The sequence below is a fragment of the Schistocerca nitens genome, chromosome 4 (genome assembly GCF_023898315.1).
Source record: "Schistocerca nitens isolate TAMUIC-IGC-003100 chromosome 4, iqSchNite1.1, whole genome shotgun sequence".
In the NCBI taxonomy this organism is placed as follows: domain Eukaryota; kingdom Metazoa; phylum Arthropoda; class Insecta; order Orthoptera; family Acrididae; genus Schistocerca; species Schistocerca nitens.
This window is the reverse complement of record NC_064617.1, coordinates 768,091,665-768,163,753: the sequence shown is the minus strand read 5'-3', so window position 1 is coordinate 768,163,753 and position 72,089 is coordinate 768,091,665. Positions and strand designations below refer to the sequence as shown.

The 72,089-nt window shown below is 42.3% G+C and overlaps 1 protein-coding gene across 1 annotated transcript; it reads left to right on the top strand.

Moving 5' to 3' along the window:
• Positions 1-25,318: 25,318 nt before the first annotated feature.
• LOC126252556 (TATA-binding protein-associated factor 2N-like) lies at positions 25,319-69,908 on the top strand. Its single transcript, XM_049953457.1, has 3 exons — positions 25,319-25,334; positions 58,619-59,059; positions 69,706-69,908. Exons 1-3 carry the CDS (start codon positions 25,319-25,321, stop codon positions 69,906-69,908), a joined length of 660 nt encoding a protein of 219 aa, XP_049809414.1.
• Positions 69,909-72,089: the final 2,181 nt, after the last annotated feature.

Sequence of the window (72,089 nt, the reverse complement as noted above, 5' to 3'; positions counted from 1 at the left end):
ATTGTCACAGGATTAATTAGTACGGAGGTCAATTAACAACTACTGCATGGGGGCTTAATTAAACTGACTGCAAATAATTTTAATTTGTAGCTGACTGTCCGTTTACGCAATCTCGTAAACGGTTGGCCCTGACTAGTTTTAGTACGCAATCTGACTGCATAGAATAACAAGAAAGAATGAAAGAAAATTTCCGTTAACACAATTAATTAATTAAGTCCCCAGCAACTATAAAACCTACGAAACCAAAACACAAGTGTAATTGTTCTGTGTGTGGAAGTGTGATTCAACGTACACATCTGGCATGGTTCTTCTTCAATAAGACAAGAAATTTTAAATACCATTTACACTGAAGTAATAAAAAAAAATAGAAATACTATAATTGCGTAAGGAAACCAGAATTACACTCTAATACAAGAACACAAGCCAGATGCTTTGTTGACTGAACCTGTAATGACGCATTATTTAAGACATGGAAATAATAAAAGAAAAGGGAATTTTTTTTACCTTCATATATATTGACGAAAAGCACTCTGATCATTACAATATCTCCATTCGAACAACATCTGCTGTCTAGCCCATCAAACAACTGCATAAAACATGGAACAAGCACTCCCTACTACAACATCTCAACAACGACTTGACTCCTACTACTTCTCAAGAAGCACTGACTACTGCCACATCTCGACAAGCACTGCCAGTGGAGGCGGCTGAATAATACTCTTTGGCGCAATCTCTGGCGCTGTGGCTCAGTGCAGCCACCTTTCACTACATTTTGTTGCATTCCTGATATTTTCTGTCAAGCCTGTCTATTCAGTGCCTCCTGCTTACGTATCCCGCGATGCTCCATAATTCCGATGGTGTGGTCATTCCAAGAACGTCGTGGTCTCCCGCATTTATGTCTGACAGGTGGTTTCCATTCAGAAATTTCCTTTGGCTGTCGATGATCTGGCATTCTCAACAGATGTGCGTACCACTTTTTTTTCAATTCTGTCTATCAGTGTTTCATCTGTCTTCATTCGAGCTCTCACTTTGTCATTAGTTTTCTTTTCGATTCTTGATATTCTGGCATTCCTTCGTAAATAGTCCATTTCCACGGCTGTTATTCTTCTTTTCAGAACAGCATTTAAAATCCATAGTTCTGACCCATAGCTAACCTAAACATGAAAAATAGCTAAATTAATTCATTGAAAATATGAAGGGGAAGAATCAATACAGGGTGCTTCACAATTCATGTTACACACTTGTAGAACTCAGTGGATCAAGTTTTACATGGGAACCCATGTCCAGGAACGTCATCCGACGACGCTACAGAGCGTCGAAGTTATTGGCGCCGGCGCCTGTTAATGTGTGCACATACAGGGTGATACCATGATGATGTTACAGACTTTCACAGATGATGGAGAAGAATAATGCATCAATTTGAGGTAAGGATCGCTGTACCGGAAACAGAGGAGTCGAAAGTTATAGGCGAAAACCGTTCTGATACCTCTAACAGTGCAATACATGACCGGTACTGTTGTTGCTAAGAATGTAGAGTATGCAACTTTCAAAGGTGATGGTATGGAGCAAAACAAGAAAAATGTTAGGTAAACATGGGATCTAAAATGCATACCTTAAGAGCTATGAGAACTTGTTGAATAAAGATGAAAAATTGCTCATAGCTCCTCAAGTATGCCGTTTAGAGCCCTTGGTTATTGGACTTTTTTCCTTTTCTTGGTTTCTGTTAGCACTGAAAGTTGCATATCCTACATTCTTTGCAATAACAGTACCGGTACATGTATTCCACTCTCAGAGATATCAGAAGCTAAAACGGTGTGTATACATACATTTACAGACCCAGCGAGGTGGCGCAGTGGTTAGCACACTGGACTCTCATTCGGGAGGACGACGGTTCAATCCCGCGTCCGCCCATCCTGATTTAGGTTTTCCGTGATTTCCCTAAATCGCTCCAGGCAAATGCCGGGATGGTTCCTCTGAAAGGGCACGGCCGACTTCCTTCCCTAATCCGATGAGACCGATGACCTCGCTGTATGGTCTCTTCCCCCAAAAAATGGTTCAAATGGCTCTGAGCACTATGGGACTTAACAGCTATGATCATCAGTCCCCTAGAACTTAGAACTACTTAAACCTAACTAACCTAAGGACAGCACACAACACCCAGCCATCACGAGGCAGAGAAAATCCCTGACCCCGCCGGGAATCGAACCCGGGAACCCGGGCGTGGGCAGCGAGAACGCTACCGCACGACCACGAGATGCGGGCTCCCCCAAAAAACCAACCAACCAACCAACCATACATTTGCAGGCGCTGGCACCTATAACTTTGACGATGTGTAGTGTCGTTAGATGATGTTTGTGGACATGAGTTCCTATGTAAAACTTCATCTACTAAGTCGCCTCTACACCCTTGAGAAGTGAATTGTGAAACACCCTGTACAATCCACAATTATAGCTGCAGGCGTTTTGATACAGCTGCACGGTTTGCCTCACCGAGAAGCTGGGCGATACTACCGTAGATTCAACCTTGGGCTATCTGGTGGCGCAGTCACTAAATCATTCTCTCGAACTGTGCATTATGTCCTTTAAACCAATGGCGAATTATTGTGGCCCGCGCGCGTTCTCAGGCGGCTTGTCACGGTTCGCGCAGCTCACCCCGTCGGAGGTTCGAGGCCTCCCTTGGGAATGGGTGTGTGTGTTGTCCTTAGCGTAAGTTAGTTTAAGTTAGATTAAGTAGTGCGTAAGCCTAGGGACCGATTACCTCAGCAGTTTGTTCCCGTAGTTCTTACCACAAATTTCCAAAAGTTGTGTCCCAGTAACATCGCGCCTTGTCATCCATAAAAATTCCAAATAATCCATCGTTGTTTGGGAACATCGTGACGTCCATGAATGGCTGCAAACGATCTCCCAGTAGCCGAACATAACCATTTCCTGGGCGGCCAGAGTGGCCAAGCGGTTCTAGGCGCTACAGTCTGGAACCGCGCGACTGCTACGGTCGCAGGTTCGAATCCTGCCTCGGGCATGGATGTGTGTGATGTCCTTAGGTTAGTTAGGTTTAAGTAGTTCTAAGTTCTAGGGGACTGATGACCTCAGCAGTTAAGCCCCATAGTGCTCAGAGCCGTTTGAACCACCATTTCCTGTCAGTGATCGGTTCAGTTGAACCAGAGGACCCAGTCCACTCCACGTAAACACAGTACACACCATGATGGAGCCACCACCAGCTTGCACAGTACCTTGTTGAGAATTAGGGTGGATGGCTTCGTGGTGTATGCTGTTGCCGTAGTCCAGTAAGCCAAATTTCTCCGCACTGTCCTGCTGTTATTTCACGCAGTGCTGCTTGTCTGTTAGCACTGACAACTCTACGCAAACGCCGTTGTTCTCGGTCCTGAAGTGAAGGCTGTGGCCACTAAGTTGTCCGTGGTGAGAGATAATGACTGAAATTTGGTGTTCTCGGCACATTCTTGACACTTTGGATTCCGGAATATTGAATTTCCTAACGATTTCCGGAATGGAATTTCCCATGAATCTAGCTCCAAGTGTCATTCCGTTTTCAAAGTCTGTTAATTCCAATTGCGCGGGCATAATCACGTCGGAAACCTTTTCACATAATCACCTAAGTGCAAATGACAGCTCCGCCTTTCATACCTTGTGCGTGGGATACTACCGCCATCTGTGTATGTGCGTATCGCAATCCCGTGACGTCTGGCACTTCAGTGTACATGTTCAGATCGGAAGATGGCAGTTTATATTGCTGAAATTAGTAATCCACTAATCTGTTATCACGGCGATCTTGGCAGACAAATAAAAGCACTCTGTCTTCAGGTCACGAGTGGCCCATCGGGACCATCCGACCGCCTTGTCATCCTCAGATGAGGATGTGGATAGGAGGAGCCTGTGGTCAGCACACCGCTCTCCCGGTCGTTATGACGGTTTTCTTTGACCGGAGCCGCTACTATTCGGTCAAGTAGCTCCTCATTGGCATCACGAGGCTGAGTGCACCCCGGAAAATGGTAACAGTGCATGGCGGCCTGGATGGTCACCCATCCAAGTGCCGGCCACGCCCGACAGCGCTTAACTTCGGTGATCTGACGGGAACCGCTGTATCCACTGCGGCAAGGCCGTTGCCCTTGGCAGACAAATAACAGTTTTCATAAGCAGACCCCTCTTGCTAAGAATGAGACTGCAATTTCTCAGCACTTTCTTTAGAAGGAAGGAAGAAAGGAAGAGTTGTCCTGTCGACAACAAAGCCATTAGAGGCGGAACACAAATTCAGATTACGGAATAGTGGGGGAAGAAATGGGCTGTGCCATTTTTTTAAAAAAAAGCTCCTCGGGGTACTCCTTAAGCGATTTAGTGAACTCCCGGAGGACCCAAATCTTGATGGCCAGACGGGGATTTGAACCGCCGTCCTCCCGAATGCGAGTCCATTATGCATTTCCTTTACACTCCTCCTTAAAGGCTGTAATCGTTCATTCTGCCTTTCTGCATGTCTACAAGTCTCCATGTTTTATGTGAGTCAGGCCTAAAATAGGTCCCGCAAACTTAAACAGTGTATCAGTATGGGATGAATTTATTTTCTACGCATTTTTTAATAAATAAACTGCAGCTTGTTTGTACTCAAGCAATAAACTGAAGCTATTTCACCGTTCAACTTTGTATCCTGCTCGTATTGCTATCTTTTTTGGAGTGGTTCTCTTGCTACCAACTTGTTGCTTGGAGACACATTGTTGTTGCCGAGAAATTCTTCTTTAAAAATTAGGCTGTGGGGCCCCATGTGCACCCGTATAAGCTATGAATTGAAAGTTAGTTGAAAAAGTCATTGTCCGTAGGGTATCTGAACGCGTGGTTTGCTTTTTAAGATTTGAGGGTGCTAATCACTAGGGGGCTAAACAAAAGCATTTGTCACATTTAACCTGAAAATCTAGTTGTTAAGCTCAAAAATACGCAGCCAGTTATTTGCGGTGAAAATATAATGTTCACAACTCGCAGTATTTTACGTTTTAACAAAAACTCCGTTTATTCAGTTTATCACTGTATCAACACAGTAACTGTTTATTATGAGTTGAAGTACAACGGTTTGAGAGCTTAAAACTAAACCAGAGCAATATCTCATGTGAAACGTCGCACAAACCTCCGGAAAAAGATAGGGAAATAAATCAAAGTTTATTCGGCATATGTTTTAAATTAAAGTAGCTATTAAAAGAGTTAAAATTACAATTTCATATCACTAGCAAATATTATCAGTAAAGTTTCAGAGTTTAGATTATTTCGCCTGACGTGAATCATTATAGTTCTCAAACCGATATATTTTCAGAGTATTCGCTGTCATCACACGCGAATACCACAAATCTCCTTTTCAACATTAAAGTTTTGTAGACTATTGAGAGGAGATCAGTTCATCGCTCATACATAAGTTTTGCCTCTTCTAGTACTCAAAGCCGAATGTGTCCAACTGACCAACTCACCACGAGCATGATGGCTGCCAGTTATTTAAATCCTCGGGTTGTCGCGAATCAAGTTCATACACTCCAGTTTTCCGGGAAATACTTAGAAACCATTAATTTTATGCTAAACACACGTATAATACATCAGATTGTATGTAAATTCCATCAGCTTCAGATTGCTATTCTTGAATTTATACTAAATTTAGTATTGTTTTCAGTAACTTAATTTATGTTATGTTATGGTAAACGTTGTTTTATGCTGCTTCGTTGTTAATAAGTATAAATAAATAGAACTAAGTTTATGTTTATGTTAATATTGTAGTGCTTATAAGCCCAGCCACGCCCATTACACTGTCGCAACAAGATGGTCACTCATAACCGCGTCTGCTTTTTACAATTTATGGTCATTCTTATATGGATGTAATCTCACCACCACTATACACTACTAATCCCAGACGTTTGTAAGGGATAACTGTTTTCTGTTACGGTCTACTGAATTTTAACGTTCTGTGAAGTGTAATATTGTATATAAAAAGCTAGTTACTAGCCTTTGTACCATGTAGGTATGTTACCTAGATCCTACTGGAAATAACTGTAGTTTTTAGTGGGCATTTACATTATTTATTTATTTTGTGTCAGAAGCAAACTAAAACATTATTGCATACATTACTGCATTATATTACTACATACGTTATGGTTTATAAATTAAACCAGTCAAAGAATACAATATATATACACTACTGGCCATTACAATTGCTACACCAAGAAGAATTGCAGATGATAAACGGGTATTCATTGGACAAATATATTATACTAGAACTGACATGTGATTACATTTTCACGCAATTTGGGTGCATAGATCCTGAGAAATCAGTACCCAGAACAACCACCTCTGGCCGTAATAACTGCCTTGATACGCCAGGGCATTGAGTCAAACAGAGCTTGGATGGCGTGTACAGGTACAGCTGCCCATGAAGCTTCAACACGATATCACAGTTCATCAAGAGTAGTGACTGGCGTATTGTGACGACCAGTTGCTCGGCCACCATTGACCAGACGTTTTCAATTGGTGAGAGATCTGGAGAATGTACTGACCAGGGCAACAGTCGAACATTTTCTGTATCCAGAAAGGCCCGTACAGGACCTGCAACATGCGGTCGTGCATTATCCTGCTGAAATGTAGGGATTCGCAGGGATCGAATGAAGGGTAGAGCCACGGGTCGTAACACATCTGAAATGTAACGTCCACTGTTCAAAGTGCCGTCACTGCGAACAAGAGGTGACCGAGACGTGTAACCAATGGCACCCCATACCATCACGCCGGGTGATACGCCAGTATGGCGATGTCGAATACACGCTTCCAATGTGCGTTCACCGCGATGTCGCCAAACACGGATGCGACCATCATGATGCTGTAAACAGAAGCTGGATTCATCCTAAAAAATGACGTTTTGCCATTCGTGCACCCAGGTTTGTCGTTGAGTACACTATCGCAGGCGCTCTTGTCTGTGATGCAGCGTCAAGGGTAACCGCAGCCATGGTCTCCGAGATGATAGTCCATGCTGCTGCAAACGTCGTCGAACTGTTCGTGCAGATGGTTGTTGTCTTGCAAACGTCCCCATTTGTTGGCTCAGGGATCGAGACGTGGCTGCACGATCCGTTACAGCCATGCGGATAAGATGCCTGTCATCTCGACTGCTAGTGATACGAGGCCGTTGGGATCCAGCACGGCGTTCCGTATTACCCTCCTGAAGCCACCGATCCATATTCTGCTAACAGTTATTGGATCTCGACCAACGCGAGCAGCAATGTCGCGATACGATAAACCGCAATCGCTATAGGCTACAATCCTACCTTTATCAAAGTCGGAAACGTGATGGTACGCATTTCTCCTCCTTACACGAGGCATCACAACAACGTTTCACCAGGCAACGCCGATCAACTGCTGTTTGTGTATGAGAAATCGATTGGAAACTTTCCTCATGTCAGCACGATGTAGGTATCGCCACCGGCGGCAACCTTGTGTGAATGTTCTGAAAAGCTAATCATTTGCATATCACAGCATCTTCGTGGTGTAGCAATTTTAATGGCCAGTATATATATATATATATATATATATATATATATATATATATATATATATATATATATATATATAGGTTAATTTTACTATACAATGGATGCCCAAAAATTAGCAACGCCCAGTGCACTTTGTGTAGCATTTACAAGATCTTCCACAGTGCACACAGTTGGAGGTAATGTGCATTGTAGCAGATGTGATGATGTCTGCACGGCAGCTGCACAGTCACACTTGAGAAAGTCCACCTGGAAGCCCCACCTCTGCAGGTTGCTCTTCGATCTTGTGACACAGGAACGCAGGCGAGCAAGTGATATCCATGTGGACCTTTTCTCTGTGTGGCCTGGGCGAAGAGTTTCTTGTGGAATCAGCCACTCCTCCAGATGCTGGCATCTGGCGTGACATCTCTTCTCCCCGTGTTGGTGTGGAGTGTCAGCGAATGCTACTGTGCTGTGAAGAAAGCTCTTTTTAGACAGAAGTCTTTGCTGTGCCGGTTGATGGCCATGTAGTGGGTGGACTTTGGAAGTTAGTGCCATTTTAATTTCATTTTGTGCTGCTGTATTCCGTTGGATGTCCGGAGGGGCTAGGCCGGATAAGCAGCGCAGTCTTTCCACGGGTGTGGCTCTCAGACAACCCGTGATGATACGACATGTCTCGTTCACAGCAACATCTACTTTCTTGGTATGTGTGGATCTGCACCATACTGGGCAAGCCTATTCAGCTGCAGAGTAGCGCCGGCCGCGGTGGTCTCGCGGTTCTAGGCGCGCAGTCCGGAACCGTGCGACTGCTACGGTCGCAGGTTCGAATCCTGCCTCGGGCATGGATGTGTGTAATGTCCTTAGGTTAGTTAGGTTTAAGTAGTTCTAAGTTCTATGGGACTGATGACCACAGCAGTTGAGTCCCATAGTGCTGAGAGCCATTTGAACCATTTTTTGCAGAGTAGCATAGCGCTAGTGCTGATGTCCGCACTGTATTTGGCTGTGCTCCCCACGTTTTTCCTGTCAGCTTCCTAACAACATTGTTCCGGGCAGCCACTTTTTGCTTTGTTTTTAAGCAGTGCTCCTTGTATGTGAGAGCACGGCCCAAAGTGACCCCGAGGTATTTTGGTGTCTTGCAATGTTCTAGAAATGTTCCTTCCCACTCTATCTGTACAGTTCTGCTAACCTATTTGTTTCTAAGGTGGAAAGTGCAGATCTGGGTTTTAGATGGTTTCGTCCCAGCTGATTGTCCCTGTAATAGACACACAATTTTGTCAAAGCATCAGTGAGCTTCTGCTCCACACTCTCAAAGTAATATCCTTGCGCTGTGATTACAGGGCATCTGCATATATGAAGCTTTGTGTTCTGTTTGTTTGTCCTTGATATTCCACAAAATATCTTCGATTCTGCAGTAGAATTCTAATATACAGGTTAGTTGGTAGTCCTTGGTGAGGTTGTATAACTTCAGCAACAAGAGTCTATGGTTGACAGTGTAGTAGGCTGCTGAGAGATCTATAAACACAGCTCCTGTGATCTGCCGCCTTTCGAAGCCGTCCTCTATATGCTGTGTCAGCTTGAACACCTGTGCTGTGCAGCTCTTCCCTTGTCTGAATCCTGCTTGTTGGGGGATCAGTAATCGTTTATCATGTCTGTTACTCTTTGGAGGATTAGCCTTTCCAACACCTTATACACGTGGCATAGATGGGTGATAGGCCTATAGCTTTTGGGATCATCCCGGTCTTTTCCTGGCTTATGTATAGCTATGATTTTTGCTTTCCTCCAGGATTTCGGTATCTTGCAGCTCTTGATATAATTATTCATTAGTTCGAATAGCCAGCATTTTGCGCCTGGACCAAAGTTCTTGATCTGTTCAGTTCTTATATCATCTACCCCTGCTGCTTTTCCCACTTTGCACTTGTTTAGAGCAGAGTCGAGGTCGCTCAGAGAGAAAGGTCGAGACAGAAAGTTGCCCTCTTGCTCGGGCTCCCTTTCCAGAGTTCGTCTCCCGATTTTACTGGTACGGTCAGGTTTACCATTTTTCAAGAGCTGGTATGCAATCTGGCTGGCCTTCGCATTGGTATGTGTATTTGCTTGGGAGAAATCGTTGTTGAGAGGTCATAGCAATTTACTCATAGAAAGGCATCTCATTTGGACCATTCTTACAAATTACTTTACTGGCCAAATTGTTAAGACGAAAATGCGACAGTAATGGTGACGTCACACTCCCATGCGATTCACCCGCAAGGGCTGCCAGCCAGCTCCTTGATGTCATAGCTCTAAGCAGCTCCACGATGTTCGTTTGCATCCACGCCTTTCAGCCAGTCATCTTCAGGGACAGAATTAAGGAATTTCCATTGTCACTTTTCTAACTGGTTCCTGCCAGGCAGTTTCTCAACTTTTATTTCCAACATATGTTACAAACCATCAGCCATCATGGAAAAACTCACTGGCCCCGTTGCCCATATAGAAGGCTCTAATCGCAATCGATTTAGAATAATTGCGGAAGTCCTATCCCTAATCTCCTGGCTGGAAAAAACCCCTCCTTCCATTGGATACTAGAAAATTGACTCTGGTGTCCGCGTTAGCCAAAACAAAAGCCCTTATGCGCAGCCAGACCTGGTATTCTCTACCTCTTTGCGAATTTCGATGTTAGGTGGAGTCACAGTAGGTGAGACTTTGGCAATTAATAAATGCTGACATTCGTGATGAGCTTGGAAAGTTGTTACATCATGAGAGGAGGCAGCTTTGTTTGTGATATTTGCCACAGTAAACACTTTTCCCGAGTACATGTGAATCGTTAACTGCAGAAAGGATATATGTTCAAAATTTGCAAAATTCGTTTTTTTTTGCATTAAAGAAGTCGAACGTGGTAGGAGCGCCGTTTACTGCAGATACATAACTTTTCCACAGTCAATAAAGGGCCTCTAGTAACAAATATAATTCACCAGTTGCTACAGAAGGGAAGTATGTCTTGGACGTGTTTCCTTTCTGCTGTTAACAATAAAGGGATTTTGATATGATCGGGAGTAAACTGAGAAAACAAGAACGAAATCACACTTTTAGTGAGGTAATAAGCCTCACACTGGCTTCTTCGTAGAAGAAAGACAAATTTAGTGTTATTCTCATGAAAACAGAAGACATTAGAGATTACAATGCATTGTGCGAACAAGAAAACCACGTGGCAGGCACTACGTGTCGAGCGTTGGTTGAAGTTTGCATCTATAGCTATATAGCTACTCTACAACTCACAATTAAATGCCTGGCAGGGGGTTCATCGGACCACCTTTAATCTGCTACGCTACCGTTCCACTCTCGAACAGCACGCGGGAATCTTTCCAGGTGAGCTAAGATTTCTCTTATTTTATGATGATGATGTTGTATCCGGGACGTACGGAACAACAAAGATTGGAGTCGTGAGTGGAAAAACAAGTTTAATCTCTCAACTGAAGTTCACACAAGATCTGAACACCAACACTGACAGACGGAATTGTACACTGAGTCTCTATCACACTCATACAACACTGTCACTTCAAGTCTGCGTAAGTCCGTAGTTACAAGCGGTGACTACGAACACTTTGCAAGACTGCAGCCAGACTCAACACTGCCGTCCGTGGCGGGGCGTATGCTCTCAACTAGTCCGGGCGCGCATGAGTGCACAGGTCGCCGGTGAGCCCGCGGTGGCGTGACTGGCCCGTAGTCAGTAGGTTGCTACAGGGTGTTTCAAAAATGACCGGTATATTTGAAACGGCAATAAAAACTAAACGAGCAGCGATAGAAATACACCGTTTGTTGCAATATGCTTGGGACAACAGTACATTTTCAGGCGGACACACTTTCGAAATTACAGTAGTTACAATTTTCAACAACAGATGGCGCTGCAAGTGATGTGAAAGATATAGAAGACAACGCAGTCTGTGGGTGCGCCATTCTGTACGTCGTCTTTCTGCTGTAAGCGTGTGCTGTTCACAACGTGCAAGTGTGCTGTAGACAACATGGTTTATTCCTTAGAACAGAGGATTTTTCTGGTGTTGGAATTCCACCGCCTAGAACACAGTGTTGTTGCAACAAGACGAAGTTTTCAACGGAGTTTTAATGTAACCAAAGGACCGAAAAGCGATACAATAAAGGATCTGTTTGAAAAATTTCAACGGACTGGGAACGTGACGGATGAACGTGCTGGAAAGGTGGGGCGACCGCGTACGGCAACCACAGAGGGCAACGCGCAGCTAGTGCAGCAGGTGATCCAACAGCGGCCTCGGGTTTCCGTTCACCGTGTTGCAGCTGCGGTCCAAATGACGCCAACGTCCACGTATCGTCTCATGCGCCAGAGTTTACACCTCTATCCATACAAAATTCAAACGCGGCAACCCCTCAGCGCCGCTACCATTGCTGCACGAGAGACATTCGCTAACGATATAGTGCACAGGATTGATGACGGCGATATGCATGTGGGCAGCATTTGGTTTACTGACGAAGCTTATTTTTACCTGGACGGCTTCGTCAATAAACAGAACTGGCGCATATGGGGAACCGAAAAGCCCCATGTTGCAGTCCCATCGTCCCTGCATCCTCAAAAAGTACTGGTCTGGGCCGCCATTTCTTCCAAAGGAATCATTGGCCCATATTTCAGATCCGAAACGATTACTGCATCACGCTATCTGGACATTCTTCGTGAATTTGTGGCGGTACAGACTGCCTTAGACGACACTGCGAACACCACGTGGTTTATGCAAGATGGTGCCCGGCCACATCGCACGGCCGACGTCCTTAATTTCCTGAATGAATATTTCGATGATCGTGTGATTGCTTTGGGCTATCCGAAACATACAGGAGGCGGCGTGGATTGGCCTCCCTATTCGCCAGACATGAACCCCTGTGACTTCTTTCTGTGGGGACACTTGAAAGACCAGGTGTACCGCCAGAATCCAGAAACAATTGAACAGCTGAAGCAGTACATCTCATCTGCATGTGAAGCCATTCCGCCAGACACGTTGTCAAAGGTTTCGGGTAATTTCATTCAGAGACTACGCCATATTATTGCTATGCATGGTGGATATGTGGAAAATATCGTACTATAGAGTTTCCCAGACCGCAGCGCCATCTGTTGTTGAAAATTGTAACTACTGTAATTTCGAAAGTTTGTCTGCCTGAAAATGTACTGTTGTCCCAAGCATATTGCAACAAACGGTGTATTTCTATCGCTGCTCGTTTAGTTTTTATTGCCGTTTCAAATGTACCGGTCATTTTTGAAACACCCTGTATTTTCCGTATGTACGCCGGCTGGCGTTGCTAGGGTTACAGCGGAAGCAGCTTAGGCTGCGGTCACAGTGGCTCCGATATCGGTGGATTCGGCCGACGACCGATATCGGCCGAAGACGGCCCATCTTTTCAAATCAGTACGCCCCTATTTGCACGGTCACAGTATAGCCGACCCTTCCCGAACTTATAGACTTCGGATGACAAGCGGCGAAATTCAGATCAGTTTGTTTTCTGCGGTCAAATCGACCGACATTCTCGCACACGAAATATGAAGCGTGAGAATCTGGTAAGTTTAGTCCAGCAAAGAGTGACTTTGTGGCATCCTGAGGATGAAATTATCATAACCGGGATATAGTTCGGAATCTATGGATTGAAATCGCAGGTTTATTCGAAATGTCAAATAGGCAAAATCTTTATAAAAAATTTGAAACATAGATTATAACCTCAAAAATTAATTTGTTCAAGTGAAGAGGGTGGCGTCTCTTATATGCTTTTAGCTACTGTACTGGATCTTTTTTGTGGTAGGTTATCATTAGTTATCTACAACTGGGTTCGATTCACGGCAGGGTTGGAGATTTTCTCCGCTCGTAGACTGGGTGTTGTGTTGTCCTCATCATCATTTCATCCTCATCAACAGCACGCAAGTCGCCCAATGTGACGTCGACTGAAATAAGACTTGCACTTGGCGGCCGAACACGAATGGGGTCTCCCGGCAAACAATGCCGTACGAGCATTTCTTTTCATTTTTTTTTTCAAATTATTGTTACTGCTTATTGGCGTTTTATGCCAACTGGGCAGTGATTCTGTTAATATGAAGTGGTTTTCCAATGTGATGTACGGTATGTATGTCCATGTTCAAGTGCTTTAGGTTTCTAGAGTACCTTGTGCTACAGTTGCATGGGGGCTTAATAAAAAATATTAATGCAAATAATTTTTTTTTTTTTGCTTTAGTAGCTGTCTGTCCGATTACGAAGTCTCGTAATGGTTGGCCCTGACTGTTATTGTTACGCAATCTGACTGCTTAGAACAATAACAAAGAATGAAATGGAAATTTTCATTAACACAGTTAATTAATTAAGTCCCCAGCAACTATAAAAACCTACGAAACCAAAGCACAAGTGTAACTGTTCTGTGTGTGGAAGTATGACTCAACGTACGCATCTGGCACGGTTCTTCTTCAACAACACAAGAAATTTTAAATATCATTTATACTGAATTAATTAAAGGAAATAGAAATACCATAATTACTCAAGAAAACCAGAATTACACTCTAATCCAAGAACACAAGCCAGATGCTTTGTTGACTGAACCTGTAATGACGCATTATTTAAAACATGGAAATAATGAAAAATAAATCAAGTTTCGTTACCTTCATATATTGACCAAAATCACTCTCATAATTACAATATATCTCCACACCGCCTCGCTATTACCACATCTGAACAAGAACCTTTCAGTATCACATCTCAGCAAGCACTCCCTACTAGCACATCTGAACACCAACTGACTACTACGAGCTCTCCCCAAGCAGTGACCTCTAGCACATCTCAATAATGACAGCCCGTGGAGGCGGCGGAACAATGCTCTCTAGCGATCTCTGGCGCTGTGGCTCAGTGTAGCCACCTTTCATATGCCCTTCCTCCACGGCTAGAATTTGATGGTATTTTTGCCAGCATTGGTGGTGAAAATACCACCAAATTCGTCAAAAAAATACAGACAAAAATAAAAGATAATATTAATACGTAAATATCATATAACTAGATAAAATTTTGGCTTTGCACTGACCTTTCAATAACCTATTATATAGAATACAGTAAGCAATACAAATTCTTTCATACATGTGACTTTACATAACAGTTTATACAAGTATTATGTGGTTAAACAGTTCAATCAATAGCGTCAGCAATGACGAATATGTGCAGGTAAGAGTCTCATAACTTTCCACAAACAGTAATACACAATAAATCAGTTTATACAAATATTCACATAAACGCTTTCCATAGCCCAAGAATAAGCAGTTGACAGTTCCAGCAGTAGCACCCAGCAATGGTCAACAGGTGCAAATACCACAAGTAACATTTTTTCAATAGAAACAGTCCATCAGTGGCACCCAGTACTGTTGAATAGGTGCAGACACCAACAAGTAACACCATTTCAGTAGAAGCAGTCCATTAGTGGCACCAGCAATGTTGATCAGGTGCACACAGCGACAGGTGACTTCATTTCAGTAGAAGCAGTCCATCAGTGGCACCCAGCAATGTTGAGCAGGTGCACACAGCAACAGGTGACTTCATTTCAGTAGAAGCAATCCATCAGTGGCACCCAGCAATGTTGAGCAGGTGCAGACATCAACAGGTGACATCTTTTCAGTAGAAGCAATCCATCAGTGGCACCCAGCAATGTTGAGCAGGTGCAGACATCAACAGGTGACATCTTTTCGGTAGAAGCAGTCCATCAGTGGTACCAGCAATGTTGATCAGGTGCTGACCGCAGTCTTTATGGACTATCACTATCACGAATCACACTGTTCATCAGCAGAAATTAAACATGTCCTTGTGGCACCAATCATGTAGAGAAGGTACAAGTAACAGTCCATAATTTTTTACAATCACTGATCACACAGTTCATCAGCAGAAATTAAACATGTCCTTGTGGCACCAACCATGTAGAAAAAGTGCAAGTAACAGTCCATACTATTCACCATAACTACTGAGACAGTTCAGTCATGAACAATAGTTTGAATGCACATACAATTTCTTTAACAAAATATAATCAATGCTCTTACACTAAACATACAAATCATAATAAACACACAAATGATATCAGTTAATTGTCACATTAACTATTACAGTACACAATAACAGTTAACCTATAATATTTATGGGTGTCAGTGCAAGCCACTACCAACAAATAAAATAATATTTAGGAGATAGGTGGGTAGGATTAGGAAAGGAAAACACACAAAACACATCCACTCATCTTTCATCCTCATTAAGTGCTACTGTGTAATTGAATAGTGTTAACTGTGTAAATGTAACTCCGTCCAAGATTTGATGTTCATCATGTGTACCAAGTAGTAGTGGCAGCAATGTATAACAGTCAATAATAGTTAGTCAACGTCATAGTCATCATGTCAAGACCAATGTTTGCCAAGCCAGATCAAATTGTACTGTTGCTGAACAACTGTCAGTGAGCCAAGATATGCAAATACTTCCTCTCTTCAAAAAAAAAATGTATACTGCTTATTGATTTAACAAAGTGTGTGTGTAGGCAATCTTCTTTCTACTTGAGTGTTCTAGTCTGCCATCTTCATCCTCCTTGTTCCATATGGACCAACAAAAAAAAATATGCTCCTCACTTACTTTACCTCTTATCCACCAAACTCCAATAATCATCACTTAATCTTAATACTTCAATAATACGTCGATACATATAAACCTCAGCACCAATATCATTTCACTTCCATAACAACTCTTTCCTCTAGTCAGTCTCCTCGAACAAGTACAGATAAAATCCTAGTGCAACTTCAATTCAGCATCCCATACAATCCGAAGACACATTGTCCACACACAACCTCTGTGTATTCCATCTGACCCAAATTTTCTACTCATTATAAATTATAAGATACATTTTGGTTCCTTGTCCATCATTAAATAAAAGAAATGCATACATGACCTCTAACAGACTTAGTTCGAATAACTCTCAGTAATTAAGTACGATTACGGAGTGTGAATAATCATAATATTTCACAGTGTGTACACCACTTCAAGAATCATGGCAGAAGCAATCATGTGGAGTATTCCTTGTGTCAAGTGTCACTTCCTATTTCAATTGCTCACGAAAAATGCAGTGTAATACTGTCAATGGTCTAAACCTAGTTTTGGTCTGTCATGTCGTTAGCTTCCTTCCTATTAGCATAAATTTATACAGCTTCCATAAAACCTCAGCTCATGTGACTTCTATGACTTTCTTTTACTAATGTCGTTCGTCGAATTATAGCAGTTCATTTTCTTATCTTAAAAATATAAGGCACTGAGCGTAAGCAAAACATGCAATAGCGAGTAAATATACCAGTAGAGAACAGAATGTCAACAAGTGGATGCAGCACAATCCCTACAACGAGGCTCTGCCAAGTGAACAATCTATAATTAATACCACAGTGTAACCTAAACTCTATATTTGTACACAGTATATCAGCATTTCTATATACTAGATTGAAGAGTAGTTATGACAACAAAACAGAAATGTGTAAATATGCAATCCATACGCACAGCAGCAAACATGCCTTACACAATAAACAGGTCATTAGAATCACATCGCCATAAGCAAATAAATCTTCATATGTAATCTTAATAAGTAAACATGAAGGCGCAAGCAGATAAATCACAAAGTATAACTTACATATCTAACCACATCAGCACAATTAATCAGGTGACAATTATAATTTAAATAACTAAGCACAGCAGGCACATAATAAAAAAAATATGACGTCAGTGAAAAAGCATAGCAGCCAAGCGATGCATAATATACGCAAGTAATAACACTGTTCATTAATCAATAATTGTCAAAATCAGTAAATGTACACAAGCACGTCGCTTCACAAGTAATTTCATAGAACATAAAATTTAGCACAAAGTATGAGTCACGTAATCGCGAGCAGCAAATTACGTCTAAAGTACGTACCTAAGTGAAATTATGTTACCTGAAAAATAAACTCAATTAATAGTTACCCTTTTTAGTTTATTAGTTTCATCTTCGAAATGACCTTCTTCCTGAAAATTTTCTCCAAAGCAAGTCGTCTTAACGTCGGACACGCACAGAATTTACCTGAAGGTCTTAAATACTTTATACAACCGTATCCTGAAAAATACTGAACGTTAATAACATAATTTATGAAGTCCTTATAGCTTTATACAGAATTTAGTCGGAGAAATTAGACTGTGTATTTGTTTACGTCTGTCAGTGCATTCGCACTGAGCGCTCGATCAGCTGTAGGCGCGTGACGTAGGAAGGTAATTGTTTGCGGTCAACGACTGCCTTGTGCGGCGCGCAGACTGACTGTTGCTTTGAGTATGTGCCGCCGCCAAACACAGCGCGGTATCCTTGTACTCTCTCCATGTTTACGTAAACTGTTGGTTTCTCACAAGTATGTCATTCCACAAAAATTTTTACGTTAGATATGTGATGTATTCCCTTAGAGCGTCGAGATTTAAGAGTTTCTACTTCAACAGTGTTATCATGTATAATTTTGCGAACTCTATATGGACCGTTATAAAGCAGAAAAAATTTGCGACATAAGCCTTTTCCTTTATGAGATAAACGGTGGGACTTAATTAACACCTTCTGGCCAACTGACAAGATTTTTAAACGACCAGGACGTTTCGCTGATTTCTCTCTTCTTGCAGCCGCCGATGCAATATTTTGTAGAGCCAGGTTGACAACTTCAGAATGCCGCAGTTTCCGTGAAGGCGGAAAAGGAACGATTTCAGAAATGCGATTTGTCGGTGCTTTATTCTTTAATATCAGTGTAGGCGGTAAAGAAGTTGAATCATTAGGAAGTTCATTCAGAATGTTTTGAAAAAGATGAAGATACTGATCCCACGTTCTGTGATTCTGATGACAATAAAGACGACACAATTTATTGATTTCCTTCATCCATCTTTCTGAAGCGTTAGATTGAGGGTGAAAAAGTGAAATGAAGATTGGTTTAATTTTACGACGCCGTAGAGTACGAAGCCAAATTTTAGAGCGAAACTGTGATCCATTATCTGATATAACCTTATCAACATGACCAACTTCCTTAAGAAAATGTTTGATGAAAGCATTAGATACTGAACGAGCTGTTGCTTTGCGTAAAGGTGTAAAACACACATATTTTGATGTTAATTCCACTGCTACGAAAATATACGCAAAACCATTAGTAGAACGAACCACTGGACCGAACAAATCGACTGCAGCCATGTCCTTTAATTTCGCTGGAATGATAGGAAACAACGGTGCTCTGTGAGAAACAGTTGGCGGCTTAGCCTTTTGACATAATTTGCATTTGGCAAGAACAGATCGAATACGTTTTTCCATATTATTGTAGTAGCAATTTTCTCGTAATTTATGAAAGCATTTTCTGGGACCAAAGTGCGCATAACTAAAATGTGTGTACCAAATCAATTTATTGACCCACTCATCAGGAATACAAACTAACCAAACAGAGTTGTCGACCGATTTTCGTTTGAAAAGAATGTCATTGCGAACTAAATAATGTTGTCTAATCGCTACGCTTTTTCTCCTCCACTTTTCCTTAATGTCCTTCCAGATTGGATCCTTATTTTGCTCCTTAGCGATGTCCTGGAGCGAAGATGAAATAAAGTTCTCAAACGCAACACCTTGAATGTACATCAAACAATAATGGTTTTCTTTGCAGTCCTCTTCAGCACATTGTTTCAAACCCATAGGTGCACGTGATAAAGCATCAGCAACAATATTTGAAGATCCCTGTATGTAAACAATACGAAAATCAAATTCCTGTAGGTACAACGCCCATCGTGACAATCTGCCATGAGTTAATTTTGTCGACATAAGAAATTCCAGAGCTCGATGATCGGTGTAAACCTTAGTATGTCTGCCAAACAAAAATGTGCGAAATTTTGTGAAAGCCCAAACAACAGCCAAAGCTTCAAGTTCCGTAATCGAATAATTCTTTTCGGATTTAGAGAGAACACGACTTCCAAAGGCAATAGTTTTCTGTACTACAACGCCGTCTTCTTCTATCTCTTGAAATAAATGTGCACCTAGGCCTTTGTATGATGAGTCCGTCGCCAAACAAAAATCTTTAGACAAATCCGGATGTGAAAGAAGTGGAGCAGCAACTAAAGCGTCACGAAGTTGTTCAAATTCTGATTGAGCTTCCTCATCCCAACACCAATTAGAATTCTTTCCAGATAATTCACATAAACGAGGTGTGGCCAAATTGTCCAATCTAACAAAACGTCTAAGAAAAATTACAAACACCAAGGAAACTACGAACATCACGTTTTGTGGAAGGAACAGCATAATTACGAATAGCGTCTAGTTTTTCTGGATCAGGGAGAATACCTTCTGTAGAAATAATGTGACCGAGAAATTTCACCTGAGAACGACCAAATTCAGATTTTTCCAAGTTCACTGTCATGCCAACTCGTGCAAAAATACGTAATAATGAATCCAAAATTTTGTTATGCTCACTCCAAGAACGTTTAGCAATAAGAATGTCGTCAACATAAGAAGTAATATTGTCACGAAGATAAACAGGTAAAATTTCATTTAAACTACGAATGAATGCTGCAGAAAATATATGAAGTCCAAACGGTAATTTCCGAAGTCACTTTTGGGTAAAACAGTCAAATCTGGTTATTCTTTACCTACTGTCTAGATAGATTGATAGTAGAAGAGTTGTTTTTATAGATGCAAAGAATAGTGAAAGAGTAGGCAGCGGTGCAGAAAACTAAAAGGGAAATAGCACCACTACAGCTCGGGGCCCTGTGATCGCTACGGCACATATTCACTTAGTGTAGTGAATCCCCTGAGGGCTTTAATAGCTGCACATAAATTTCAGTTTGTGACTTAGTGGCAAATTCGGCGGAAGTGCGTACGTAAATTGATCTAACCACGCACATGGATGTATGTCATTCTTAGAATTGCGAAAGATCTTAAATTTCCGAACAGTCAAAAAGTGTTTATAGTCAAAGCTTTCGCCTCGTGGCGACAAAGACCTACCGCGTCTGTCCCAGTCCCAATGTCGATTATTGTCAAGTTCGCGCGCCTGGCGCTCTCTTGTTGCGTCCCGTAAATGAAACAAATTACTTTCTTCAAACCCCTCTGCTACCTGTGATTCTAAATTTCTTTTGCTGTCTTTTCCTACGATTTCGCTTTCAATATATTTGTCTTGCTTTTGTAATGCCTCAAATTCCCTTTTGACGCATTCGTTAACTTTTCCCTGATTTTCAACATGCTTATTTATGTTCTGGTACTCTTCGGTTTCTGCAAATGGTAATGGAGCTGTATCATCCGAATCTCTGTCCCCATGTAAACTAAGATTTGTCAATTTATCAGAAATCTCCTCAACTCTTTCCGATAAGTCACCTAATTGCTCTTTCTGTTTATTTACGTCTTCCGTAAGTGTCGCGACTCGGGTTTCAGTATTGTCACATTTAGTAGTTAACTGTTCACACTGTTGCGTTAAGTTATTTATTCTGTCATTTGGCACTGATTCCTCGATTCTTTCAAATATTTCTTCCTTATCGTATGCACGTTGTAAATTTAACTCTGAAAAATTTTGTACTATCACGCGATCTTTTTCTTCCCGTTCTCTGTCCTGTTCCTCTTGTCTAATTCCTGTTGAAATTAAACTATTATTGTGAGCATTCAAAACCGGTTGTACTTCTTCTCTAATTTCTTTGTTTGATTCATCATTCGTGTTTTTGAAACATGTCCCTGTTCGTGAGCCTAACTGTGTTTCCATTGTTTCCATCTTCGCGTTAATTCTTCCTATTGCTGTTTCAATTGTCCCTAATTGTGATCCCAAATTTAATATTGCACCCAACAACTGCTCCATAGTAGCCGGTTCGCAATTCTTTTCGCCCCTAACATTTCCCGCAAAACCAGTTTCCTTCGTCATTGCTGTAAAGCTATCTGTGTTCGATACTATTTCAGAATCTTCTATCGTTAATCTCATATTCTGTAAATTTTCTGATTGAGAAAAATTTTGAAATGGTTCCGGACTATTTTCCCGACTTATTACATTGTTTTCCACTTCATTATTCATCACACTGTTTTCCTCTGTTGGCGAGTTCGCCATGTTAACAATTTCGTCATTCTCACTATTCATCATTTTTGCCTTTTTCATTGATCGCGTAATCATTTACAAAATATACAAAACTCGTCACTATATGAAAATTGCACACAATGACACTTTATCTCCAACAATCATTCACTCGAAATGTTTCCCTCAAACACGATTAACGAACAATTGAAATAATTGCACTAAATCGTCAAACGCGTATACAAGGCAATAAAAATTAAATTTTGAAAAATACCATTAGAAGAATGCTAATTACCAAATCTACACATGCAATATAGACTACAATTACTAACTACAAATTACTACAACAATCCTACTGTCTACTATTTCTACAATCAGAAGAATTCCAAGGGACGATCCGAAGCAGTGGACGCCACGTGCATGGGGGCTTAATAAAAATATTAATGCAAATAATTTTAATTTTTTTTTTTTTTTTAGTAGCTGTCTGTCCGATTACGAAGTCTCGTAACGGTTGGCCCTGACTGTTATTGTTACGCAATCTGACTGCTTAGAACAATAACAAAGAATGAAATGGAAATTTTCATTAACACAGTTAATTAATTAAGTCCCCAGCAACTATAAAAACCTACGAAACCAAAGCACAAGTGTAACTGTTCTGTGTGTGGAAGTATGACTCAACGTACGCATCTGGCACGGTTCTTCTTCAACAACACAAGAAATTTTAAATATCATTTATACTGAATTAATTAAAGGAAATAGAAATACCATAATTACTCAAGAAAACCAGAATTACACTCTAATCCAAGAACACAAGCCAGATGCTTTGTTGACTGAACCTGTAATGACGCATTATTTAAAACATGGAAATAATGAAAAATAAATCAAGTTTCGTTACCTTCATATATTGACCAAAATCACTCTCATAATTACAATATATCTCCACACCGCCTCGCTATTACCACATCTGAACAAGAACCTTTCAGTATCACATCTCAGCAAGCACTCCCTACTAGCACATCTGAACACCAACTGACTACTACGAGCTCTCCCCAAGCAGTGACCTCTAGCACATCTCAATAATGACAGCCCGTGGAGGCGGCGGAACAATGCTCTCTAGCGATCTCTGGCGCTGTGGCTCAGTGTAGCCACCTTTCACAGTTTATGCTTGTCTTTCACTCGTGTGAAATGTAGCGAAACAGACTGTTTATAACTTGCTTTTCAAGCTCACCACGAATTATATTGAGTATGTAACAGAACGTTTCTCCCGTCATCTCATATGTTCATAAAACTTTTTTGGTTAGTCCGATAACCGAGGACAGAGTGCATAATACTCGCTACGTTCTTTAGGAGACAGGAAAGCTAATTCACATGCATTCGGCGCTTCTTTAATAGCAGAAACTGCTATGCAGCACTCGTATCAAAACACAGAGGCGTCGTGGTATCCAACCCACCCTGAGAGGTTAAAATCTAACCTGCTTCATACATACGACTGTCGTTCAATAAGCAGTGCCCCACATTTTTTTAAAAGGCCATTAATGTACACAGACCGACGTCCTTGATTGTGCTTCACATTTGTTGTTTGTTCTGTGGGCCGGTGAAGTTTCGAACCATTCTAGCCGATGACAGAGCCGTAGTACAGCGTTAAAAATGACGTCTATATACGACTCACGTTACAAGCAGTGTGCTATGTGCAGAAAAAGAAACGGTGGTGAACATCCATAAACGTTTGTCTGCCATATATGGCGATGCTGCAGTTCGTAGTACACTTGGGCGATGGGTAAAGAAAGTTACAGCCTCAAGAAATGCAGAAACAGAGCTCCATGATCAGCCACGCTCGGGACGTCCTGTCACAGTCACTGCTCTAGACATACCGAATCGTGCGGATGCCGATATTCGTGCCGACCGGCGCATCACAACTCGACAATTGGCTCTACAGCTGTCAGTCAGCACTGGAAGTGCGTCTGCAATGATCGAGACTCGGATATTCAAAGAGGTGCTCACGATGGGTTCCACGAAGGCTCACAGCGGGTTTCACGAAGGCTCACAGCGAACCACAAAATGCAAAGAAAGGCCATTTCATCTGAATTGTTGGAGCGTTTTGAGGCCGGCGGAGAGGCGTCTCTGTTACGGATCGTTACAGGGAACGAAACATGGGTGCACCACTTCGCGTCGGAAACAAAGAGGCAGTCCATGGAGCGGTGTCATCCTCATTCACCACAAAAGAAGAAGTTCAAGACAACCCCCTCTGTCGGAAAAGACATGGCGACAGTCTTCTGGAATTGTGATGGCGTCATTGTCGTGGATGTGATGCCAAGAGGGTCAACCACAAATTCAGAGGAATACGTTAAGACTCTGAAGAAATTCAAGAATCGTTTCCGACGTGTTCGATCGGGGGCAAACGCGGAGGGGCATTGAATTTTGCGCGGAGTGGAAGATAGCTTGTTCCAGAAGCAGACAGCTGCAACAGAAAAAGGAACTGACGAATTTATATAGACGCGCACAGCCAGGATACTAAATAAGAGCTATCCTATGTTTCGATTATGGCGAAGTGATTGGTACTTGATCACTGATCCGGGGCACAGGAGTCTGTGCACACAGACGAGCCGATTAAGTCGAGATAGCGAATAATGAAGTAGCCACAATGTCAAACAGGCGGATGTTGCAGACGCAACACCTATAAAGATTTGTGATCAGTTCTAATTGTCTAGAGCTCTCACCACTCCACCCGTGATGAAGTACATCTTAGTAGTGGAGTATCGGCATCACGATTGCTTTCCTCTGGAAACATGCTCGAAAACTCCAGAAGGGCGCAGACGCAAGCAGAAACTTTCCTGCACGTTGCAGTACTGTTTCTCACCAGTTGAGGTGCTCATCGAAAGTTACTCCCAAGTCCTTCATCGTTTTATGATACGATATTGGGCTACCTTTGTGAGAATGTGTTACATAACAGTAAAATATAGGCTAGTAGGAAAAATGTTTTAATACTGTTTTGTAGCTGACAATTCCGATGCTTGCAGTTTGATTATGACTCTGTCACAAGTGTCAACGTCGATATTATCCTTGCCAACACAATGAGTGTAAGAAACGAATTCACTTTGTGGTTCTGATTTCACGTTAAATTGTAGGCCCCGCCATAATTGGCTCCGGGAACTGGATGTGAGTTTAAACATAGGTAGTGGCGAAGAAGATGCGCAGTAGGGTTTGTACTGTTCAAAATATCTGTTGTGATCATGGTCGCAACTCTGCAAAATGTAGTGCTGGAGTCAGCCTCTAGCCATCTTTACACGGAAATTGCCGACATCTTAACAAAAGTGGAGCGCATACAGTCGAGATCGGTTAGCGATGTATGAGGCAATCAAATGCTTTCCTCCTCAGCTGGAAGCCCGCGAGTTTACCATCTTCACATATTGCAAACCGCTGCCTTGCGACAGTACCTCATCGTCTGTTCACCGACGTAGCACAACCAGCTGTAGTACATCGCGCAGTTCAGCACCAACATTCAACACAATGTGGTGTCAGACTGTCTCGTGTCAGCAGCATCTCCGCCACAGGCTATTCGTATCTCGCAGCACTCAAAGACCCCGAACTGCAAGAGCTGTTGCAGGAAACAAAGTCGCCGTTGGACCCGCAATTAGCGCTCCCGACACTTTAATCAAGTTGTACTGAGACGTGTCCAGAGCAAAATCACGACCTTTTTACAGGCAAGACTAAGGAAAAATGCGTTTGAATCTTTGCACAACCTGGTCTTAGATTGCTTTGTTTGGCCAGGGATGAAGGAAGACCACGGTAAGTGGACACGATGATGCATACGGTGCTAGCATAGCAAGGTCAGTCGGCACGTGCATGCGCCAATCGGAACTTACCGCCACTCGTTTCACATATGTACACGTCGTCGACGCCGGCGGAACATTACCGCCTTCGCACGGTCAAATTTATCTACTGGCGACGATCGACCGATTCAGACGTTGGCCAGAAGCGGCACCTGCGGACATCTCAGCAGAAACCCTGGCGTATCCAGAATGAGATTTTCACTCTGCAGCGGAGTGTGCGCTGATATGGAACTTCCTGGCAGATTAAAACTGTGTACCGGACCGAGACTCGAACTCGGGACCTTTGCTTTTCGCAGGCAAATGCTCTACCATCTGAGCTACCCAAGCACGGCTCACGCCACATCCTCACAGCTTTAATTCCGCCAGTACCTCGTCTCTTACCTTCCAAACTACTCCTACCTGTGGCTAAGCCATGTCTCCGCAATATCGTTTCTTCCAGGAGTGCCAGTTTTGCAAGGTTCGTAGAAGAGCTTCTGTGAAGTTCGGAAGGCAGGAGACGAGATACTGGCAGAACTGAAGCTGTGGGGACGGGTCGTGGGACGTGTTTGAGTAGCTCAGTGGTAGAGCACTTACCCCCGAAAGGCAAAGGTCTCGAGTTCGAGTCTCGGTGCGGCACACAGTTTTAATCTGCTAGGAAGTTTCGTCCCTGGCGTATGTTTTCGTGTTTGCACAGGTTGTGCAAAGGTTCAAACGCATTTTTCCTTAATCTTGCCGCTAAAAAGGTCGTGATTTTGCTGTGGACACGTCTCAGTATGAAAGGTGTAGGTTATTGTTAGTCAGGGACATTCTTTTGTGGGGATTATTGAAAGTAGGATTGCGTTGCGCTAAAAATATTGTGTCAGTTTAGTGATGATCAGAATAAGTAAAGAGAGAAATGTGTGAGTACGTTCAGTTTTGCACAGCTGTTTGAAAATCAAATAACGTAAGAGGTTTACCAGCACAGACATTTATAATTTTTCTAATGGGACGTTTCAATGTCAAGAAATTCCGACGTCCACAACCGTCTAGACACGGAACTGTTTCCACGTTCATCCACAAAGACCTCAGTGCGTGTACACACACACACACACACACACACACACACACACCATGTTACGTCCTGATGGCGTCAGACCGGTCCTCCAACCGCCATACACCGGGTCACATCAGCAGGGGAGACCACACTCTTGTACATTCTGGTTGACGGAAAACACTCAACCGTTGAAACTGACGGCGTCAAGCTGGCATACGTCTTCAATGAGCCGACCCCCACCGAGACTCGACGGACACAGCCTCGCCCAGCCCAGCACCTGGTCCAGCAAAAGCAACTCCGGCACCAGCGCCTGCCACGAAGTCAGCTCTAGGTGACTGGCTCACCACGAGATCTGGTCGACGCGTCCCCTTTCCGGCGCGTTTCATGGACGGCACTCCGCTTCCGCCAAGAGGGCTATTGCAGTGACCGCGGCCAGCAGTTCCGTGCAGCGTAGTACCCGAGTGTATTACGTGAGTGTCGTGGCAGGCAAGTGTTCGAATTCGCGCTATGAAATTAGTTCGGCGCTGGCCGCCAGGAGCGCTGTATTTTGTTTGTTGAGTGTGTGGGTTTACTCTTAGTTTATAACAATTTATATGTTCATGTGGCCCGCATCTCGTGGTCGTGCGGTAGCGTTCTCGCTTCCCACGCCCGGGTTCCCGGGTTCGATTCCCGGCGGGGTCAGGGATTTTCTCTGCCTCGTGATGGCTGGGTGTTGTGTGCTGTCCTTAGGTTAGTTAGGTTTAAGTAGTTCTAAGTTCTAGGGGACTGATGACCATAGATGTTAAGTCCCATAGTGCTCAGAGCCATTTTATGTTCATGTGTACTCTAAGTTCTGTCATGACTGTAACCAGTCAACAAGAGTTTTTTTTCCGTTTTCTCACGAGTGTTGTCTTGGAATACACTGCGTCTACGAAGAAATAAAGTCCTTGTCATTCCAGCAAAGGAGATATCGTTTGTGCATTATTTATCGTAAATTAAGCACACTAACCGGTCGGACGGGCCTGTGCTCAGCCCTACAGCCAGAGATCTTACAGGCTGTTAAGAGGTTTAATTATCTTTACAACAACCAAGAGGGAATAATAAGAGTGGACGATCAAGAACGAAGTGCTCGTATTAAGAAGGGTGTAAGACAAGGCTGTAGCCTTTCGCCCCTATTCTTCAATCTGTACATCGAGGAAGCAATGATGGAAATAAAAGAAAGGTTCAGGAGTGGAATTAAAATACAAGGTGAAAGGATATCAATGATACGATTCGCTGATGACATTGCTATCCTGAGTGAAAGTGAAGAAGAATTAAATGATCTGCTGAACGGTATGAACAGTCTAATGAGTACACAGTATGGTTTGAGAGTAAATCGGAGAAAGACGAAGGTAATGAGAAGTAGTAGAAACGAGAACAGCGAGAAACTAAACATCGGGATTGATGGTCACGAAGTCAATGAAGTTAAGGAATTATGCTACCTAGGCAGTAAAATAACCAATGACGGACGGAGCAAGGAGGACATCAAAAGCAGACTCGCTATGGCAAAAAAGGCATTTCTGGCCAAGAGAAGTCTACTAATATCAAATGCCGGCCTTAATTTGAGGAGGAAATTTATGAGGATGTACGTCTGGAGTACAGCATTGTATGGTAGTGAAACATGGACTGTGGGAAAACCGGAACAGAAGAGAATCGAAGCATTTGAGATGTGGTGCTATAGACGAATGTTGAAAATTAGGTGGACTGATCGGAGAGGAAAGGAATATGTGGAAAACATTGTTAAGGAGATGGGACAGGATGATAGGACATCTGCTAAGACATGAGGGAATGACTTCCATGGTACTAGAGGGAGCTGTAGAGGGCAAAAACTGTAGAGGAAGACAGAGATTGGACTACGTCAAGCAAATAATTGAGGACGTAGGTTGCAAGTGCTACTCTGAGATGAAGAGGTTAGCACAGGAACGGAATTCGTGGCGGGCCGCATCAAACCAGTCAGTAGACTGATGACAAAAAAAAAAAAAAAAAAAAAAAAAAAAAAAAAAAAAAAAAAAAAACCGCACTGTATTGTCGAATCAATTCGGTTATGTTGACAACGTAACGCTGTTTTCCTTGAGATGATGTTGACCGTAACCAGATTTTTGTTGTGAAATACTCAATGGCTTTAACGTCTAACTATAGTGTTTGCTTCAGTGATAACAAAGGCCAATTAATTTAATAGTAAAGGAACGTCTCACCACTGCCAAACACGCTTCGCTTCAGCTGCTGAGTACGTCCTTTGGTTCAAGATCATCACCGGACAAGATATTAATCGTCCGCTTAAAAGAGCTCACTGATCGCTTTGGAGCGCTGTGGATGGTGGGAACCTGTACCACGCGATCATGTGAGCCTTCACTACTGAGGTAAGTCAAGGCAGTGAAATGATGTGTATGATTCCGTCGAATGTATGGAATCAGCGCGGTAAAATGGGTCGATGCGGAGACATGACAACGGTCGAGAGCAGCAGTCGTAATTGGACGTTCCATGACCACGACATGAATGAAGCTGGCCAACATGCTATAACTTAGCAACCTGTATCATACCCTTCTGTCTAACAGGTCTCACAGAATTGCTGCTTTAATCTCCTTCCTGTGATTATTTGTGATCGTGAACTATTAGATTATGTACACAACAATGTATAATGTGGTTTTCATTTGTCCTCACATCTATTAACACTGTGTTCAGTCTGATAATCAGATTTGTAAACTATACGACATCTACAACTTTTCACAACTCAATAAACTACACAGACTAGAGTAATGCTCAGTCATTTCACAAGTGGCAATAATCAACAAAATATTCACCGAGAACTTTACCATACTGATATTTTAATTATATACATGTATACACATTATATACATTTTATATGAATTTATATTTATATTCATTTTAATTACCGGACACTGACTGAAAAAGCGAATAACCTGACTAGTCGAAACTGGTTGAATGCTAGCACGCCACGCACTTAAACTATCCAGTCACATTGATGTGACCACCCGTTTAAAGCCTGAATAACCACCATTTGCAGTGCGGACCTTTGCGGGAAGTGTAGGAAGAGGGTCAGTGAGGGTCTGAAAGGTATCTATTTAGCGCCATGGCCAGCAGTGAGGTTTGTCGGTTGAAGATCCGTGACACGAACAGCCCGATCGAAGTAGTCTCACAGATTCACCATTGGGTTTAAATCTGGGGGGGGGGGGGGGTTGGCGGACAGAGGGATGTGATTAGCTCATCCTGGTCCTCTTCGAACCACGCATGTACATTACGAACTGTGTGGCGCCTTGGATTGTGAAACGTCCCCTTAGAAAAATTGTTGAATTACTGTGCTGATAAACCCCTTACGTTATTTGATTTTCAAACAGCTGAGCAGAACTGGACATACTCAGACATTTCGCTCTTTACTTATTCTGATCAACACTAAACTGACACACAATATTTTTAGCGCAACGCAATCTGACAAAATCCCTACAAAAGAATGGCCCTGACTAACATTAACCTATACCTTTCACAAATCACTTACCTCACAAAAATCTTCGTTACTCGAACTACTGCAATACAGCGAGCGCCACTACTGAAGGCACTAACTACTGATAGGCATAGTTAGCAAATGAAAGATTTTGACAGAGAACAAACAATGTAATTACCTTAATAGTGTTCAAAGGTCATAACATATAGCAGTTCATGACATCCAGTCTTACAAATTTACTGTCTCTGATGGACACACGTCCAGATCATCCGCTCTCAAAACTCCGCCATCTCTCTTCCCACATCCACCACTGCTGGCGGCTCACCTCCAACTGCGCAACGCTACGCGCTGTTAACAGCCAACTGCCCAACACTACAATAGCGACTATTACAACAATGCCAACCAGTCACAGACTGCACACAGCACAGCCAGTGATTTTCATACAGAGCGCTATGTGACGTTACCAACATAAAAACCTAAACAGCCTACTTACAATTGTCCTGCTGGTATATGCCATCATGCCGGGGAAAAACAAAGCGGTGGACTTGGTCCTCAACGACAGATATGTACTTTTGTCGATTGGATCTTCCAAAATGAAGAGATCACCCAGGGAATGTTACGAACACATTCCCCAGATCATAACGCTCCCTTCTCCTGTCTGGACCCTTCAGATGATTGTTACAAGATGTTTGCTTTAAGATGTTTCACGTCGTACACCTTAGCTGCCATCTATGCGATGAAAAGGTCATCTGTCGACACTCAGTAGACATCCAGTTGCCGTACTGGCATGCACGCCGGCCGGAGTGGCCGAGCGGTTCTAGGCGCTACAGTCTGGAACCGCGCGACTGCTACGGTCGCAGGGTCGAATCCTGCCTCGGGCATGGATGTGTATGATGTCCTTAGGTTAGTTAGGTTTAAGTAGTTCTCAGTCTAGGGGACTGATGACCTCAGAAGTTAAGTCCCATAGTGCTCAGAGCCATTTTTTTACCGGCATGCAGATCACAGCCTTCATCGCCGATGAACAGCTGCCAGCATGGGTGCATGAACGAGACGCGTTCTGATGAGGCCCGTACACAGAAACGTTCACTGAACGGTCGTTGAGGAGACACCGTTGGCAGCCTATTGATTCATCTGGGCAGTCACTTGCTCAACAATTGCACGTCTACACAGCCGTTATTCTCCCCTGTTGCCTCTGCGCCGGTTTTGGCAGTTTTGGATAGCGCCATTTTGCCATGCACGGTGTACTTTAACCACGACAGCACGCACAATTTACAAATGTAGCCTTCTTGGGAATGTTTCCACCCTTTACACAAATGCCAGTCACATAAATAGCTCTGTTTCCGCAATACGACGACGACTGCACTGTTTTACGCGTCCCTTCGAAACACTTTGGGAGTACTGTCACCTGCCGTTTGTGATTGGTTATCATACGCGGTGGTAACATCAATGCGAATGGCCTCTTTGACTACACGGCGCTGGCTGACTAACTGACATAGTGACTGAGACTAGGGATAAGCGCGTGGCGCCTATTTATAGATGTGGCGTAGTATAGAAATTGCAAATTGGTAAAATGAAGCACTATTTTTAAACAGACAGAAAAAATGAAAGACACAAAGATAAAATAGACAGATAACAAAGTTTATTGAATTACTAGCTGAGAAACCGAGCATGGCCTGGTTATTTATTTATAGCTGTGCTTGAGACTTCGTATGCATAGAATTTACTTTTGCTTTATAAAGCTTCTTTGTATACAACGTTTGAAGTAGTATAAGTGGGGGCATGAACGAGGAGCTTGTTGGCTTCACTAACACAGAAGAGAGCTGGACACGCGAAAAGCAGCTGACACAAAGATCCATGCTAGCTACGTGCAGCATGTGCCCCGTGGTTTGTTTATCACCGTGGCGTAACATAAGCTCAACGGGAATTGTACAGGTTTTGCGCAAAATCGTAAATTGTTAGGAACACGCAGGATCTGGGGTAAAAAAACTTGTTCGTCTGCTTCACTTCCTGTCAAAATTTCCTCTTATATAATGTTACGTTGAAGAGAAGTAACTTTAAGCCTCTGAGTGAAGATATCTGAGATAAAGATCTGGATCAGAGCTAAGGCGGCACTGACTTCCGGAAAGAGTTTCCAAAGAGCGGGCTGAAGCCTGATGTTCTCGAGCCACAGTAAGTGTCACACCCCGATCCTCGTTGGATTTTTAAGACTGCATAGTTCAAAAAAATGGTTCAAATGGTTCAAATGGCTCTGAGCACTATGCGACTTATCATTTGAGGTCATCAGTCCCCTAGAACTTAGAACTAATTAAACCTAACTAACCTAAGGACATCACACACATCCATGCCCGAGGCAGGATTCGAACCTGCGACCGTAGCGCTCGCGCAGTTCCAGACTGTAGCGCCTAGAATCGCTCGGCCACTCCGGCCGGCGACTGCATAGTCCCCAGTCTTTTAACGTTCTGAGTTATTCAGAAAGACTCGACCGTTTTCTAGGCGTTTTTATTCATTAAAAAACAAATCAAAATGTGATGAGCAGGCACCCAAATCGTAAAACAAACTTAATAAATTCGTTTTTCCTAGCAAAAAATGTAAAGATAAACAATCGAAAGAAGCAAAGTAATGTCGATAAGTTTTTAATACACAAAGCGAAATCAGTACGTCCATATATGTAAATTCTTTGTTCGTTTGTAGCCATTAAAATAAGATTGCGGTCCTTACTGTGTCACTGAGATAAAATTCTGAAAATACTTCCGTTACTGAGGTAGAAAGCTAACAGTGCTATCTATTCGTTCTTTGGAGTGCTAAGAAACTAACAGCGCCATCTATTGGTTCTTTGGTGTACTGTGCTGTTATGATTAAACATGTGAATTACTAAGTAAGCAGATGATTTTTAGATAAAACTTCAGATCATGATTTTTTTCCCTTTATCCATTTTTGATGAAATAAAGCCTGTATGTTGTTCCAAGCTACGCTAAAGTTACCTATTAAATCCCATGAAAATTCGTGTAGTAGTTTTGGAGATTAGTTTGTTCAAACAGACAGATGTGATGCTGTTACAGTTTTATCATTTGTGTAGAAGAACTGTATAACCAGCTAATGAGTGAATATTTTTCCCAAACGGGATTAATTAACAAACTAACAGGTTATTTAAATAAAAGTGTACATTTTGGAGGGAGAAAAAATGGGAGTACAGAACTGTAGCACTGGATTTTGGAAATAATTACAATTTAAGATTGGATAATTCTGGAACAAGAAAATTTTAAATACAAATAACTTTTGAAGTATTACATTTTCAGGAAAAGTTAGATGTCTGCTTGAAAGTGGAGAACGATGTGTTTCAGATAAACTATTCGAATACAGAAACAATTTTGTGATCACTGAATTTTGACGCTCACGTAGTTTGCAGGGATAATAAATCATGAATATTTCTTTAAATAAAATGTCTCCATAAGAACTAAATATACTGTTGCCATCACAATCTGCAAATTACAACTGAGTAAAGAACTTTAATTAAATACTGCTTGAACAAGATGCCAGTTATTTCATGTAACTATCGACAGTGGACTATTATTACAAATAAATCAGGAAAGGAAAATAATTTTTTTATTCAACTGTTTTTATCGCAAAGTTTTTCCAACAAGGCTACCTACATGGGCTATGCAATAGCTGTCTTCAGAATTACTATAAACCTCTCATTCTGCTGCACAGCATCAAGTCATAAACATGTAAAAATAACGCGAGACAAAGTTGCCACGGGTGCTTCAACCAGTATATATTGGATGCAAATGCAATCCTAGAGGTCACTGATGCATGCATGACGTACAGATAACCGCTCAAAGTAATTGGAAGAAGATTCCTTTAGATGTAATTAATAGTGCTGGGGTATTTTTGCAAAATTTCAAATTATTATAAACGTTTATAAAACAGTTTTTACGAACGCTGATTACATTTCAACTTCTGTATGAAACACATTTGTTTATGTTTCATGGTTTCGAAGATATTCCCTCTAAACCAATAATGCCAAATTACCTTTATGGCGGTGTCTTGCCCCTTAAAAGTGAAACCGGGCAAAATATGCGTATTGCATTACTTTGCTCATTCTACATACCCGTCAAGTTTCATCACGATCATTTATTTACACCTGGGAAGCTTCCCTTGTCAGTCTTTTGCCAGAGGTGTCTGCCCACGGGCAATGTTGATGTGGATGGCCGGACAGGGTTTTAAAACCGACTACACCTGAACGCAAAACTAGTGTTGTGGTTGCTGCCCCGAGTCCGTCAGTGGTCAGAAATTAAGACGGTTATCATATTTTAGAGATTACTGTAGTTACCAATCACGCAGCGTAATAAAAGAAAAGGGAATTCGGGCCGTTGGAGGGAAGTTTCCATACCACTGTGTAAGGAATAAGCAAACTGTTACTTGGCCCGAAGACGCGCCGCGAAACCTGTTAGGAGAACGCAACCGCAAAATGCCGTCGCGCAAGACATTTTCCGGTTTTAACGACAACGATTTTCAGCTGTGCGGAGGCTGTTGGTCCCGCTAGATCCACTCGAAAGCTATAGTGCGCAGTAAATCCTGATGACAGCTTAACGATAACCCTCTCATAAATACACTTTTTTCCAATATTCATTCGGTCCTGCGTTGAGAACAAAAAAATGGCTCTGAGCATTATGGGACTTAACTTCTAAGGTCATCAGTCCCCTAGAACTTAGAACTACTTAAACCTAACTAACCTAAGGACATCACACACATCCATGCCCGAGGCAGGATTCGAACCTGCGACCGTAGCGGTCACGCGGTTCCAGACTGTAGCGCCTAGAACCGCTCGGCCACTTCAACCGGCCTGTTTTTAGACACTTCATATTTGTTCAATCTGTTGTAATATTGTGAATTCTTTTACTTTTCGTCTCGCTACGAAAGGGCGAACAATCAGTATGTGAATTGTATTGTTACACATATTGCTGCAAGCGTGTTGCAGTTATCAGGAACGTCAATTGCAGTGGTGTTTTTTTTTTATGTCGTCGGTCTTCCGACTGGTTTTATGCCGCCCGCAACGAATTCCTCTCCTTTGCTAGGTTCTTAATCTCAGAGGGCACTTGCAGCCTACGTCCTCAATTATTTCCTGGATGTATTCCAGTCTCTGTGTTCTACAGTTTTTACCCTCTACAGCTCCCTCTAGCACCATGGAAGTAATTCCGTGATGTCTTAACAGATGTCCTATCATTCTGTCCCTTATTTTTGTTAGTGTTTTTCCACATATTCCTTTCCTCGCTGATTCTGCACAGAACCTCCTCATTTCTTACCTTATCAGTACACCTAATTTTCAACATTCGTCTACCGTGGCATGCGTGTCCCATTTTCATCTGGACTGCAACTTCAAATGGTTCAAATGGCTCTGAGCACTATGGGACTCAACTGCTGTGGTTATCAGTCCCCTAGAACTTAGAACTACTTAAACCTAACCAACCTAAGGACATCACACACATCCATGCCCGAGGCAGGATTCGAACCTGCGACCGTAGCAGTCCCACGGTTCCGGACTGCGCGCCTAGAACCGCGAGACCACCGCGGCCGGCGGACTGCAACTCTTGCCACTTTCATAAACTATGTATTGTTACAAGATTCTAGTTTACAAGCCACGGCTGGTTTGATTGTAATTTCGCGCGGAATAAGCATGTGTTAATCGAACTGATCTTCTAAGATAAGTCGTAAGGTCAGTATTGCCTCACGTGTTCCAACATTTCTGCGGAATCCAAACTGATCTTCGCCGAGGGCGGCTTCTACCAGTTTTTCCATTCGTCTGTAAAGAATTCGCGTTAGTATTTTGCAGCTGTGACTTATTAAACTGATAGTTCGGTAATTTTCACATCTGTTAACACCTGCTTTCTTTGGGATTGGAATTATTATATTCTTCTTGAAGTCTGAGGTTATTTCGCCTGTCTCATACATCTTGCTCACCAGATGGTAGAGTTTTGTCAGGACTGGCTCTCCCAAGGCCGTCAGTAGTTCCAATGGATTGTTGTCTACTCCTGGGGCCTTGTTTCGACTCGGGTCTTTCAGTGCTCTGTCAAACTCTTCACGCAGTATCGTATCTCCCTTTTCATCTTCATCTACATCCTCTTCCATTTCCATAATATTGTCTTCAAGTACATCGCCCTTGTATAAACCCTCTATATACTCCTTCCACCTTTCTGCTTTTCCATCTTTGCTTAGAACTGGGTTTCCATCTGAGCTCTTGATATTCATACAAGTGGCTCTCCTTTCTCCAAAGGTCTCTTTAATTTTCCTGTAGGCAGTATCTATCTTACCCCTAGTGAGATAAGCCTCTACATCCTTACATTTGTCCTCTAGCCATCCCTGCTTAGCCATTTTGCACTTCCTGTCGATCTCATTTTTGAGACGTTTGTATTCCCTTTTGCCTGCTTCATTTACTGCGTTTTTAAATTTTCTCCTTTCATCAATTTAATTCAATATTTCTTCTGTTACCCAAGGATTTCTACTAGCCCTCGTCTTAACTACGCATTTAAACACATGCAAACTCTCTATAACGCGGGACAAAATTAAGACTTAATGGATGCCTTTTCATTGGCTACTGATTTCCCGTGGGCTCGACATAGAGCCGAGCGTTCACAATGTATGGCGGGCTGGGCGACTAGTGTGACGTACAGAGTTCGTTGCGGGTCCCATATTTTTTAGTTAAACTAAGTATTCGATGGATTTTCTTTATCATGGAGTACGCGGTATGAATACAAGTTGTTTCAGCAGCATGGGGATCTCTAAGAAACTTGCTATTCTAACTACTATTTGTTATAATAAAATGACAAGAAACTAGGTATCGGTAGATAAAGGCTTCCTGTATTAAATGTTTTTCGTGTTATACCCTGTGTGCCATTTCAGTGATGCCGCACAATGATGATATATTCAAAGCGCGTCGTTTAGATACAATTTGTCGCAGTTAAATATCAAATAATGACACTTGTAGATAAAGTCTTTAGAAACTGTATACCACGAACGGAGGCCTGGTTGCCATGTTTAAGTTATAGCTAAGTATGAAACTTCCTAGCGGATTAAAACTGTGTGCCGGACCGAGACTCGAACTCGGGACCTTTGCCTTTCGCGGGCAAGTGCTCTACCACTGAGCTACCCAAGCACGACTCACGCCCCCTCCTCACAGCTTTAATTCCGCCAGTACCTCGTCTCCTACCTTCCAAACTTCACGGAACCTCTTCCGCGAATCTGCCAGGAAGTTTCATATCAGCACACACTCCGCTGTAGAGTGAAAATTTCATTCTATAGCTAAGTAAAAAGCATGGTGAGCTGTGAAATAAAAGGTAGCAGGTTTGCCTCCGCCACCTTCCAAAATTTTTTTCTGATCTTTTGCTTTCTAAAAGAGTCTGGGTCCTTTTTATTAAATTAATATAAGTATTACCTTCAGTAGTCGACGATATTTATTATAAACAATGCACTTGATGCAATTCTTGTTGCAAAGACCTACAGCTGGAATGTTTTCCTAGTAAATTGAAATCTTAACATTGCTGCCAGTCTATGTTAGAAAATAAAGACAAGTTACCGACTGGAATTTTTTGCTCTTAGGAAATTTTGTGTAAAATACATGTACCTTTCTCTTGGTTTTATGGACTGCCTCATGTTTTTATCTTGGCAGTATATATCTTTTTTCAGTTATAGTGAGCAGCTACGAAAAAGTCCCCCCCCCCCCCCTTCCATTCAAATGAAATTACTAAACGAATCCATGTAAAGAAGTGCGCTTCTCCAGCACGATGGTAATCAATGCAACATCGGGAATGAGGGTACTACGCTTGAGTAAACTGATATTAAACGCTACAATTATATTCAATTTAAAACCGAAAATGTGATGCAGATTCAACTAAATTAATGAATAACTTTCACTAGTATGTATGTCAGGTCGTTGTACAGCATAACTCGCAGTTCTAACCTTCGACAAGTTCAGAGTTTGCTTCGCGATTTCCTCCTTTTTTTTTTTCAACAAGTGCCAACAGCTGACGCAGCTGTTTTACGCACGTCCATTTTGGTAAAGAAACTGTGCTTTACGCAACAGATACTGCAGACTGCCACTGGAGAGCGCTGAGGTCTCACATCATAAGGAGCACGTTCCGTGAGATGAAGCAACTCGTTTCAGAGCATGCAGCGGCAGCATCGACGGATAGCTCGTCTGGCGTGCTACGCGGTGAGAAACACGTCCCGTTGCAGTACGCCTTAACGCCGTGTGCATGGTATTGCCTGGCCTGGCGGTGAAACATCCGTCACTGTGCGTACGGACGTCAACGTGTTAAACGTCAACATATTTAAAGTAATGCAGAAGCGGAGAAACTTAAGTGTTTTGAAACTCTTTCCATCCACAATAATTGCATTAGCCTACCGCTGTATAGCGTGTCATCTTATCTAGGTCCATGCTGTTCCATTGTGTCACAGGGTTGTGATGTTTAAACGTAAGAGCTAACCCCCATTATTTCGAAATATTGTTCCTTAGATGTCTATCTTAGCTTCTTTGTGTTCAAAAGATAAGAACAGGACAAAAACTTGTGAAGAGCAACGAATAAACAACAACTTTCAACGACAGAACACATCGTTGTAAGTAGTTTAATAAACAATCATTAATATCAGTAACATAATCAATAGCAACGCATTTTGGGAGTCAGACTCCCATCATCTGGCTGCCTAAGTCAATCCTTCATTCGTAAGCACTCACAGTCAAAATACAAAAACAAAATTTTTCAGAAATGAAGCCCTCGTCTTACTTTAAAAATGTCAGCACCAGATGCCCTGTACCGTTTATTCGTCTTATCGCACATCCCGCAAAGCGTTGCTTCCGTAAGGCGGTAAACACCGAGCACATCCGCTGCCTCAAGTACATTACCAAATTTAAGCCGCTTGGTTCCTGTTTCGAGTTCCTCAGGTAGGTCATGTTTCTGTGCTTTCCTTTCCACCTGTGTCACGTGAACGTCCTCTTCTGTGTCTTTCAGCGGCTGTGCCCAAGGCGTTGGGAGACACTATACTATTAGCCACCTGTGCCAAATTGTTCACATTTATTGCTCGAATACCAGCCTTAAAAAAATAAAAAAAACCGCTGAAGGCGTTACCACTCTCGTTAGCCTCGGCTTCTTTGCTCGAAGTAAAGAGTGGTCGAACGATGTGCAGATACTAGTTCTAACACGGCACTTTTCATTCTAGCTTCTGCATACAATAACATTGTTGTTATAAGGAATTCTACCGTAGTATAATGAAAAACGCCAACATATAGTGAGAAACTCTCATGTTATTGTAGGCTAGTTTCCCCTAAATGTTTTCGAAAAATGTTGGTTTTAATATTCAGTTTCTCAGAACAGTCGCTGTAGACAAGTAAACTCTTAAACATGACGAACAGAATATTTCTGTCTGTCTGTCTCTTAAACAAATTCTCCTTGGTGAAAAGATAAACAATATTTCACTCATTTCGGAGCAAATATTTATATGCAAAATAATCATAACGAAAATTAGAGAGAGAGAGAGAGAGAGAGGGAGAGAGAGAGAGAGAGAGAGAATGTAAAGTCAACATAATTCGTAAATGTTGCTGAGGTATCTCTTGTGCAGAAGGAGCGAATGTTCTTTACGCAGACGAAAATGACAGTTACTGGCAATAAAGATAGAACGTTTGTAACACTTTTTACAAAGATTTAATGCACACAGATTTACTCCTCTTTTCAATATTCTGCTTCTGAGACATCTTCCGTTTCTATTTACTTTCTTAGTCAAGAGACATCCACGAAAATGCCTTAGCATAAAGTCTAATTAGTGATATAACGCAGAGCTATCTTTTTCACTTACACATGCTTCAAGGAGACACAGTAAATATTCTGGGCCCTCTGTTCTGAGAACATCCTGTGGTTCCTCTTTTAAGGGAAATAAAAGCTAGCGAGACACAAAATTAATCCTCTCCGGGAGACATCAGTCTAATAGTGTGTGAGATCACCTCTGTCCTCGATAATGGGATCAGTTCGGCTACGAAGACTGCCCACTACTTCCGTCAGCTATGCTATATCCAGCAGATGTCCGTAATTGGTGATAAGATCACGTAGAGCTAACAAACTGGAGCATAGTGATTTCAGCAGCAGGCTAACAGCCTTCTCTATACGCAGTACTGTATAATTAAATATGCCACGCGAGCGATTTAGTCGATTATTTCACACAAAACGTTATCAAGCAAACATCAGTAAAGTTTATGTTTAAAGGCAGAAACGATTTTTGTCGACCAGATGTCTTTACTATTATGGAGTTACTAATTTGCATGGTCCCGTCAGTTTCCGTTACCGTGTAATTTATCGACTTTGCGTAAATTTTGCTATATGGAACTTTCATACAAACTTTATGAAACAGGTGAACTTTTCGTGAAACGAAATACAGCTTCATTTTTGTGAACTCCAGCAGTGTTTGTTCTGTTATAACCGTCACGCAAAACATACAGTTTCAGCTACGAACTGAATACAAAGATGAAAATCCAGAGTGTGTCTAACAACTTAATGACATAGTTACTTCCTTATCAGAGTATCAGCGCAGTCTAATACATATGATCACAACAGTCTTTGGTGCGAAAGTTGTTATTCACACGCGTCGTAGAGATAATTTCTTTTTAATTATTTTATACGTAAATAAAGAATAAGCTATTATGTTTTTGGGTTCCATGCGTTAGTAAATTACCGAGAGATATGAATTACCGTGAAAAACATGTAACAATAGCCCAATTACAATGACTCCGTGACAAGCTACTACTTATTCACGAAGAAGTGAAATATGAAATATGTGTATATGAAATATTTGCTGCTCATTCCGCTAAATGCAAGAGAATATAAAAACATATTTCCTGCCGTTATTATCATAGGTTCTCTGACGCATAAAATTTTTTTATGGACTGTAATATTCGCCCATTCTTATACTTCACTTGACTTTCTAATACACTAATATTTTTCTGAACGTAATTACTTTTGCTTCAAAAGAAAGTGCGTTGAAGAATCTCGCCGCTTGTGGCTCAGATATAGTAACAATTGTGAAACTCGTTTCTTCTGTCTTGCCAAACAGTCTAATTGCCTTTGACGATTTATTATCACGTCTGTGTGGTTTTTACCTAAGCTGCAGCTGTGGTTGGTTATTTGGTATGCTAAATAATGTAGGTATTACATTCCATGTAGGTTTCCTGCGCTACACATTCACTGATATGGCTGAAAGTGTAGCGAAGAAAACTCCACTTAGATTTTTATGGCACTACATAGACTCTCTATTATAAAAGCTATGTTGTAAATTAAAGTAAATGTCTGTATTCGCACTTATCCGATATTATATTCATAAGTGTCGCTTGTCCGGACGCTTGGTGCGCTGCTGTCGTAACAAAAACGAGACGGAGTGTCGCGAGTGGTTAGACTGTAGTATCGGACTACCTTAATACCTACCAACACATAAACCTACCAACATATAAACATAAACCTACCAACACATAAACGTACCAACACATAAACGTACTAACACATAAACGTACCGAAAGTTCCATCCCATTTCTGAATCAGAGGCGATGAGCGTAAGTGCAGTGCTCCTTGCAAAACAAATCTTTGATCATACAAGACGAGCGGGTACAATTCTCGTTCTTCTCTGAATTTTAAGACAGCTGATCGTTGAGTTTGGTCACTGTGCACAACGTAACGCCGTCACAATGAGACCAACAATCGTACAAGGGAATTGTCCAATCCGACATGTCGAAACTTACCCTGTAATTTTTAACACAGGAAGAAAAAACAGAAAGAAATGCACTGTGAAAATTTCAGCTGCCAAGGCGTATTCCAGAGCTTTTTTCAGAAATGTAAAGCTTATTCAATTTTGCCGCACGAATAACTGCACATAACAGTGGGTTGTACAGATCTTGCCTTGTACGCGTTCGGCGAATAAGCTGTGACGAGTGAAAGTAACACCGCGCAACGCAAAGTCCAAAATGCACACAAGCGTATTTTAAGCAATTAAACCACTCCAGAAACGTCTCAGATCATTTTTTGAAAAAATTGCAGTTAATTTCAAGAGCGAAACTGTTATAGATCTAATTGTTGGTCAAGTGACTAGCAGAGAAAAGAAAATCAAAACAGTGTAGGACTTCACATTATAGGCCAACTTCCGTCACTAGGAAGTTTCGTTTGTTGACTTAAACATAACAATTCCTGTAGCATAGTTCTTATGATAATTTCTGAATAATGTGTATTTTACTATCACTGAAACAGTTCCTTGTTTATTCCATGTTGTTGTTGTTGTTGTGGTCTTCAGTCCTGAGACTGGTTTGATGCAGCTCTCCATGCTACTCTATCCTGTGCAAGCTTCTTCATCTCCCAGTACCTACTGCAACCTACATCCTTCTGAATCTGCTTAGTGTATTGATCTCTTGGTCTCCCTCTACGATTTTTACCCTCCACGCTGCCCTCCAATGCTAAATTTGTGATCCCTTGATGCCTCAGAACATGTCCTATCAACCGATCCCTTCTTCTAGTCAAGTTGTGCCACAAACTTCTCTTCTCCCCAATCCTATTCAATACCTCCTCATTAGTTACGTGATCTACCCACCTTATCTTCAGCATTCTTCTGTAGCACCACATTTCGAAAGCTTCTATTCTCTTCTTGTCCAAACTATTTATCGTCCATGTTTCACTTCCATACATGGCTACACTCCATACAAATACTTTCAGAAACGACTTCCTGACACTTAAATCCATACTCGATGTTAACAAATTTCTCTTCTTCAGAAACGATTTCCTTGCCATTGCCAGTCTACATTTTATATCCTCTCTACTTCGACCATCATCAGTTATTTTACTCCCTAAATAGCAAAACTCCTTTACTACTTTAAGTGTCTCACTTCCTAATCTAATCCCCTCAGCGTCACCCGATTTAATTAGACTACATTCCATTATCCTCGTTTTGCTTTTGTTGATGTTCATCTTATATCCTCCTTTCAAGACACTATCCATTCCGTTCAACTGCTCTTCCAAGTCCTTTGCTGTCTCTGACAGAATTACAATGTCATCGGCGAACCTCAAAGTTTTTACTTCTTCTCCATGAATTTTAATACCTACTCCGAATTTTTCTTTTGTTTCCTTTACTGCTTGCTCAATATACAGATTGAATAACATCGGGGAGAGGCTACAACCCTGTCTCACTCCTTTCCCAACCACTGCTTCCCTTTCATGTCCCTCGACTCTTATAACTGCCATCTGCTTTCTGTACAAATTGTAAATAGCCTTTCGCTCCCTGTATTTTACCCCTGCCACCTTCAGAATTTGAAAGAGAGTATTCCAGTTAACGTTGTCAAAAGCTTTCTCTAAGTCTACAAATGCTAGAAACGTAGGTTTGCCTTTTCTTAATCTTTCTTCTAAGATAAGTCGTAAGGTTAGTATTGCCTCACGTGTTCCAACATTTCTACGGAATCCAAACTGATCTTCCCCGAGGTCCGCTTCTACCAGTTTTTCCATTCGCCTGTAAAGAATTCGCGTTAGTATTTTGCAGATGTGACTTATTAAACTGATAGTTCGGTAATTTTCACATCTGTCAACACCTGCTTTCTTTGGTATTGGAATTATTATATTCTTCTTGAAGTCTGTGGGTATTTCGCCTGTCTCATACATCTTGCTCACCAGATGGTGGAGTTTTGTCATGACTGGCTCTCCCAAGGCCATCAGTAGTTCTAATGGAATGTTGTCTACTCCCGGGGCCTTGTTTCGGCTCAGGTCTTTCAGTGCTCTGTCAAACTCTTCCCGCAGTATCGTATCTCCCATTTCATCTTCATCTACATCCTCTTCCATTTCCATAATATTGTCCTCAAGTACATCGCCCTTGTATAAACCCTCTATATACTCCTTCCACCTTTCTGCCTTCCCTTCTTTGCTTAGAACTGGGTTGCCATCTGAGCTCTTGATATTCATACAAGTGGTTCTCTTCTCTCCAAAGGTCTCTTTAATTTTCCTGTAGGCAGTATCTATCTTACCCCTAGTGAGACAAGCCTCTACATCCTTACATTTGTCCTCTAGCCATCCCTGCTTAGCCATTTTGCACTTTCTGTCAATCTCATTTTTGAGACGTTTGTATTCCCTTTTGCCTGCTTCATTTACTGCATTTTTATATTTTCTCCTTTCATCAATTAAATTCAATATTTCTTCTGTTACCCAAGGATTTCTATTAGCCCTCGTCTTTTTACCTACTTGATCCTCTGCTGCCTTCACTACTTCATCCCTCAGAGCTACCCATTCTTCTTCTACTGTATTTCTTTCCCCCATTCCTGTCAATTGTTCCCTTATGCTCTCCCTGAAACTCTCTACAACCTCTGGTTCTTTCAGTTTATCCAGGTCCCATCTCCTTAAAATCCCACCTTTTTGCAGTTTCTTCAGTTTCAATCTGCAGTTCATAACCAATAGATTGTGGTCAGAATCCACATCTGCCCCTGGAAATGTCTTACAATTTAAAACCTGGTTCCTAAATCTCTGTCTTACCATTATATAATCTATCTGATACCTATTAGTATCTCCAGGATTCTTCCAGGTATACAACCTTCTTTTATGATTCTTGAACCAAGTGTTAGCTATGATTAAGTTATGCTCTGTGCAAAATTCTACAAGGCGGCTTCCTCTTTCATTTCTTCCCCCCAATCCATATTCACCTACTATGTTTCCTTCTCTCCCTTTTCCTACTGACGAATTCCAGTCACCCATGACTATTAAATTTTCGTCTCCCTTCACTACCTGAATAATTTCTTTTATCTCGTCATACATTTCATCAATTTCTTCATCATCTGCAGAGCTAGTTGGCATATAAACTTGTACTACTGTAGTAGGCATGGGCTTTGTCTCTATCTTGGCCACAATAATGCGTTCACTATGCTGTTTGTAGTAGCTAACCCGCACTCCTATTTTTTTATTCATTATTAAACCTACTCCTGCATTACCCCTATTTGATTTTGTATTTATAACCCTGTAATCGCCTGACCAAAAGTCTTGTTCCTCCTGCCACCGAACTTCACTAATTCCCACTATATCTAACTTTAACCTATCCATTTCCCTTTTTAAATTTTCTAACCTACCTGCCCGATTAAGGGATCTGACATTCCACGCTCCGATCCGTAGAATGCCAGTTTTCTTTCTCCTGATAACGACGTCCTCTTGAGTAGTCCCCGCCCGGAGATCCGAATGGGGGACTATTTTACCTCCGGAATATTTTACCCAAGAGGACGCCATCATCATATAATCATACAGTAAAGCTGCATGTCCTCGGGAAAAATTACGGCTGTAGTTTCCCCTTGCTTTCAGCCGTTCGCAGTACCAGCACAGCAAGGCCGTTTTGGTTAATGTTACAAGGCCAGATCAGTCAATCATCCAGACTGTTGCCCCTGCAACTACTGAAAAGGCTGCTGCCCCTCTTCAGGAACCACATGTTTGTCTGGCCTCTCAACAGATATCCCTCCGTTGTGGTAGCACCTACGGTACGGCCATCTGTATCGCTGAGGCACGCAAGCCTCCCCACCAACGGCAAGGTCCATGGTTCATGGGGGAAGTTATTCCATGTAGTCGCCAAAAAACACGAAGCGTCCATTTGATGATGAAAACAAACATTTTCCTTACACCAGGCACATCAAAGAAAAGAAAAAATTAATGCATTCAAATACTTCACAGTACTTACTAGTTTTATTTAGGGAGTGATGGAATGGAGTAGGAAATGGTCGTAGTCATTCTGAGTACTGTGCTGCATACCAAGCATACTTGATCAAATCCGTGAAATGTGGTTATGGGTACTGACGATGCAGAAATGAGTGAAGTTTAAGAATACTGTTCCAATGAAAAACTACAAATGGCAGATAACTATCGGAAATTATTTGTCCATCAATTTTCTGAAAAATACTTTACACTGTCGAAAATTTTTTTTATCGGGAGGCTGAATCGCACTAATAGTTCCGGGTGGAATCTGAATTATATTACCAGTGTTCTCGTCGTCGTCGTCCTCCTAAAGGCAGAAGCATCGCTGCGTCCAGTCCAGTAGTCCAATAAAAGCAATGAATTTTAATTCAGTTATTTTCTGCTAAGGGTACGAAGAAGTTTCTGATGTAACGATGAAAATTATTCTCTTCCGTTTTTCCAGATTTTGCTACTTCGATTACAAGATTTTTGCAGTAAAGTCTTTTTCTTAAATTTGCGGTTCTAATTTGCCTTGAAGTTTCTGAAGACAGTTGTAAATATGTGAAAACAGCACTGATACTTACCACTGGGGTTGTTGCATCTAAATATGTCACACCACACACCGACTAAGCAAGTGACACACTTTCTTCCTGCTAGAAATGATGTGCAGTTGGCGCGCAGTTCTTGCACGAAATCAGTGACTGGCTTTATATGCAGCATTTTAGGGGATAACAAGCAACTTCGTCTTAACGTCAGCCACGAATTTCTCTGTAGTACTACCTATTAATGACATCCCGTCTACACGTTTACTTCAGCTAAGCTTCGTAACTTTGAAACTTCATTTTCTGTATGATTTCCTGAATCTGTTTAAGCAGGTCGAAGAAGCCTTGAATTCAGTAATGTTCATTTTACTTGTACTTCAGAGTGCCCGGTCTGGTAGGTCTCCCTCGGTAATGGTAATGACTCTCGCGAGCTGTTCTAAATCTTTCGAATAGTTTACTTTCACCCTTCTGCGAATTTCATTTTAGCGCGTATTTCGTACTTCGTGTAAGTTTCTTCCATTTATACAACTTAACTTCAAATTTAACGAAACACAACCGGCTTTGCACACTGATGAAGTTTACGTGTTTTCTCATTCCTTCGATTAACCAATAGTTTTACAGTCTTCCCTTTGTCACTGAACGCTATTACTGAACATGTTTTTTTTGGGCTTGGAAGGTCCTCTGTTTTTGTTCTGGATTTTAGTAACACAACAATCATCGTTCGAGCCGCGATACACGGAAAAGGGCGACATCATTCGAACGAATGATGGAGAAATTAAGTAATAAAAACACGTGTGTGTCTTCAGCGGAAGTAGGTGATTTCGATTGCATTCTACATACTTCATATTTCAGCTTCACAAGGTTGAAAACAAACTTGTGAGCTTTGGAACCTGCACAAGAGAGATGCTATTAGCAAGCATATATACGGAAACCACGAAGAAAATTAATTCAGTTTTATATCCATTGTTAATGCCTAGTGATACCACAAAGGCAACTGCTGATTGTTATGTATATTAAAAGAGTTACAAATTCGAGCGAATAGTAACTATTAACAACTTCGTCAGAGATACTATCAACGGACACTGAAATTCGCTTTACAAATTATAATTGCGTTGTGCCGCGTTACCTGGTTACCAGCGTGCCGTCAACAAAGGATATGCTCGAGCCGCGTTGCGCATGCGCTGTGTGCTATAGCTATGGCAGGGGTGTACGTTTCTGTTGCTGCTTGGCGAACTACCAATTTGACAATCTTCAACATTTGGAAAAAAAAATTGTAGTGTGTCTTAGCAACTTCGATGTATTCTTCCTGCATAAAAAATATCAGTGCAGGTTTTGACATGTCGGATTGGACCGTTTCGTTTTCAGTTGTGCCCCAAGTTGTTATTACTGGGACGTCTAACAACGGTTCATATGGCTCTGAGCACTATGGGACTTAACGGCTGAAGTCATCAGTCCCCTAGAACTTAGAACTACTTAAAACTAACCAACCTAAGGACATCACACACATCCATGCACGAGGCAGGATTCGAACCTGCGACCGTAGCGGTCGCGCGGGTCTAACAATGGTTAAGCTGTAGGACACTGTAAAGAATCTTGGAATCCAAGTGAGGACTTATTTAACATTATTTGCTCCAATGACTGACAGAAATCAGATGAAAAGTTAACAGAGAACGAAGTTCTCTAAAACTCAAATCAAGTTACAAAATGACACTAATACTGTAGCGAGGTACCTAAATGTGCGAAAACTATGTAGAGAAAGCACAACGAGATGTACTCATCCGGGCAGTTCGTTAAATCAAAGTCAGCAATAGAACAAGACGCCTCCAATTACTACCAAATTAAGCAACAAAAGTTGCATGGCAGAGTAAGCAATTACCCAGCTGCTCAGAATATGCAACACGCTCTGTGACTGCAACACTTATATTTCCTGGAAGTCGGCAAACTGTGTGCCCATTAGCACCAAACGGCGGCTGGGAGATGGGTGACACTCACGGCGGGCGGCAATCGAGTGATCAAGAGACAGATCTCCCAAGGCGACACACTACTCTCGAAAAAAAAAAAAAATACTCTGTATGGAAGGGATGCCACAATGCTGTTGCCAATGTGATGGTCGAGAATATCGCTTATTGCACGAAAAAAAAAACAGGGAATACTGAAAAGAAGAAAACTTCCCACTCTTGGCATACAAATCACGCATTGACAAATAAGACGTTGGTTCTGTAACGGATGAGCGTCCCGGCAATTGGTTGGCTGCTTCATACTGAGCCCAGTGATGGCGAAACTCAATTCGATCGGGATTACAAAATTCTGGAGCAAAAGCAGTAGACCTTCCCCCGCTGATAGGACGGTGTCTCGGTGTCTTATCCTGTCATGACTGAACAGAACAGGAAAAAATGGTGCTGCATTATTCTCTGAGAGGCACCAGCTCTGCCAACGAAAGAACAAAGCAGGCCGCAGCCTTATTTCCGTGAAAACTGCCTCTCCCAGTGACTTTCCTAATGAGTGTCACTGACCACCTCCTGCAGACAAAGAGGACCCAGAAGACGACAGCAGGAGAATACCTTCCCAGTGAGAAAATTGTCAAAGCTTTCCTCCTAGCAAATATACCCAATACACTTTAATTATAATTAACCACGAAATGGTGGCAACAATGAATGAGTAATTCATAGTGATATGCGGCATTAATGTCACAAGACAAAACAAAGAATAAACAAACTTAAATTAACCTGTATAAATTTAAATATTATATCGTGTGCTCTAGAGAGAGATGTATCATAGCCATCATCTAAACTGCTATGTTACACTATGTTTCATCTGCTGTTCCGTAAGGTACCAAACGTTTTCTATGACATTAAGACTGGCTGTTCTAGGCGACCAGTCGAGGTGCGATAGAGTGCCTGAATCTTCGTCAAATCAGGGACGTATGCATACAGACTGTCAACATGGCTGTTGTCATCTTGGAAGATGGAGTGTCTCCAACATGCTCATCATGAAGCTGTACGACAAAGGGCAATATCTGGTACATGTCAACAGTAACCTGAATGAGTGAGGCCTGATAACCAGATAATGGTACGAAAACCCCCCCAAAAAACATCATAGAACCACATCCGGCCTGAATTACCTACACCGACAAGCCACGACACTTGTCTCGGATCATGTCTGTTAAGTTCTTTTTACGATCATTGTTCTTAGATGACTTGAATGGTGCGCCATTCCCTGTAGACACATTGGACACGTCGATACACCAAGAAATCGGGCAACTTCTTTCAGGGATTGGTCATGGGTATCTCCAGACACATAATTCATCTCTGCCATTCGGTTACGGCTCCCCTTCAACCCATCATACTCCATTGATTCCATACAGTTGCTTAACTGCCATGCGTTACATTACACGTTTGCGTGGTACACAGACATACATTACCAGACTGGCAAAGGTGCATCTTTTACTGAAGCCTGACGTTTAGTAGTTGGGTAGTTGGGTAGTTCGGAGCTCCAACGTTAGGCGTGTATTGGCGCCCCTTAGGAACATGGCTGCCAAGGAGGGGAAGGAAGCCAGTGTACGCTCCGTGTGTATACCTGGAGGAATCATTCCGGATGTGGAAAGGGTACTTCTGGATGCCATAAAGAGTACAGGGGGCAGCCAACTGCAGGTGATGGCTCATGTCGGTACCGATGGCCTGTGTCGCTTTGGATCGGAGGAGATTCTCTCTGGTTTCGGGCGGCTAGCGGAAATGGTAAAGACTGCCAATCTTGCTTGCAAGATTAAGGCGGACCTCACCATTTGCAGCATCGTCGATATAACCAACTGTGGTCCTTTGTTGCAGTGCCGAGTGGAGGGTCTGAATCAGAGCCTCAGGCGGTTCTGTGACCGTGTACAATGCAGATTCCTTGACTTGCGCCATCGGGTGGTGGTGGGTTTCCGGGCTACGCTTAATAGATCAGGAGACCACTACACACAGAAAACGGCTACACGGGTAGCGGGGGTTCTGTGGAAGGGAATGGGCGTTTTTTTTTAGGTTAGAGGGTCTCAGAGAACCACAGAAAGTGGAATATCGCCTCAGTTGTGCGACTGCAATCGTGATTTCCTGTCATAAAGGTCACAGTTCGTAGTAACAGACGGAAAGTCATCGAGTAAAACGGAAGTAACATCCGGTGTTCCCCAAGAAAGTGTTACAGTCCTCTATTGTTCCTGATCTATATTAACGACATAGGAGACAATCTGAGTAGCCGTCTTTGATTGTTTGGAGATGATGCTGTCATTTACCGTCTTGTAAAGTCATCAGATGACAAAAACGAATTGCAAAATGATTTAGATATATGTATGGTGCGAAAGGTAGCAATTGACCCAAAATAAAGAAAAGTGTGAAGTTATTCACATGAGCACTAAAAGAAATCCGCTAAATTTCGATTACGCGATAAGTCACACAAATCTGAAGGCGGTAAATTCAACTAAATACTTAGGGATTACAACTACAAATAACCTAAATTGGAACGATCACATAGATAATGTTGTGGGTAGAGCAAATCAAAGACTGCGATTCATTGGCAGAACACTTAGAAGGTGCAACAGGTCTACTAAAGAGACTGCTTACACCACCATTGTCCGCCCTATTTTGGAGTATTGCTGTGCGGTGTGGGATCCGCATCAGGTGGGACTGACGGATGACATCGAAAAAGTACAAATAAGGGCAGCTCGTTTTGTATTATCGCGAAATAGGGGAGATAGTGTCACAGTCATGATACGTGAATTGGAGTGGTAATCATTAAAACAAAGGCGTTTTTCGTTGCGACGGGATCTTCTCATGAAATTTCAATGACCAGTTTTCTCCTCTGATTACGAAAACATTCTGTTGGCACCCACCTACATAGGGAGAAATGATCATCACGATAAAATAAGAGAAATCAGGGCTCGCACAGAAAAATTTAAGTGCTCGTTTTTCCCACGCGGCGTTCGAGAGCGGAACGGTTGAGAGACAGCTTGAAGGTGGATCATTGAACCGTCTGCCAGGCACTTTATTGTGAATAGCAGAGTAATCACGTAGACGTAGATGAGTAAAAAACCATGGGTCAACCTAGTATGGCCGATACGAAGACGGCAGAGGATGGGAAAGCGGAGGGAAGAACGCAACATGATGGGAGTGTCTTTGATTGCGTGAAGTTTATTAGACAGGGGAGTAGTCTGCCAAAAGAAGCCCCCAGTATTAAAATTCTAATCTTAGACATAAAAAATAAAGTGAGGACTGTGGTAGTGAAGGCGAATGGTCGACTTCGGTTTATTGGGATAATTTTCGAATGTGTGGTTCATCTGTAAAGGAGACCACGTATAGGACGCTGGTGCGACCTATTCCTGAATGTTGCTCAAGTGTTTGCGATCAGTACCAGGTCGGATTGAAGAAGGACGTCGAAGAAATTCAGAGACGGTCTGCTACATTTTTTACCAGTAGATTCGAAAAACTTGTAATTCTTACGGAGGTGCTTCGGGAACTCAAATGGGGAACCTTGGAGGGAAGGCGACGTTCTTTTCGAAGAACACTACTGAGAAAATTCAGAGAATCGGCATTTAAAGCTGACTGCTGAATGATTCTACTGCCGCCAACACACACTGCGCGTAAGGACCAACAAGATATGAGGAATCAGGGCTCATGCGGAGGCATGCAGATAGTCGTTTTTCCCTCGATGTATTTGCAAGTGGAACTGGAAAGGAAATGATAAGTAGTGGTACAGGTTACCATCCGCCACGCAGGTACGGTGGCTTGCAGAGTATCGATGTAGATATAGATGTGAAGTCTGTGGCATTCAACCGTGAACGGGCTTGCCTGACTGCACGTACAGTGGAGCTTTTCGTTCGCCGTAGTACTGCGAGATTGATGGTTGCGGGCCGATGGCCCCGGCCACTTTTACCCCCAGGGAAGATCCCTGTTACTCATCTGATATGAATCTGAGTGGATCTGGGGCTGTCCTGGAAGGACCGCAACGAGGAAAACTTCCCGCTCAAACCAGAGATTGAACCTGGAACCTCGATAGCAGCTAGCGCTCTTCCTGACATAATCACGATGGCACTCTTAGACATAGTTTTGCTTCATTTTCAGATCTGTAAGCATGCCCTCCACCCAGCGCCAATGGCCTTGCCGCAGTGGTTCCCGAAATATAACCTAAGTTAAGGTCTGTGACTTGGCTGAAACGTGGATGGGCGACCGTACTTGTCTGCCGAGCGCTGTTAAGCAGCGTTCACTCACCTCTTGTGAGGCCAATTGAGGAACTACTGGACCGAGAAGTAGTGGCTCCGGCCACGAAAACAGACAACGACCGGGAAAGCAGTGTGCTGACAACATACCCCTCCATACCCGTATCAAGCGACGTCTACCGGTTGAGGTTGACACGGCGGTCGGTCGGTGACGTTGGGCCTTCCGAGACCTGTTCGGGTGTTAGTTTTTATGCTCCCTCTCCTCTCACCTCCCCCTACACACAGACACACACACACACACACACACACACACACACACACACAGAGTATTGCGGCACTCAGCTTTAGCATTACGTTACACAAAAAACAAAAACAATCATATAATGTCGTGGTACCACGCACGCTGTTTTCATTTGAAAAAGGGTTTACCGTGTCACACATCACGCGACTAACTGAATGCCCGCTGAATATTTGTTTCGGTATAAAAACATGACCGGTTGTTTAACAGCATTCAGCCGTTACTGGGCTGCACTAACAACTACGCAGAGCGGGTACTCTGTCGCAGCGAGCGGTTCTCGCAGTATAATACGGCCACAGCCGAGCCAGCCATGCCAGGGGCAGGAACTGCATCAGCAGCAGTTGACGATAGTGGCTGCCCGGCGCCGCGGGTGCTGCTTTGACGTGGCCACGACCGCAGGACTCCGTAAGCGACGGCGCACTCAGGACGACATACACATTACCGAGCTGTCTTACGGGCGGTGAGACGTTTTAGTTGCTGCATTGCTGCGGGGTTTACCGGCGAACTATACGCCACTCTGTGTCTGCTAGTTTGGCGCTTTGCTGACGTCGAAGTGAGCACCCTAGACGCAGAGGCAGTGAAAGGACAAATGTCACAGCGTGCACATCTAACGCCGTGTGTGATGTTCGCTTGTAACACCGGCAGCGCACGGCACCGGCTTAATAAACGAATGGACGCTGTGCTGACGAGGGAAGCAAACACCAAATGGTTAACCGATTTGGTCATCTTTCGCACGATTGCTGTACATATGTAGATGCAACAAATACTGTGCTGTTTTACTGCGCTATGAGAGCAGACCACAACTATGGCTGTAGTGCGTTCTAAATTTCGTGTTTTCTTTTCTTCCATAATCTTCCACCAAATACCAGTATCGCTACAAGGAGTCATTTTTCTACGGAAAGGAAGAATAAGGATTTTGGAATTTAAGTGTTGCCTGATGGTTCGCAGAGAAAGCTACGAGAATCGGGGAAAAGGGGACGTGGGGTGGGGGGTCTTTCGGAAGGTGGATCTGGCATGTCAGGGACAACCTTATCCAGCATTCTTCTCGAGGTCAACAGTCCAGACACATTTAATGCGTAATGGCAGAATTTTTCGTGACTGAGTCTCACATAGGAGTTTACTTTCATCAATAGTAACTCTCACAAACACCATTATCATTAATAATGGAGTACAGAGGAAATGAAATATGCAACACTGATTACTCAAAATTCTTGGACGTGCATACTGATCAGAACTTGAGTTTGAAATCACGTATCATAGATCTCAACAGCTTGCTGTACGTGTAATTGCTAATTTGGGCGATGGCTTACCATGCATTACATTCATTGACGTCTACCGAATAGTTTTCTGGGGCAATTCCACACAAACATAGTATTCACTGCACAGAAACATGCGGTAAGGATAATATCTGCTTTCCATTCCCTTAATTCATGTAGGCAAGTATTTTAAAAATTAGGCACACCGGCAACAGCCTCTTACGTTTGTTGTAAAGAAAGGGGCACAGTAGTAGCAGCATTCATTCATAAAGGCAGTACTAGGAATAAGAATAGCATCCACTATCACAACTTAACTTGCGACACTATGGTATAAGCTTATGGAATTATCCATCCGCTTCGGAACTTTCTGTGCGATCTGTGAATAATGTCTTTGGTTCATCTACGTAGCAAGAGTCGTAATCTTAGCAGCACGGATCGCTTTCTATTCCTCTCAATAAAAAAAAGCCACGGCTATTGTTAATCAACAATAAAGATTGTTAGTAATTTTGTATAATATGCGTTCGGGCGCTGTCTGCTCTGTTCGACACGTTGTTGAGACGGCGGCCGTAAATATCGTACTTCAAAGGAAAAGCCGAAATCAGCCGCATCCGTGTATCGAAACAACTCGATGGTGAAAGTTAAAAATTTGTGCCGGACGAGGACTCGAACCCGGATCTCCCATATAAAGCTTGCAATTGCCGTATCCGCAACGTATACTATGTCTGTAGTACTGCATATAGTGTATCTGTAGCCCTGACTGCTTTGATAACTTCAGTGCAGATGTACAACAGGTTCCCAGCCACCTGGGGGAACATATGACCCCTTGCGAGCTAGATGCTATATGGACAGTGGACGCTGCTAGCGTGTGACAGGCTGAGAGTTTAGGTCCGACGGGAAGCGTTTTCGGTAGGCCGAGGCGGTTAAAGCAGTAGCTCGTGTTAGGCGGGAGACCTAGGTTCGAGCAGCAGTCCGGCACAAATTTTATTTGGATGCACGATTGCGGCCGGCGTTGGTATTTCCTTCGAAATATAATATTGTTAGAGAAAGGTCGAAGGAATATATAGAGGGTCTATACACGGGCGATGTACTTGAGGACAATATTATGGAAATGGAAGAGGATGTAGATGAAATGGGAGAAACGATCCTGCATGAAGAGTTTGACAGAGCACTGAAAGACCTGAGTCGAAACAAGGCCCCGGGAATAGACAATATTCCATTGGAACTACTGACGGCCTTGGGAGAGCCAGTCCTGACAAAACTCTACCATCTGGTGAGGAAGATGTATGAGACAGGCGAAATACCCTCAGACTTCAAGAAGAATATAATAATTCCAATCCCAAAGAAAGCAGGTGTTGACAGAGGTGAAAATTACCGAACTATAAGTTTAATAAGTCACAGCTGCAAAATACTAACGCGAATTCTTTACAGACGAATGGAAAAACTGATAGAAGCCGACCTCGGGGAAGATCGGTTTGGATTCCGTAGTAATGGTGGAACACGTGAGGCAATACTGACCTTACGACTTATCTTAGAAGAAAGATTAAGGAAAGGCAAACCTACGTTTCTAGCATTTGTAGACTTAGAGAAAGCTTTTGACAATATTGACTGGAATACTCTCTTTCAAAATCTAAAGGTGACAGGGGTAAAATACAGGGAGCGAAAGGATATTTGCAGTTTGTACAGAAAGCAGATGGCAGTTATAACAGTCAAGGGGCATGAAAGGGAAGCAGTGGTTGGGAAGGGAGTGAGACAGGGTTGTAGCCGCTCCCCGATGTTATTCAATCTGTGTATTGAGCAAGCCGTAAAGGAAACAAAAGAAAAATTCGGAGTAGGTATTAAAATCCATGGAGAAGAAATAAAAACTTTGAGGTTCGCCGACGACATTGTAATTCTGTCAGATACAGCAAAGGACTTGGAAAAGCAGTTGAATGGAATGGACAGTGTCTTGAAAGGACGATATAAGATGAACATCAACAAAAGCAAAACGAGGATAATGGAATGTAGTCGAATTAAGTCGGGTGATACTGAAGGAATTAGATTAGGAAATGAGACACTTGAAGTAGTAAAGGAGTTTTGCTATTTGGGGAGCAAAATAACTGATGATGGTCGAAGTAGAGACGAGATTAAATGTAGACTGGCAATGGTAAGGAAAGCGTTTCTGAAGAAGAGAAATTTGTTAACTTCGAGTATAAATTTAAGTGTCAGGAAGTCGTTTCTGAAAGTATTTGTATGGAGTGTAGCCATGTATGGAAGTGAAACATGGACGATAAATAGTTTAGAAAGAAGAGAATAGAAGCTTTCGAAATGTGGTGCTACAGAAAAATGCTGAAGATTAGATGGGTAGATCACATAACTAATGATGAAGTATTGAATAGAATTGAGGAGAAGAGGAGTTTGTGACACAACTTGAATAGAAGAAGGGACCGATTGGTAGGACATGTTCTGAGGCATCAAGGGATCACAAATTTAGCATTGGAGGGCAGCGTGGAGGGTAAAAATCGTAGAGGGAGACCAACAGATGAATACACTAAGCACATTCAGAAGGATGTAGGTTGCAGTAAGTACTGGAAGATGAAGCAGCTTGCACAGGACAGGGTAGCATGGAGAGCTGCATCAAACAGTCTCAGGACTGAAGACCACAACAACAAGATTGGATATGTAATGTAAGCCCACAAACTGATTAGGAATTAAAATTCGCACTATTTATTAAATCAGTTCCACACATTCGAGAGTGAACTGGTGAAGACTAACCTAATTGCTGTTGTAATTCCGACCAAAGTATGACTGGAGCAAACATAATTTTTCGAGGTAATTATAAACGCAAATAAAACATTTTGTATTAGCTTCCAAAATTCAAAATTCTGCTGACCCACATGTAAGTTTGTAGAAATGGAACGCTTAAACGTTATAAGTTCGACTTCGTTGATGTAATTCAAAGTGCAGACCGGCTCTGCGCCCAAATAACCCAAGTATAGCCAACTGCCTGGTAGAGATTTTAATTTTACTGCCAGCGTAGAAGTCCTACTCGCAACGTTTCAGATAAATTGCAAATATCGATAGACACGAAAACCTCATGCAGCTATATCACCGCACTGAGAGAGGCAGATCTTTCCTCTTCGAATGCTTCTAGCGCTCTGCCCGAGAGCAACGTGGCTGCCCTTTTATAAAAGGCATTCCTGTTTCCCCTTAATTGCAAGGACCTCATTTTGTTGTTCACCAGCCAGAATTGCAATATTTTATCACTGTGTGCCTTCTTAAAACTATAGATACCTAAAATGCGTGCCGCGAATATTTAAAATGCCTTTTATAAGACATTTTAGGAACAGTAATTCACCCACAATCGAAATTAAAATGGAAGCAATATAGTCTTAAACTGTGGCTTAAACATTTACAGCACACATGTAAGTGGTAAATCAGTGTCTTTGGAAATGACATGCTTTCTCATCTGGTGTCACTGGTAGCACCCAGATTTATGTTACTCTGATTTTAAATTATATTGAAAACTATGCAAAAATCGGATTAATTATGCAGAAATAGCAATTAAAAAGTGAGAACGTGCCATCTACAATTTTCCTTAATTAATTATCACTCTGCAGTGGAGTGTGCGCGCTGATATGAAACTTCGTGGAAGGTTAAAACTGTGCGCTAAAGCCGAGCTCGAACTGGGGACCTTTGCCAATTCCAGGCAAGTCCTCTTCCTACTGAGCTACCAGAGCACGGCTCACGGCCCGTCCTTACAGCATTATTTACACCAGTACCTCACTACTTACCAGATTCTAGTTCAAGTCCGGCATACTGTTTTCATCTGAAACAAAATTTCGTACTTAAATGTTGTTCACAACGTGTGGTTACGCTTTCCAACGCATGCTGCAATGCTATATATGTATAGTAAGTTATGCTGAATTTAATTAATTACGTAATTCCGACGCTTCTCATCGGATAACTAGGTGCATAAATAGATACATGTACAACTCATACAATTCGCATCGAGGAGTGCTTTCATATGGTAGGACTATCTTCTCTGTGGCTTGTAAATGTTAATGCAGTTATACCAGAAAGTCGTTACCTATCGCTTTTCCACTCGTTGACTAATTGAATACTGATTTCCCTAATTAGACTACACGTTAACGTAATTGTCTCGTCAATTCGACGGATCGTGCTTTGCCGCACATTTAATGGTTTACGCTCGACATGCATGACTGTGTTATTACAATTACTGGGAGTGAACTGCTAACGACGGAAGTGACGTCACATGCGGATACAGACGAATCTGTCGAAAGCACGAGGGTCCTGCCACTACCTCCATTCTCTTCTGCAAAGTCCACCAGGCTCTCGTCAAACGTCAGCTGCTATTCGTTTACTGGGGCACTCAACTGCGTAATTATCAGTGCCCGTAGAAATTCCCAATTTTTCGCTGTCCAGTCTAGCCACTTTCTCGAATGATCATGAAATGGTCAGGGCAACACAAACGCCCAGTCCCTGGGCGGAGAAAATCTACGACCAGGCCGGGAATCGAACCCGGGACTCGGCGATTCAGAGGCTTCGGATGTCAAACGTCAGAACAGTGACAGACGTGCAACCACGAGCTCAAACTAAAACCACTTCGGAGCTCTTTTCAGTCTGTATTTTACACAGGAAGGAGAAAAGCACTGACATAAAAATATTTGACCTTATTTCTTGTGAACTAAATGTACTAGCAGAAAATTAAAGGTATAAAAATCTTTCCTTCTTGACAACTTCTACTTCAAAGATGAATTTGTGAGGAGGCAGAGAGAAAGTGGGTGGTGGGGGAGAGAAAGTGGGTGGTGGGGGAGAGAAAGGGGGTGGTGGGGGAGAGAAAGGGGGTGGTGGGGGAGAGAAAGGGGGTGGTGGGGGAGAGAAAGGGGGTGGTGGGGGAGAGAAAGGGGGTGGTGGGGGAGAGAAAGGGGGTGGTGGGGGAGAGAAAGGGGGTGGTTGGGGAGAGAAAGGGGGTGGTTGGGGAGAGAAAGAGGGTGGTGGGGGAGAGAAAGGGGGTGGTGGGGGAGAGAAAGGGGGTGGTGGGGGAGAGAAAGGGGGTGGTGGGGGAGAGAAAGGTGGTGGTGGTGGGGGAGAGAAAGGTGGTGGTGGTGGGGGAGAGAAAGGTGGTGGTGGTGGGGGAGAGAAAGGTGGTGGTGGTGGGGGAGAGAAAGGGGGTGGTGGGGGAGAGAAAGGGGGTGGTGGGGGAGAGGGTGAGGGGAGGGATGGGGGGAGAGGGTGGGGTGGGGGAGGGTTATGGCATGGGGGCTGGGGGAGAGGGGGGAGAATGTGGGGGCAGAGGGCATGGGGGGAGACAGGTGACACTATGGGGAGAGAGAGAGAGAGAGAGAGAGAGAGAGAGAGAATATGTGTGTGGGGGAGAGAATGTGTTGGGGGGGAGAGAATGTGTTGGGGGGGAGAGAATGTGTTAGGGTGGGGGGAGAGAGAATGGGGTGGGGGGAGGGAATGTGTTGGAGGGGGGAGAGAGAGAATGTGTCGGAGGGGGGAGAGAGAGAATGTGTCGGAGGGGGGAGAGAGAGAATGTGTCGGAGGGGGGAGAGAGAGAATGTGTCGGAGGGGGGAGAGAGAGAATGTGTCGGGGGGGGAGAGAGAGAATGTGGGGGAGGGAGAGAGAATGTGGGGGAGGGAGAGAGAATGTGGGGGAGGGAGAGAGAATGAGGGGGAGAGAGAATGTGGGGGGGGAGAGAGAATGTGGGGGGGAGAGAGAATGTGGGGGGGAGAGAGAATGTGGGGGGGAGAGAGAATGTGGGGGGGAGAGAGAATGTGGGGGGGAGAGAGAATGTGGGGGGGGAGAGAGAATGTGGGGGGGAGAGAGAATGTGGGGGGGAGAGAATGTGGGGGGAGAGAGAATGTGGGGGGAGAGAGAATGTGGGGGGGGGAGAGAATGTGGCGGGGGAGAGAGAATGTGGCGGGGGAGAGAGAATGTGGCGGGGGAGAGAGAATGTGGCGGGGGAGAGAGAATGTGGCGGGGGAGAGAATGTGGCGGGGGAGAGAGAATGTGGCAGGGGAGAGAGAATGTGGCGGGAGAGTGGGAGTTGGGGGGAATATTAGCATTTATGTCCATTTCAGGTGAAACTGCAACAATCAAACTTCCAATAACTGGTACCTTCTTAACTCTCTCAGCACCAAATCCATAGATTCTACAGGCCGCACTCACTTCCAAAAGCGCCAAGCCTACAGGTTCAATGGGCCAGCTTGGTTTGTTGATTAAAAAAACCCTGCGCGTTGTTTTCGTACCTCTGACTATCGATATGCCATATTTATACTATTATTTATTAATTGCGTGTACAGATGGCGCGAATGTGCGTCTTGTTATCGCTGTATTTCCTTCGTTATGATTAACTGTTTTCACCTGCAGATAGAGCACATTATTGGCATTTTGTGTAATAGAAATGGCGTATCTTGGTTATCTGATGAAGAAATTGGCGATTTATTGAATGTTAGAGTCATTGTCGACGCTCTAGATAGTGAAGATTTTGACGACGCAAGTGTCTGGAGGCGACTGTAGTACAGTGTGTTCGGTCACAGAACTTCAAAATGGTGGCGGAAGCTATTTCTTCATTTGCTCTTTGAGTGTCGAATACATTTTGTTTACACAGTTCACTTCGTACCAAGCAAATGACAATAACTGATTTCGTTACTAATCTTGCCAGCAGCTCTAAATAACCAAAATGGACCTGTAGAGTGACTGACACAGACACATTTCCTGCAACTTTTCACACTCAAGCAAAAAATCCTTCCGTGCACGTTATGTTTGTTCTTCAAAATCAAAGACAGAAAGTGGGAAAGCATGTCGCGAGGAGACGTTATGAATGCTACAGTGCTGCGTGGCGTTGTGTATGGAACCTTGTTTTAAAAAAATTCATAAGAAAATACAGTATGAATCTATGTAGAAAATGCTACTGTATTCGATATTCAGCATTGATCATTATGTATTGAATGTACGATTTTTCTAATTTTACGGAAACAATGCCATGTAGAATAATATAATTTGCCCATGTTACACCACATTTTATTCATAGTTGCATATTAAAGAAATGGTCTTAAAATAGTGTTAATTTTGTATTTGCGTGTTCGATATTTTCCACGATACAAAGTTCTGAATACAGCTAAAATTTCCTGGATTTTGCGATCATGGACAAGTATTGGGCCGGTACTGAGAGTGCAAAGTCTGACTCACTGTTTCAACTGATTCTCCATCGTGTCCTGTTCAGAGCATCTTCAATCATCCCTTTATATGTTCGTCCGTTTCTAATGTCGTCAATCGTCCCAGTTCTCTTCCAACTCCTTCCTTTTATTCTTTCATTTTTTCCCTCCATAATTGATGACAGTTCGTAAGTAGTTCAACATTACTGGTGAAGGACTGGTAGGTGAGGCCACAAACACACAAGGTGCGTTGTAATTGGAGGAGAAGATGGACTATAAAATACGCGGATAATCAAGCAGTACTAGCTTAATCACAATGGGAGTTACGGTATATGTTGAAGAGTATTGCTGCAAGGGGCGAGGGATAGGACATGAAAATAAATATGCCCCCTTTCTATCAGCAATTTATCGTAGATCTCTGGAAGAACGTAAAGTACCTAGCGACTGGAAGAAAGCGCAGGTCGTTCCCATTTTCAAGAAGGGTCATAAATCAGATGCGAATAATTATAGGCCTATTTCGCTTACGTCAATCTGTTGTAGAATAATGGAACATGTTTTATGTTCTCGTATTATGACGTTCTTAGATAATACAAATCTCCTTCATCATAACCAACATGGATTCCGCAAACAGAGATCATGTGAAACTCAGCTCGCCCTATTTGTCCAAGAAATTCACAGTGCCGTAGACACTGGCGAGCAGATTGATGCCGTATTCCTGGACTTCAGGAAGGCATTTGATACGGTTCCGCACTTACGTTTAGTGAAAAAAATACGAGCTTACGGAATATCGGACCAGGTTTGTGATTGGATTCAGGATTTCCTAGAAGAAAGAACACAACATGTCATTCTTAACGGTTCAAAATCTGCAGATGTAGAGGTAATTTCGGGAGTACCGCAAGGAAGCGTGATAGGACCTTTATTGTTTACAATATACATAAATGACTTAGTTGACAACATCGGTAGCTCCGTGAGGCTATTTGCAGATGACACGGTTGTCTACAAGAAAGTAGCAACATCAGAAGACTCGTACGTACTCCAGGAAGACCTGCAGAGGATTAATGAATGGTGCGACAGCTGGCAGCTTTCCCTAAACGTAGATAAATGTAATATAATGCGCATACATAGGGGCAGAAATCCATTCCAGTACGATTATGCCATAGGTGGTAAATCATTGGAAGCGGTAACGACCGTAAAATACTTAGGAGTTACTATCCGGAGCGATCTGAAGTGGAATGATCACATAAAACAAATAGTGGGAAAAGCAGGCGCCAGGTTGAGATTCATAGGAAGAATTCTAAGAAAGTGTGACTCATCGACGAAAGAAGTAGCTTACAAAACGCTTGTTCGTCCGATTCTTGAGTATTGCTCATCAGTATGGGACCCTTACCAGGTTGGATTAATAGAAGAGATAGACATGATCCAGCGAAAAGCAGCGCGATTCGTCATGGGGACATTTAGTCAGCGCGAGAGCGTTACGGAGATGCTGAACAAGCTCCAGTGGCGGACACTTCAAGAAAGGCGTTACGCAATACGGAGAGGTTTATTATCGAAATTACGAGAGAGCACATTCCGGGAAGAGATGGGCAACATATTACTACCGCCCACATATATCTCGCGTAATGATCACAACGAAAAGATCCGAGAAATTAGAGCAAATACGGAGACTTACAAGCAGTCGTTCTTCCCACGCACAATTCGTGAATGGAACAGGGAAGGGGGGATCAGATAGTGGTACAATAAGTACCCTCCGCCACACACCGTAAGGTGGCTCGCGGAGTATAGATGTAGATGTAGAAGGGCAAAAGTGATGAGAAAATAAAGGAGGAAGCCCCAGTTGATATTTTTAACGGTAAAAACGTAGGACAAAATTCTTCTTGTACATGGGAAGTTTAAAAACATGGAACGCAAGTTGAGCGGAAGTATGGAGGAGGATATCTATGGGAAAGAAAGCATTTGGAAAGGTTAAGCGATTACTACCATCTTGAAGAATTTCAGTGGATCTGTAGGAAAGATTTGCTGTTGATATGTCTGGGATGTAGTGTTAGGAGTGAATCACGGACAATTAAAAACAAAGGAGATAGATGTGTAGGAAGTTTGGAAATGTGGCTCTGGAAAAGAAAGCTTACGAAGAAATAGGTGATAAAGAAAATAGGGAAAGAAAGACGATTATTAGAAGTGATCAGAAAGAGGAGAAAATCTTGTCTGCGATGAAGAGTATCACTGTGTAGGACGAGAACACTCTTATACAACATAGAATTAATTGTGTTCTTTCTACATTAAGTAACAAACACATTACCGGCGAAAAAATTTTTCTTAGTATTTTGTCTGTTACTCTCTGCAGTGTTGCGAAGAAGGATCGCAGTAGAGGAAATATCGTCATTTCGATATTTTAACACATGTCGCATGAAATGGTAGACCGCATGTTCTGTGTAGAGATCCTTTTGTGGTCAAATTTAGACTGATTTAGAAACTCTTATTTGTATACATGCTCGCCTATTTGGAAGTGCATTACCTTTTATAAAACTTTTGTGAAATGTTAATAATGAAAGGGTCAACACTCTTACAGGCCTTCCTAGTAGGCGTTGAACTAATGTCTGACAATGGTATACTTCAGTTTGTGTGGATGTGAACATGGCACAGTACATATACTGTGTGTAAGTGCAGCGCTGACTGAGGACGGTGCACTGAACAACATTACAGCAGTATTTTCGTCATTTGCAGACTAATATTTCTAACTGTTACACGTCTTGTCTGACAATCAAAGTCCACATTGCGGTGAGGTTACGACCATGTAGAAAACATCAGGTCGTAAATTTTGTGACATAGATGGAAAAACAACTAACACACTTAAGCGTTTACCTGTTTAGGTACGACATACAAAAATATCTGCATTTACACGCGTTACACCGTGTGTACATGTGCACAATAGTTACACCAAGAGCACATGCTTGTAATGCTTTGTTTGAAATACTATTAGGCAAAAGTGAAGTTTTGCCTTTCTGGGAACTAATTATTTGCTTAATTTCTCTGAAAGAAGGTAGAATAGCATCAAAGTGATTGATTACTTTTAGTACTGATTCCTTCATATATGGCAACGCTTTTTCTTCCAAGCAGATCATATCGAGTTTGTTACGTTTAGCTAACTACATACTTCTAGTCATGGACGACTTGAATATTATCTTTAATTATACCTGACCCTGTTCCTTGACAGACTCCTCAGTTTCCCTTCTAACTACTTGCATATTGCTTTTATTTTATTTTCAGAACTATTAATTTCTTACACATCAAGCAAGCTTTTTTTTTATTCACTCTTCGCTGTGAACAACAATACCTCCTATTACATGAGAGCACTTGCACAGCTGAGCTTATCTGGCTGTTTTGTGCACTTCTATCTGACACTTGATACTTCAATACCTTTTGTTATAAAAGCTTCTAACATACAGTACTGCAACAGTATTTCACATTTTTCATTGGGAAGCACCTCTTAAATGGAGAGAAATTTACTTAGAAATGCACTATATTTAAAATATACACTCCCTCTGCCTGACATAGGCTACCTCATTCCAACTGATACGTCGTTGGGGCCGTCGGCTACTTGTTATGATCACAGTAACAACTGACTTTTCCCAGTTAAGACTTCACTAAGTTGCGCTGCCTGTTATGACCCATTGGTCTTGTGGTCTCGTAATACAGTTAAAACTACACTGACATTAACGATCCTGTGTGTTCTCTCACGTAAAAATACCTAATATTATAGGTGCTACTTTTCTGCACCGCTGGTAATTTGATATTCGGTGATTTTCTGCATCATGAGTTTTCTTATTATCATTCAAGAAGTCTTATTGAAATCAATTATTTGCCTCATTTTGTCAGACGAGAGACAACAGTTAAAAAATTCGAAAGTTCGACAGTCTTCCGGTAAGAATGCATAAAAGAAAATTATGGCAAGCGTCGTGTTATGCAGTATCGTATGCTTCCATCTGTTTCACTGTGAAAAAGCGGAGTTTACAAACGTATAATGTGTGATTGTCGTATACACAGCAGCTCCCTGTCCTGTTTTAGAAAGCTGATTTATGATCGTTTACTTTTAACATTTTTCTGTGTTTGAATGTTTGTGAGGCAGGCACAGCACATCGACAACTTTTTTTTACTTCCTAGTTTATTTAACGAAAAAGTTATTGCTGTTTTGCAAACCTCTAACGTTACAATGCATGGTAATGGGCTTTCCAATGTGTACTTCTTTGATCTCTTAGATTTTTGAAATTTTCAACTGTCTTGACCACATCTGGCAAACTTGCCAGTTGACCGATTTAGATTCTTATCAGCCACCGTGAGGACATGTACCTTGCTACGAAAGTAAAACTTTAGTCGTCTACCGCCAACCGTGGTCACTTAAAATCATCTGTCGAAGTGCCATAGATTTTTGGGCTGTCGTACGGGCTGGTGAAAGTATGGATCATGTAGATGTTCTACATTTAAAGAGTATACCGGTACCACCTCTTCTTTCTCTTTGACAATAACCACATTTTTAAACGAACGCTCACAGACGAGAGATAGAAGCAGTTTTCACTTAACATCACTACAAGTGATCTACTCAAGTACCGACGTGAATGGCTCCAGTGTACAGATTCCCAGCGAGCAGCTACATGCCAGCAGCAAAGAGCTATTTATAACAACGAGACTGCAGCTTGAACGCACGATTACGGAAAACGACGTGCAGAAACGTTTTGAATAGTGAAAAGAATAAATGCGGATTGAGTGGCTTCAAGTGGGTTCTACTTTGAAAGTTAACTGAATCAACTTGGCGAGTGAAATTTGTAACATCAGTCTCATTACTTTTGTGTTGGTCCTTGCAAACACCTGAGTGCATACTTTCTTAGCAGAGTCGTCGAGAATCGACAGAGTGGCCTTATAACAGCCCAGGTATAACTTTTCTCTGCTAGACTGGGAAAAACAGAATATGCATGAGATTTGTCGACTGTCTCGTGGTTTCTTGACGTTTTAAGCTATGTTCTCCGAGATTCCCATAGTAAAACAGAATCGTGAGCCAAAAAGTTTACGTAAGTGTGTCAATACTTTTAGTTACACTGATAATCGCAATAACTGTTCTACTGTTTATGTGCCAAAAATAAAGTTTTCTTTCTTTAATTTGTGCTCTGTATGCGTTTAACGAGAGAGACTGATTGCCAGACTCCTTGTTCTTCTGAGTGCGTCAGTTTCTCTTAACCCAGAAGCCCGAAGACAGTCCGTTCGAGAATGGGGTACATAAGTCTTTGCTGCACATATTAGCCCTGTGCTTAGCCATATTTGTAATTTTTCTTTCAGGAATGGTCCGTTCCCTGGACGTTTAAAGTACTCAGTAGTAAAATCGCTTTATGAAAAGGGAAAAAGGGATAATGTAGACAATTTTAGATCTATTTCTATGCCATCAGTGTTTGCTAAAGTTATTGAAAATATTATGTGTGGAAGGACAATTGATCATTTTATATGATATAATTTGCTGTCAAATGTACAGTTCGACTTTAGAAGTCGTTCAACAACTGAAAATGCTATCTTCTATTTTCTCTGTGAGGTACTGGATGGATTAAACACAAGGTTTCGAACGCTAGGCATATTTTTTGATTTAACTAAAGCGTTTGATTGTGTTGATCACAAAATATTGCTCCAAAAGTTGAACCATTACGGAATACGGGAGTAGCTCACAAATGGTTCACTTCTTACTTTAACAACAGACAGCAAAAGGTCATTATTCACAGTGTTGAGAATAGCTGTGACGTGGGGGTCTGAGTGGGGTACGGTCAGTTGGGGGGGTTAGATAGTGTAGTGCAGTTCATGGCTTGTAGAAAATAAACTAACGCTAAATCACAGTAAGATTCAGTTTTTACTGTTTCTAACACACAATTCAACAAAACACGACTTTTAATTTCACAAAATGGGCATATGATTAGTGAAACTGAAAAGTTCAAATTTCTAGGTGTTCAGGTAAATAGTAAACTGTTATGGAAAGCCCACGTTCAGGATCTTGTTCAAAGACTCAATGCTGCCATTTTTACTATTCGAATGGTATATGAAGTAAGTGATCGCCCGACACGAAAATTAGTCTACTTTGCTTATTTTCATTCGCTTATGTCGTATGGTATTATACCTTGGGGTAACTCTTCCCATTCTCAAAGGATATTTTTGGTTCAGAAACGGGCAGTTCGGGCAATAAGTGGTGTAAGTTGGCGAACCTCTTGTCGGCCCCTGTTCACTAGTCTGGGTATTTTGACTTTGCTCTCTCAAAATGTATGTTCTTTACTGTCGTTTCTTGTTCACAATATCGGCTTATTTCCAAGAATTAGCAGATTTTGCTCGCTTAATACTCGACAGAAATCCAATCTGCATTTGGATCGGACTTCCTTAACTTTTGAGCACAAAGGTGTGCAGTGTACTGCTGCATCCTTTTTCAGTAAGCTACCACTCGAATTCAAAAATCTTAGCAGTAATTCTCGCGCTTTTAAATTGAAACTGAAGGGTTTCCTCATGGGCGAATCGTATTCTGTTGAGAAGTTCCTTGAAAAATTAAGGTAGTTCGTATGTTATATTGTTGATTGTATTTACTTAAACTTATGGCTTGACATAAACGTTTTATCTTATCTGTTATTACTTTTATGCTATAATTTCATGTACTGACACGTTCCATGACCTTTGAGATTTGTTCCTCAATTTGGTCCTACGGAACCAAATGGGTCAAATGGCTTTGAGCACTATGGGACTTTATATCTGAGGTCACCAGTCCCATCTACTTAGAAATACTTAAACCTAACTAACCTAAGGACATCACGCACATCCATGCCCGAGGCAGGATTCGAACCTGCGACTGTAGCAATAGCGCGGTTCCGGACTGAAGCGCCTAGAACCGCTCGGCCACAGCGGCCGACCTACGGAACTAGACATGTAAATAACAAAAAAATAAAAAATAAAGTCGCTTCGAGTTCTTTTATGTATTTTAGAAGCCGCTGTGAACAAATCTGCGAATACATCAGTTAGAAATGCCCCAGACACTGAAAATACGCACTTATCTCTTGGTGCACCAGAGAGTATGTGGCAATCTATGATTTATGCTTACAGAGTTCGTCATTAAGAAGCAGTACGTAAACCACGACAAATTCTACCACAAACTGTTTCAATACATTATCGAATTAACATACAAAGTACACTAGCAATGAAACATTGTTATTCATGGTATCAGAGCACGTAATGTTTATCAAAAGATGATGCATGTCCCCTCCCCCGCCGCCCCTCCATTCTTGGTCCGCACCAGAAAGCAATGACACAGCATGTCAGAGCTTGTTTTAATCCTTAACGAGTATACTTATGGGTGTTTAATGTAGCAATATATTGCAATTATCCTTCAGAAAACAAAGGCTCTTAATTCTCGATAAATAAAAGAAAGAAATTGTTGCAGATTGGCCACAATATTAACGACCTTTTTTATCTCTTTCCATCTACGTTGCCTCCGTTAATTCATATGGTTCCAGTTTGGTAAAGAACGACGTAGTTTTGCTGGTTTCCTTTCAGCAGTGGTCGTCAAACTGCGGCCCTTATCAGTTATTCTGGCGGCCCGCGGTTCTCACTCATATTTTATGGTGGTATGCATCTAGCAAGTAACAACCGAATCCAAAAACATCAGCTAATGCGAAGTGGGTAAGAGTTTAGTTTTCCTCCTTAGCAACAAAAAAACTACAGAGCAAGTAGTGTTTTAAGATATGCTTAATTGTGATTGAGTCAAAGCCCTGCCGGGGCGGACACACCGATTCCCGTCAGATCATCGACGTTAGGCACAGTCAGGTGTGGTTGGCACATAGATGGGTGACCATACGGGCCGCCGTGCGCTCTTGACCTACCGGGGTGCACTCAGCCCTGTGATGCCAATTAAGGAGCTACTTGACGGAGTAATAGCGGCTCCAGACCAAAAAAAGTTAGGACGGCCGGGAGAGCGGTGTGCTAGCCCCACGCCCTTCCACACACGCATCCGACGACGTCAGTCGGCTGAGAATGACACAGAATCGGACGGTGCCGTTGGGATTTCGAAGAGCTGATCAGATGGAGAGAGGAGTTTAATTTTAATTGACGTTGGTGCATTTGGCATTGAGCTATGTAGGTGCAGAGGGGTAAGTAAGCCACTGTGGGGCTAGAGGGTGTGAGGAAGGGTATGTTTCCTTACTTGTCTTCCAGTGCTAACAACTCACTGGCTTACGTTGCCTTGTACCAATCAGCTGTTACGGTATACATTTCAAACGGAAATAACAGATTCATGAAAGCTCATTAGAGCGACTGATCTTCAAATACGGTACATATTTGTAGCACAGAATATGAAATCGAGTCTGTTGTAAGAACGCATCTAGTGAAAGAAAAAGACAATCAAAACGTTTAGTAAACATTTGTGATCGTGTCTCATACTGCATAAAGCATTTAAGCATTTAAACATAAGTACAATTACTGTTACAAACACTTTGTCAATACCCTCAACTGATGTAACGCGAAAATTTCTGTGGACTGCTGATCCCGACATGGTACGTCATACAATTTCTACAACTTTTTAATACGAAACCACGTACACTGACGAGTTCGATCGGCCTTCTTTATGTTGCGGGTGACAGTTTTTACAACAGCCGTTTGTTGTGTGAAGTCAAGCTGTGGTGGCCGGCAGCTGGTCGTTCAGTACGTAAAGAAACGAAATACATAGCTTCTCGTTCTCTTATGGACGACGAAACTGTACGTGAATTGCAGCAAGATTTTGTTGATAACGAGAGTGGAGGTTGCTGTATCGACGACTCATATGGTGATCCTGACTTTGTGCTAGAAGAATTGTGTCAAACTTCAAGTGAATATTTCTCACTTTCATTTCGTTAAAGTTTGTTGAAAAGTTGCGTTCCTTTCTGATGTTTCTACGTTAAAAATTATACTGTATGAAAGAAATGTACAACAATTTATTTATGTAATCCAGAAGTTTCATGAAAGATTGTATCACAGTTAAATATTGGCTACTGTTTGCAATAAAAATGCCCGGTTTTCTAAGAAACCAGAAGGTTTGCTTGGTCGGCAGTCATCCATTCACAGAACACTCCGCCAGGTGACTACATTGTCTCAACTTTGGGGTGCCGAGGGCGGCAGCAGTCTGAAACAGAATAATCGATATGAAGTGTTACGAGTGGTACCGACTTAAAGACCAGTACTTCGGGAACGGCGGCTAGTCTGCCGCGCCCTTACTACTGCAAGTCTGTTGGGGGGTGATGACATACTAATTTAATAGCTTACCAGTTAGTAAGATCAATATATTATGCAACTCGAGGTACCGCACCACGACGTCCGTATCGGGTCTTGAGCAAAAATGTCTGACGACCACTGCCTGATAGTCTTCCGCATTCCTGCCCATTTACTGATTTCATTACAAAAATATACTTCAACTCTAAGAACGATCAGCAAGGCCAAATATGTCAGGTGTGACTGTCAGACTGGGCGTATATACTGTCAGCCCAAAAAGTTCAGACTGATTTATTCCTGGCGTGTAAGTGATTTCAGCAGATTTACTGGGTTGGCAACGTGAACGAACAACTGTAAACAACAGAGTGCGTTCGACCACTCATCCGTCAGCAGGCAGTATTAAGTAGGACACGTGCGACCATAGTGCATCGACGTTGATCTTGCACGAATCGCAACGTAGCAACTTCTCTAAATCAAGTGTTACAGACATTCTCCAGAACGTTTTGAAGAAAACAAGCGCGTGCGAAGTTTTTCCTGCACTCCTTGCCGCCCGAACACGCGTGGATGTCCGCCGCGACTTCATTGAAATGCAAAACATAAGTTCTTTTCTGAAAAAAGCATCGCGGATTTATCAGTACGAACTTACCACAAAACAACGAAGTTCAAAGCTTAAACTACATAACCGACATTCAGAGCCAATGTGACGCACGAGTTAAATAACATCTCAAAGAAGGATCTTTCTGACAGTTGCACATGGTTGTATGGGCATTCTGTGCGTTCTTTTCAAACGAGGAAGACTATGTAGAACGCCTGAAGCATTAGAACCACCATCTGAATATTTATTTTTATTAATCTAGTCTCGAAATTTTTTGGATTGACCGGGTAGGATGATTCCAACAGCACTGTCCATTGGTGTATTATGTAAGGCAGAAGTTATAAAAATTTATTTTATGATTTTTCAAGACGTTCGCGTACGCTCCATAACATATCACCCTCCTGGCATGTGATACACAAGAATCATTTATGGTACTACCAAAATACAGTTTCTGTACTTTCTGCTCTAGCCACTAGTGAATGACAACTAAGGTCACTCTGTTTTCCTGTCTGAAAAGTTACATTCAGCCCATTCCTTGCAATGATCCGGGACCAAATACACAACGATTCCTCACAGTTTACTGTTGTGGTGCGGCTGCGTAGAAGTAGAGTCTCTAAGCGTGTACTCGTTACTTACCGACAGAACTGAGGCATTAATCATCTAGTTTCAACATGTCTGAAGTATTAGTATCAGGGCGTAGGAAACTTGACAGATTCACGCTTTTTCAAACCCAGCCACTAAGTGAATGTGAACTAATGTATGTTGTGACCCTATAGTAACGTCATTTAAGAAAATCTTTCCAGCTCCATAGATGCCTGCTGGAATGACAACACAAACGTCGAAGGAACTGGCTCCAACTGTTCAAAAGAACGCATTAGTTACTTTTCCTTCTTGAGTGTTAACTAGCACCGTCTCTACCAACAATTGTTTAAGGAGGTAAGGTTTGTCCTACGACTTTCGTTCCCGAACGAATTTAAATCTCATAACAATATTCGTGTTGAAGAAAGGTACCCATTTCTGAGGTCCGATCCAGCAGTTATTTTTTAGCGTATCAGATGTTAAATGTATTTTCTCTTCGAGTAACATATAATACATAAAAATAATATCTCCGAAAACGACGGCAGCCGAACGCGCTCTGAAGTTCACTTCCAAAATTGTGCTTCTGTCGGTTACTGTTAGTATTGTGTTACATGTTAAAGGGTTGCAAGGATTTCGGTGCACCTGATGGCCTCACT

Bases quoted from the DNA above. Each gene is read 5' to 3' on its own strand.
- LOC126252556 (XM_049953457.1), top strand. The intron at 59,060-69,705 runs GTGAGGGGAGGG...GGTGGCCGGCAG, and splicing joins AGGGGGTGGTGGGGGAGAGG to CTGGTCGTTCAGTACGTAAA.